The 56,730-nt window shown below is 29.6% G+C and overlaps 2 protein-coding genes across 4 annotated transcripts; one reads left to right on the forward strand and one right to left on the reverse strand.

Annotated features, from left to right (window-relative positions):
• Positions 1–8,558: 8,558 nt before the first annotated feature.
• Positions 8,559–28,668, reverse strand: LOC107456684 (uncharacterized). Of its 2 annotated transcripts, XM_016074618.5 has the most exons (7): positions 28,337–28,668; positions 24,024–24,139; positions 22,411–22,536; positions 18,887–19,100; positions 16,920–16,937; positions 12,799–12,953; positions 8,559–9,847 (listed from the first exon to the last, which is right to left on the reverse strand). In XM_016074618.5, exons 1-7 carry the CDS (start codon positions 28,482–28,484, stop codon positions 9,515–9,517), a joined length of 1,110 nt encoding a protein of 369 aa, XP_015930104.3. In that variant the 5' UTR covers positions 28,485–28,668; the 3' UTR covers positions 8,559–9,514. The 2 variants fall into 2 exon arrangements, with proteins under 2 accessions (XP_015930104.3, XP_015930106.3); XM_016074620.5 differs by lacking the exon at positions 16,920–16,937.
• Positions 28,651–46,621, forward strand: Alg3 (Alg3, alpha-1,3- mannosyltransferase). Of its 2 annotated transcripts, XM_087150893.1 has the most exons (10): positions 28,792–28,987; positions 30,274–30,549; positions 32,912–33,011; positions 34,298–34,445; positions 35,303–35,463; positions 37,360–37,480; positions 39,325–39,527; positions 41,378–41,433; positions 43,480–43,615; positions 46,377–46,621. In XM_087150893.1, exons 3-10 carry the CDS (start codon positions 32,938–32,940, stop codon positions 46,534–46,536), a joined length of 1,059 nt encoding a protein of 352 aa, XP_087007019.1. In that variant the 5' UTR covers positions 28,792–28,987; positions 30,274–30,549; positions 32,912–32,937; the 3' UTR covers positions 46,537–46,621. The 2 variants fall into 2 exon arrangements, with proteins under 2 accessions (XP_015930102.2, XP_087007019.1); XM_016074616.5 differs by lacking the exon at positions 30,274–30,549 and having other exon boundaries at positions 28,651–28,987.
• Positions 46,622–56,730: the final 10,109 nt, after the last annotated feature.

Below are 56,730 nucleotides of genomic sequence, written 5' to 3' on the forward strand. Positions count from 1 at the left end.
GGGGCTGTCGTGCCATTGAGGAAGGAAGGATTAATTTTTGGTACAGGTGCGAGCTAGAGTCCCTGGCCAAATTATTAGAGACACTCTTAAGATTCTATGTAAAATCTTATTTATCAGGTTATTTATTAAATGAGAATTGTCACTTATTTTTCACCTTCGTTAAATAGGATTACCAATTTCATCATATCGGTATTTTTAATCCATTATGTTTCTATGGAGATTTATTCGGGGATTTGGAAAATATTCGTTACATTGAAATTTTCGCTATTTTAGATTTCATTTAAACGGGATTTGGATGTATAATTATGCAGCAAGACTTCGCGGCATTTAGGATGATAAATTTAATTTGTCATGCTGACAGAGTTGTCAAAATAGTGCACATTTTGAAACTGACATTTGATTACGTATTTCCCCTGAGTAGAAAGCAAAAAGCTTGTTTTTACTTATGCTATCCAGGATCTGGAACTGAAAATTTTTTTTCCTACTTATTTGATGATTAATTGAATTTGCTAGATACTAATTATTTGTGACAGAAAGTTTTTGTTTCATGAATTATAATAATAAAAATAAATTCAAAACAAGTTTGGTATTTAAGATATTTTATTTTTGTAAAAACATTTAAATAGTTTAAAATTTTTTTTGAATTAAATATTTAAAAACTTAGCTTTCCATAGTTTTGAACTTAATCTAGTCTCAAGTCCTCCTGAGGCGACCGCTAGTCGGGCTAAACAACTGCTTTGTGTCTCCCTTGGGAAAAAAATGTTAGTTAGCATGACTGTCTATTAGGCTAAACACACCATTAATTCCAATTATTTTAATTTTTTTCTTATTACAACATCAAGAACTTATGGACCAAATTTGAGACTTACAACTGTATAAAAATGTGTTTTGGTCAATTAGACTAATTAATCCAATAATGACAAAATATTAAAATGAAACTTAATTTTATTTTTATCATGGTATGCAGCGTTTCTAAAAAGTGCTTTTTTGCATTTTATAAAAGCTCTTAAAGGTGCTTTTTTCATTGGGTTTCCTTTTCGAAAATGAGATTTTTTTCTTTACCATGTCGATTTTTACCACGTATCAAAGCCACTTTTAATTGTTTATGCTAACTACTTTTCTTGTTTACTATTAAATAGAACTTAGCCCTGTAATATTTATGCGTTTACAAAAAGTAAGAGATTCCTCCTATAGTCGCTAAATTTGGGTTGAGCATTAAAAAGGCACGTCTTTTTGTTATGTTTATTTTCTTTAACAGGCATAAGACTATGACCTACTGCAGTGTTGCCACTTTATGGGGAGAACCTGGAAAATACAGGGAATTAAAAAATTACCAGAAATAACAGGGAGAATTTTATTATTCTCGTCTTTTAAAAGTAGTGACTTTATCTATGGGATATTTAAGGATCGTATTTCAGCTATACTAAACTATTATACTGAAACGTTTCTCTAGAAACGTTATAAAATTTAAATTAAGTAGTTTTTGATTTATGACAGTGAGGCACACTCAGCAAGAATTTCTGAGAGACTGTGATGGCGTTTGCAACTTTTTTTTTTTTTAAGTCTAAGAAGATTTATTAAAATAAACTCAGTAGTAGAAGTCAAGAAAATTCAGTCACTGGTCAGACGGATCTGTAACTGAAAGATACACATTTACACCGGTTCTTTCGTCTATCTCTGTTATTTTTTAAAAATAAAATAAAACATAGTTGCCACTCCACAAGAAAAACAGGGAAAACCTGGAAATGTTTTTTAAAAAATCACCTAAATTAGCAGGAAAAATGCAGAGAATTTTGAGTTTTTCTTCAGAAACTGGGAAAATAGAGGAATTTTGTTTCGTATTTTTGAAAAATGATAACCACTTTAAGTGCAATCTATCCGATATTTCAGCTATATTAAATTTTTTCATTTAATAGCATTATTTGTTTTAAGTATGCTAAGATGTTCCTTATTTTCTTCAAGTTTTTCCTGCAATTAAAACTAGTATAGTTAGCCTAATATAGCTCAGACAAGAGCACAGTGATTGTGTGTTTCCTCTTAATATATTGTGTATAATATATACAGGGAATTTTTTTTTCCAGTTTTGAGTTTATTTCTTAAATACCTGTTTTAGATTTGTCCATTCTCTTAAACTCCTATTTTGAGGTGCGCCTAGAATAAAAAGCTAACTGGCGATTTGTACCTTGGTTCAAGAAAAACTAAAACCAATATATTACTAATTATTCACAAAAAATAATCTCTACTATAACATTAGTTAAAAAGTGCTGATCTCTCGGTTAATTTGTTGATTTTAACTATTGCGCAATTCAGTATTGCTACTTAAAGTTGATTTAAATTGTTGATCAGTCTTCCGAAAGACAAGGCGTTTAACAATATGTAGAAAATAAAATGTCATTTGAAAATTCAGTCTATTTAAAATAAACTTAAGAAAAAAAAATCATAGTAGACTTATACAATACCATTATCAGACCAATAAAAAAAAAAATCTTAGTAAGAAATAGTGCCATAAGGACACCACACACTTATGTACAATACTTGTACACTATATACTTGATGTATTTCACTCCATGTGTACTATATAATTTAGCTCAAATTATTAAATCACCTGATCAGGGAATTAAGTCTGATAATGTGCTTTTATCAGGGGTGATTGTATTCCGGGTTTTTCGTATCATCCTTCTAGGTCTAAAAATTACGAGCAGGGCATGCGATTTTTCTCTGAATACAGCGAAATTCCGGGTCTCAAGAACATTCGTGATCGTACTTTAACTATTTAAAAACTTATAATCTGACGAAATTTTCATGGAATTCCTCAATCTAAAACTTTTGCTAATTCCTGCTAACGGGACGCTTACAAACACGTGATTCTTTTGGTTTGGTCGATTTTCGCAATTTTGAATTTTTGGAACTACAACAGAATTCGCTATTCCTATTTACGCTCTTTGAATATCAAATACCGATTTTCGTTGTAGTTAATTTCACGTCGCACTAGAGCTGCACGATGGGCTATTGGCGACGGTCTGGGAAACACCCCTGAGGATGATCCGAAGACATGCCATCACAATTTTGATCCTCTGCAGAGGGGATGGCACCCCCGCTTCGGTAGCCCGACGACCTGCACGCGAAGTCGAGCACTTTACTGTAGAACAGTTTAACGAGGATCAATACCGCACACCCTCGGTCCCTACGCAGACTGATCCAAGTGGTCACCCACCCGCACACTGACCATAGCCAGTGATGCTGCTGGGAACTGATTTTCGTATTTGCCTAAGGTACAAGCTGTGATTCGTATTCACGTGATTTAAAAATAGTACATCGTGATTCGAATTCAAGCGATTTAAAAATTCACATCAGGATTCACATTAACGAGATTTTAAATATCAAATATCACAGATTCTTGTAAGAAGTAAGTTTTTTTCTTGAATTAGTTACTATAAGAGTGTGATATTCCTCATTGGTAGGTAATTTAATTACAAATATTATTTAAAAAAAAAAACGTTAAATACGAAACATGTATGGTATATAAATTGATATCTTGATATCGAATTTTTGCACATACAATTTTCAATTTGAGTCACAATTACCCCTGTTTTATTATTATTGATCAAGATAATAAATGAGTCAACTTCAAAGAATTTTCAAACAAATATTTATTTGTCAAAACATCAAAATTCAAATTTGAAAAAAAAAAAAAAAAGTCAAAATCTTTGGCAAAAATGAAAGAGATTTAAAATTGCTGATTGTAAAAGATCAGCTTAAACATATGAGCTAAAGGACTAGCATAACAAGCAACACAAGAAAATAAGCTCTCAACTTAACACTAAAAAAAAAGCATTTAAAGTGCCAAAAATTCACATATGCAGTGCAGACAAAACACAAAATATTTTTACTTCAAGTTTACTAAGTGACGTCAGAAAGCAAAAAAAAGACTTATTGAAATACATAGCTGCCAACATGGAGAGGGAAATATCCATGCAGATTTTACGAAATAAAACATAAAATTTCATGATAATTGTTGCAAAATGTAATTAACATTTTACACATACGGAATTTTAGGGATTTTTATAATATCAAAATAAAAAAACTGCAATATTTTCCAGTCATGATTGACATTAAATGAACTTGAAATGTTATGTATTATGTTTACTCATAACTTTGAATAATAGTAGGCATTTAATTCATCAGAGATGATTGTGCTCCGGAAAAAATCCGGATTTCCTGATTTTTCGCTAATTGCCATCTGGAAGTTTCCGGAAATCCAAGGTCCAGAAGTTTCAAGAAATCATGGATCACATTTATGTATAAAAATTCTTGTATATTTTACTTGAAAATATTAGAACTTGGCATCTCTCTCATTTGTAAATATTTTTTCTGGTAGAATAATAAATGTGATTAGAGATACAAGTAAACTTATACATAACTATTAATTTAAATTATGCTGCATATAATTATTTGGAATTTCATGTTTTGAAAATAACAGATTTAAATTTATAAAGACATTAATTTTTTGAAATGCATCGTTAATGATTTTACTCAAGAAATGTTCGGGATTTTTGAGTTGCGCTCATAATTACCCCTGATTCATCAAAGATAGTTAAAATATATTTTTATGCATTTAAAAAAAGGAGTTCTGAATATAAAATAAACTCCACATTTTAGAACTAGAAATTTTTTTTTGGACTAATATTTATAAATGAGGCTTGCTTCATTATGTATCAGTAACACCTGTTTAAATATTTAAGCAAGCAATAATCTGCGGAAAAATTCTATTTCAATAAGGATTTTTCAAGGAAACTTACTCAATTTTAGGGAATTTCGCAAAATGTACAAAAACCAGGAGAGTTTTTATTAAACCAGTAGACCAGGAGAAACTGGCAAAATCCAGTAGAGTTGGCAGCTATGGAAGCATAAGGAAATGATGGGCAATTCTCAAAAAGGTGGGAGCATAACACAGATCTTAGCCCTTCAAACGTTGAGCCCGTGGGCAAAACTGTACGGAAATTTCTTTGCTACACTACTCTTCTATTTTTTTTTATATCCGTCGTTGAACAGCAAACCCAATTTTGGGTTTACGACAACTAATGTTCAACTCCGTAGCCTTGTCATTTTGAACCCAATCCAGAAGACAAGGAAACTCCTGGATCAGTACCCCCAGAGGTATGATTTATCAAGGGATCATGGAGGATTTTGTGACTTGAAAGATTTAACATGCATTAACAATTCACTACACAGGGAGTCTTCGGCCGGCGGAGATCGAACCCACGACCTCTTGGACATGGGTCCAGTGCACTATCAGTCAGGCTATCCCGGCCCTACAACTCTTCCATTGAATAACATGGGAGGTATTTTTTTTTTAAATGGTAGGAAAGCTTGCAGCTTTAAACTGGGAGTAATGCCCAGAGGGTTAACATTAAGCTCCTTTAACATTAAATTTAGTTCCCCTTAATATTTTCAGAGTAATTTTATGACAAGAATTAACATAAACTATTGCGAATGTTTCCAATAAATCTTTTATCACTACAATTATTTTGACTGGAAGAAGCATTCAAGCTGAACACTGAGCCAATGTAACATAAATTTTTTTAAAAATTGTTCTTGGTCGTTTAAAATGTTTTTTTTTTTTCCAATTGGACGATTACTTGATAATATTAACAAATGGCAGCACAGATTATATTTTACTGTGTAAAATATTTTTAGAAAAAAGTAATCCAACCTTTCGGTGTATGTTCAGTATAAAGATCTAAACAGCTATTATTTTAACAAAAAATAGATCACTATCTTATAGATAAAAATAAAACTAAATATGGGTAAATATAAGCAATTAAACTAATTTATCTACCTTTCAAATATTTTTTAAAAAATATTTTAAAGTATTTTTTAATATTTTTAAGAAATATTTTTGCTATAAATGCCATTTTCTTAAACATGATTTTCAAGTTGACAAATTTCAAACTAGTTATTTTGACTTTGGAGAAGTTTATAATTTTAACCCAATTGTTCTGATTTTAACCAAAGTTACCATAATTTTAAACTAGTCTTGCGAGCAGTATAGCCAAACCATGGATCTTGGGTCAAAAATTTCCATCAATAATAAAAAAAATATTTAGCAGACAGTTCAAATCGCATAACGATAGCAACACCGATAGTTATTGCCTTAAATTTATTGTTTAATATAAAATTTATTAGTGTTAATTTTATCTAAGGTATTTTGCACAAGTAATGAAGATTTAGTGCAACTTATCAAAGGAAATCCAAATTAGCTGTAGTTAACATTGTTGTTCCCACTTTAAGAGAAGTGCCCCTATATTATAAAGATAATACATATTTTTGATGAAACTAATAAGTACACTACAAACAATAGTTGTCTTCTAATTTGTCTTATCTAATTAAGTACATATGCAAATAATTTGAAATATTGGGATAACTGAAAACAAAATTTTATAAAAATATGAATACAAAACAATGTTATAAATTTGGCAAAGCGTGCTTGATTGTATTAATTTTTCAAAAAAGTATATTATTTTTGTTGGAGAAAAAATTTTTATGTTTCTCACAAAATCATGTTTTTAAGCAAATGATTAAATCTTAAATAACCATCTTTTGCACCACAAATAATCAAAGTAGTTAGCATGTAAACATTTAATTAACATTTATGTGGATGTTTTGCATAAATAAGAATTAGATCTAACAAGAAAGTTAAAGGCATAGAATTTCATGAAATTTTTACAAGCATTGATAGATTATTTAAAATATTTATACAAGGAAAAAATCTGTTAGAAGTATAGGATTTAGATATTTGTCCGTAAATCAACATTGCTCCTTTTTATTTCATCACCCAATTACAAAAATACGCAGGGAATGTAAAACTAATTCCCCACTTAATTTTATAATTCTTTGATGGTTTGAGAAATAGATCTAACAAAAAAAGCAAAACGCATAGAATTTCATGAAATTTTTACAAGCATCGATGGATTACTTAAAATATTTGTACAAGGAAAACTTTTGTTAGAAGTTCATTTGCAATTCTTTTAATATCATCACTAAATTTAAAAATAAATAAATACAGGAAATGCTAAAGTTATCTATAGAAATCAGATTCTGATTTTTGTTATTCAATCTGTTATTTTATCAGAATCCATATTTAACAAAATATTTCACTGAATTTAATTATTTTTATTTGGAAACATTTAAATGGAATTATTTAATTTGGAAACATATTATTAATAACTGAAAATGAATATAAATTATTCATTCATAAATGTTTTATTAATATTAAATTTTAAGTATCTAGATAATTAAGATTAAAATGTTTTTTTTTTTTTAAATATATAATCAATCAAATTCAAAAACACATATTAAATTTTTTTAAAAAAAAACACTGTTCTTTACTATGACAAATTACTAGAGCGGGGATTGTAAAGGGATTTACTACCTCACTTAAACATGTTTCAACAAAGTTAAGACATTATTTAAACAATACTTAATTTAACTTAAATATATTTTTTGATCAAAACGATGCAGCATTTTTCAAAAACAAAAATTTCTCTATAACACAAAATGAGATATGAATCTAAATTTTTAAAGAAGAAAATTTATATACAAAATTATTAGTTATATTATACAAATGGTAAAATAATTAATCCTACAATTTACAAAACAATTATTTCTCTATAACACTAAATAAGATATGATTCTAAATTTAAAGAAGAAAATTTATATACATAATTAATCCTACAATTCACATCTGAAAGAAGCATATGAGTCAATCAAGAACGTTTTGAAATGGGGATGAAACATAAAATTAATTGTTTCACAACAAAGTTAACAAAGAACATATTTGAAAGAAAGAGTTTAGAAGATTAAAATCTTTTCTACAGCACTACTGAATGCAATGACGATGCTTAGTTCTTCAAGATACTGTTATTTGCAAGTATAATATCCAAAGCTAAACATTATATGTCATATTTACAATTTAAACATAACGTGCAAGAACTTTTGTTTTTTAATCCATAAAATGGTAATAGTAAGTATTTTGAATATCAGAGACTTTTCTTTAAATGTTTCTAACAATAGCGCTTAGGTTCATTATTTCAAATAGGGATCTGAAAAATTAGTAAAAACTCAACAAGATTTTTACTTTTTTTAAAAATCAAATCAGAGCAAAAAAAACTTTAAACATGTAATTGGGAAAAATAGTCTTCAACTGTTACTATCTGTTTTAAAATTTTCTAAGAATTTTTGCTTCAAATAAAAAATTTTGGGAAAAATTATTAGATCAAAAATATACTACGGGCCAGTCAATGGGGATATTTTTTTTTATTAAGACTAATTAGGTTAATTTCGAAATATTTAGTGAATTAAGTAGGCCCAAAAAAGTGGATAAAAGATAATAGTAAGTATTTTGAATATCGGAGACTTTTCTTTAAATGTTTCTAACAATAGCGCTAAGGTCCATGTTTTCTAATGTTTTAAAATTTTTTAGGAATTTTTGTTTCAAATAAAAAATTTTGTGAAAAATTATTAGATCAAAAATATACTAGTGGCCAGTCAATAGAGAATTTTCTTTTTATTAAGACTAATAAGGTAAATTTCGAAATATTTAGTAAATTAAGTAGGCCCAGAAAACTGGATAGGCCTCGTTCTCATATTTATCATGATAAGACCTTGCTTATCAGGCAACCTAAAGAACATCGTTCAGAGACTGCAAGCCTTTTTGACTCAGTTTGTGTCATTTCAATTACAGTTAATTACTTTCAGGAGTCCAGTGCGTCACTTGTCAGATTTTTTTTTAAAAAATAAATTATTTGAAAGCTACTGTTTTGACTTTAAACCATATAATCACAATGCATAACTATATTGGCTTTTTGGTTATTAACTTGCTTTAAATCTAAAGCAAGGCGTTTTCTCATAATCCATTGTACAGAATTCACAATATTATTGAAACTCGTAATTTAGTTTGATTTCTAAATTTATAACTCAATATAATTTAAGTAACTAAAGAAATTTCAGTAATTAATAAGCAATTTAATAGAGCTTTCCTTTGTGGCAATTAAGTATATGTCACATGCTACCAAGAGATATACATGCCCTCTAGTAACACACATGCCACAGGTTCGCCATCTCTGACCTAGTTGGATATGAAACAAATGTATTCTGCAAGGGAATGATTAATTTGTAAATATTACAATTGAACATTTATTTGTAGGTACCATACCAGTAAATAACTCACGATTGTATAGTTTGTCAACAGTAAGAACTCCCCTGCCACAAAGTTTGAGGCTGCCTGCTACTATGGAAATGAGAATAGTGCATTTCAGGGAGGGTAGCTTCTCTTCAATCTAGGGCTAACACAATAGACAGAGAAAAAAAATTCCGTTTCTCTCGTCCACCCAAGCAAAAACCAGTCCTAAACAATGACCCCACACTCCTACTTGAAATAGTTATATCTCATTACAGATAAATGGTTAGGAAAGTTATTACTTTAGACAGACTATACTTTCAAACGAAGTATATCCTATGTCAACAAAGGCTTCTTTTTATTTTCGCTTTTGATCATATCTTCCAGAAGACTGTCCTTCTCCTCCTCGTCGCTCTTTCCTCCTTCACTGGATCCTTCATCTTCAGATCCTTCGATATCCTCCTCAATAGGATCGCTGGGAAGGTCTGATCCAAGACTCTTCATGGAGGCTCCTGTTTCCTGGCACATCTTATAAAGCTCAGTGAGATCTTCCTCCAGGGTGTCTTCGTTCTCCTCCTCCTCATCATCTGGAACGACGTCATGACACTTCTTGGAGGTCTCACTCATCTCCTCCACCATCTGCCTGGACACATTTTTATTTTTGCGGTTCTGAAACAGAAGGACACAATGTCAGCAAACATTTTTGAAAAGAGACACTTTATACAGTGTTTTCACTACAGAGCGAGAACCTCGCATATTTTTTTATATTCTCGCATTAAAAAAGGATTACCGTGAGAAATTCGCGCATTCTATAAACCAATTTAAAAATTCGCGAATTTCTCGCATTTTGAAAAAAATTTCTCATTTTTGCCATTTAGAATAAAATCCATTTCACTTTTCTTCTTGGATCTTTTATTATTTTCAACATCTGCCCCATTATCTAGCTTCCCTATTTACCAGTATTGTTCAGAACCTTTAAGAACAACAGAACACCATCCTTCGGAACCACGGAACCTCTTTCAGAACACATTTCTCTGCAACCACATGTTTACCATAGGTAAGGTTTCTGCATGTAAGACGTTCAAATTTTTTTGCTCGTTAACGTAAGATGAACAAATACCTTGTAAAGCCAATATCTTCTACTCCGAAACGGACAAATGAAAATGAAACAAATGTGGGTAGAAACGATCAAAACGAAACAAATACGCATTTGAGCAACCTAATGAGAATAGTTGATGAAAAAGTAGATGTAGAACATTTTCCATATGATAATGCAGCAAAAATATTCAATGCTTTAAAAATTAGAAGATGTTAAAAATGCATTATAATTAAAGAAATGATTTTTTTTTTCAAGCATCTTTGTGTGTGTTTTTTTTTTTTTTAATTTTTGAAATCTCACTTAACTTTTTGAAATCTCACCTTGTTTTTGAGAAAGGGTGAGAAATTCTCACCCATTTTTTTTCTGAGATGAAAACACTGTTATAGATTATGATTTGTGCTTTTTCTCCAAGGAAATTATGTAGAAATATAAGTTAATGACCCACAGAAGTCCCCCGAGTCTCAAGATATATACTTAGAGATTGTGAGGTCTATTCTGCTCTAAGATTCGAGCATATGAGGTTAACATTGCATTAAGGCCTGTGAATTACAGGATATTCCAGTCAGGAGTTTGCTGAACTTTGTTTCAGCTATCAAGCTTTTCCGTTAATCCTTGGGTACAATAGACCTCTGGTCGATGTGCCTTGCTCCTCGGAGCTGCTCGACCTCTAAGTCTATCTATCTAAGTATTACAATAAAAATAACGTGAAAATCAATAAAAAAAATATATTCTTCTCGGACAAATTGTAATCTCTTAGTAGCAGATAAAAAGTTGCTCTAATTTGGACGTTGGGTTATCTAGACAATGAGGTATTATCTCAAACATATATTTTTTAACTCTGAATCAAATAACACTAAGTTTGAGACAGGACTAATAATTCAGAAATTATTAGTCCTGTCTCAATGCAAACCTGCCAACATTGGAGAAATAAAATAACGGAGATTTTACTAGCAAAACTTTTTAGCCTACGAGTGAAGTTTTGATACATCATGCATAATCATGCAAGTCAAAAAGAGAAATTTAAAATTGGAAATAATATAAGCACTTACATTTACAATTGGAAATAATATAGCACGGAGTAAAAAATATGCATATAAATCTTAATCTAAAGAAGGCTTTTTTAAACTATCATTTATAATTACTTAAACTATAAACACTCGACACACTGCAGTACTGGCAATAGCATCATCTGCTGAAGAATAAGATAAATATTTTTGCCCTCAGCAAATATTTTATGGGCAAAATTTATTTTTTAAATTTCTTTTTTCAAATATGGAGAAATTTGAGAATATAAGGGTAAACAGGAAATAGTCGTAAAATACAGGAGTCTTCGCTAAAAAAAAAACAGGAGACTTGGCAGGTATGTCAATGGCTTTATGCACAAAAAGTTATATTTTTTGATTTGTAACAAATTTAATAGTGCAACTTGTACTTATTTGCACATGTGACATTGCAAATTTGATTTGTACTTATTTGTTGTTTGACACTGCTTTTTCTATTGGGTGAAATATTTTGCATGAATGCCAAATTGATATCCCATTTTTACAGTACAAAAGTGAATGTTTAAATGTTCCATTTTATTGATTGAATAATTGCTATTTACTAATTGAATGCTGTAAACAGGGTATTCGCTACATTTTGGATTTTCAAATCCATGACTTTTTATGACTAATTCCAAGAATTTTTCATGACTTACTGAAGTTACTATTTTCTCCGACAAAAACACAGCAATATATTTAATAACTTTTCTTTATCTGCTTAAGCACGCAGCAGCCTTTAAACACTGGATATCATTGCTGGCCACTCTCAAAGCCCTGTGGCAGAATCGCGGGCAAACACGGCGACATTGTCGCAGAATGCAACTGAGTTCTTGCAGAAAGGCAAAAGCAATTTTCTTTTGGAAAGTTAAAAATTTTGGTTTTCTTTTCAGAAGAATTTTTTAGGAAGTTTTTCTTTCTTTTTTTTTTCCTGCAGAATTATACTCTAAAGATACTTTTCTTGTTTATCAGTAAAGAAAGAAATGCTTCTGATTTTTCTGTTCTCATTTGGGAATTCACCAATGAATGGCTTGCTTCAGTTATAATTTTAAATTCATTAAATAAAATATAAAAATAAATAATAAATAAAAAAATTCTGAAATCAATGAAGTTAAAATATAATTTGCTCTAGAAATGATGCTCTTTCTTTCATTTTTTGAAAGAACACCATAATTTTGAAAGAACATTTTATATTTTAATAAAATGTGACTGTGAGTGGGGATTTTGTTACAAATTCAGATATTCGGAACACTATGAAATTGGGGGGAAACACTATGAAATTCCATTTTAAGAATGAGATTTTTTTGAGACCTAAATCCATGATTTGAAAAAAAAAATTAGTTAAAATCATTTCATGACAAATTTTGTTCAATACCGAATTCCATGACTTTCCAGGTGCGCAGATACCCTGTATAAAGAATGGAAGAGGCCATAAAATACCAACAAAAAGATGTGCTTTTTTTTAATAGGTTGAATGGACTTACCCTGATTTTTACATCACTTTTCTGAATAACTTGGTCGTCAACTACCGATCTTTTATTGAGAGTATCATTCACAGCGCCCATATGCTGGATTATTCGTTCCATGGCCTGCTCTGTTTCTTCCAACTTTTTCTTCAATTTATAGATTTCATAATCCTCTGCACAATATAAAAGCTACATTTAAACAAAATATTAACTAGCATAAAATTAAATAATCAATCAAAATTCAATTTTAAATAATAGAAGTTATTTCACTGTAATAAAACTTTAATTTATAGATTTCGCAATCCTTTGCACACATTATTAACTCAGATAAAGTAATAAATATCAATCAGAATTCAGTTTTAAACAACAGAAGGTACAATACCCTACAATAAGGGTTGTTGTTCATTTACGTCATACTAGAGCTGCACAATGGGCTAATGGCGACTGTCTGGGAAACATTCCTGAGGATGATCCTAAGACATGCCATCAAAATTTTGATCCTCTATAGTGGGGATGGCACCCCCACTTTAGTAGCCTGACGACCTGCACTTACATACTAGTTATTTACATCAAGGGACAAACAAATCTCTCTATTTGCAACGAAGCCACCGAAGTGAATTTTTTCTTCAAGATATTTCCCAAAAGCTTATTGATTTACATTGCCCAATGTACGAACGAAGGAATAGAAATGGAGAATAAAGCATTTAAGGAAAGGGAAGCAAGTTCAGCATCAGACAGTCAATACGCTACAGACAAAATGCATCACATGACCGACAAATTCGAAATCATGACAGTAGTTGGGATATTGCTGATCATAAGCTACAACCGGGTACTTCAAATGGCTCACTATTGGTCACTCAATTGTTCGCTGGGAAATGCAGCTATTCAAAAGGAGATGAGCAGGGACCGTTTTCTTTTTTTTTATTGTAAAATTATATTTCAATTTAGAAACCTGCAGATACTTCGAAATTATATTATATTGAAGAATTAGTTTCCTGCTTGAAGTGTACTTTTTTGAAGAGTTTTACTGGCAGCACAAGGCAGTCAATAGACGAGTCAATGGTCAAATTCAAGGGGAGGAACAGTCTGAAACAGTACCAACCCATGAAACCAGTAAAGAGAGGTATCAAAGCTTGGGAGTGCTGCGATTCTAAGACTGGATATGTATAGGACTTCAACATTTACACGGGGGAAAGAATCTTCAGTGACTGAAGGATTTCTGGGAGAACGCGTTGTAAAAATGCTTATTTCTACAGTGAAGATTCCCCAAATCGTTCTATGTTTCGACTGATTTTTCACTTATGTCAATCTTATGTGCGCCCTGCCCTGTGGATGTGTTGGCACCTACATGAAAGAACGAAAAAATACACCAACATTTCTGACTGCGAGAAGACAAGAAGTACAGCGAGGTGATTCGGTTTTCCAAACTACAAGAGAGGGAATAATTGCTGTCAAATGGATGGGCACGAAGGAAGTTTTTGTCACATTGAATTGCCATAGCAATGAATTAACTACTTCGCTTAGAACTCTAAAAGATGGATCTAAGAAGGAGTTCCCCTGCCCGTCAATGGTAAGATTTTACAACAGGTTCATGGGTGGAGTTGACTTCTCTGACCAACTGGGAACATGCTACAAGGTGAATCGTAAATCCAACAAGTGGTGGAAAAAGGTATTCTACAGATTACTGATGACCTCGATTGTTGATGCCCATGTCAAGATGTTACTGATGTGTCATCAAGATGTTACTGAACAAAGACGTCCCTTATTACCATTCCTCGAAGCTGTTGCTGAAAGTCTCCTTACATTTAGAAATAAAAACAAGGAAGTCAATAAGCAAAGGCCCTCTTCCTCCAAAACTATATCATCGTCATCATCAACAGCGAGACTTTTCAATGTTGGAAACCATTTCCCAATTGAGGGAAAAACGCACAGAAGATGTGCACAGTGTGCAAAAATGAAGAAAGAGGCATGCTCGAAAATAGTGTGCACCTCTTGCAATGTAGCACTGTGCAATAACTGTTTCCAACCCTACCACACCCTCAAGAAACCCAGACTTTAGGTACTGTTGTTCCTCCATTACTTTCAATGTTTTAAAATTTTTTCACCATTCTTATTTTATAACTGTTAATTCTGAAAAGTGTTTACAAATAAACATGGTAGTAAAAATGTTAACGAAAATGTTAATAATAATAAAAAAAAACGTTGCCTAAAATAATCATCAAAATGTTAAGTAAAATGTCAATAAAAATGAGTTATTGACTCTAGAATTCTGACCGGGACATACCCTGTCCCATCAATAAAGCTTATGAAATCATTGTTGCAGGTGGCGCGCTGTTATGGGGACGTTTATGCGTTTCCAAGACCTTCAACCTTTCAGGCATGAAATTTATCTAATCTAACAACTGCTTGGAGGAGAAATAACAGATCCCGGCAATGGGGTGGAATCGGACGGATTTTTTGCCATATTGAAAGGGTTAAAAATATATAAATAGAAGCAGTTAAAAATTTATCAATTCTAAGCAAATTAAATTTAATTTATATATAATTGGTGGACAAAATAATGGAAATACTTCTACACTAATTTTTTCATATTTTTCAAAAAATACTAAAAGAAGCATTTTATAATGAAAGTCATGCTATTTCTCATACTTATCAATCATTTTTAAAGCTTTCAGAACTTTAAGGGACTGGTATTACATTAAAAACAACAACACACATTATTAATCACCTGCGCTAGAATATACAGCAATAAGTTTGTAACTTGCATTATTGTAAGCTATTATCATTTGTAATTAAATTTTGTTTTATAATGCAAAATGAAATTTGAGGAAACCCTCTTATCATTTAGAGCTTTTTTTGAAAAATTAGAAAACTGTTAGAAACTTTTTAAATTTTCAAGATATTCAAATTGGATTTTTTCATGAGTTATCTAATACAATTCACTACAAAATTACGAAAAAACCTTCTCGCACCTTTTACACACATGCACAGTATCAAAGAACGATTTCAAATGCTTATAACTTATTCAATTTTACATAATATTTTTTTATCAATTAAAAATTGCCCCAAAAATTTGTTTAATTTCATTGAATATTTTTTAAACATTATTGCAAAAAATAGGCCAAAAAATATTTTTTTAAATAAAAATGTCCATAAAGATTTCAGCTAAATTTCATGCAATAATTGCAAATAACAACCAAAGTAATCTATGGAAGTTACCAGCTTATTGCTATATTTTCGGGCATCAACTGTCAAAAAATACTTGTTTTCGTTTATAATTCTTTGGTGTTCCCTTAAAGCTCTAAAAGATTCCTTACAATATTTCTTGAGAAATTTAAAAATATGTCTGAAACTGAAAGATTGTCTTCCATTAATTGTACGGTTATGTATTTTCAATGTAAAAAACTTCTTCAATTTATAGACATTATAATCCTGTGGACAATAAAAGCTACAGTTAAACAAAATATTAACTCACATAAATTAATAAATGTCAATCGGAATTCGATTTAAAACAGAAGGCATTTTCAATGTAAAAGAAACTTTGTCAATTTATAAATTCTATAATCCTATAAAACAAGGTTCACACTAAAATAAATAATGAAAATAAAAAAAATAATAAAAAAAAATATTTTTTTCCCCTGACTTTTCCAGGTAAATTTACGAAAAATTTTAGTCAAATAAAAATTTAACAAAATTTGTATTAAAAAAATGTTAATAAAATTATAAATAAAATTGCAATGCGAAGAAAGCATTAATAAATCAATTTTATCTCCTTGATAGAGGGCTAATGTCATATGTTGCAATGTGTACTTATATAAATAATAAATCAGTATAACACCGGATGTCCAGCATCATCTTTGATTAAATGTTTCATTTTATCATAAATTTATGAAATATCCACCCTTATAATATTATATGGAAATTGTCAACAAAGTGTATAAAGTTTTATGTTTTCAATGCCTTCACTTTTGTTTAAAACTTGAATTTTTTATGTAGCATTTTTAATATTACAGAGAATGCATGAAATCTATTCTATAAAATTCATGAGTTTTATAACTTTCTAATAAAATACAGAATGTGTTATTAAAGAAAAAAGAAGGGGGGGGGTATAAGTATAGAAGAAAAATAATTATTCTTACTTGCATCCAATTCAGCAGCTATGAATAAAATAAAAATGAGAAAATTGTAAATAAATTTCTGATACTTTCAATAAAAATTATTAAGTAAAGTAAGGAAACACATGAAATGAAAGGCAACACATGAAATGAAAGGAAACACACAAAGAAAGAAATTTTTTCTTCCTAAATAAAAAAGATGTTACTTTTAAACATTGTATTCGATTTATATACACTATTTTTATTTAGTCTCTTTCCTCTCAGCTGAAACATTATTAAAAATAATAATTTTGATTAATAAAAAAATAGAATCAGTAACAATAATTTGCTAGGGATGCAAGAAATAATGATTTGGCAGACAAAAATCTGCCGAATAGCAACATTTTGCTTAAAAAGAAATCATTCATAAATATTTTTAATACATAAATAAGTTTAGTCATTAAAGAAAAATAAGCAAATCTAGGCTATATTACTGGTATGGGGTAAACTAAAAATTTAAAGCTAAAAATCACAATTAAACTTTTTCACATAGTTGAATTTTTTAAAAAGTGACCATAAATAATAACTTTCATAAGAAATGCTCTTTAAAAAACACTGATAAGAAGAAAAGTTAATATAAAAATTTAAAAGGGAAATTTTTTTCTTTTCTTCATAGTTCTAAAATATAACTTTAACGTTGAGAATCATAGTTTTCTATGTCAGTGGTTAACCATTTTATTGTACTAATTAAAAAAATATTCAAAAGTGACAATAAAAAAATTGAAAATGCTCCATGAAAATGCTGCACTATAATTCAAAAAGAACAACAGCAAAAACGAAAAAAAAGTTTTCGATTCTAAAAACAAAAAAATGTAGAAAAACAACAAAATTGACCGAATACATAACTCATGTTTCATTATAAAGTAATATAGTGTTAATGCTTTAAATTTTGCTTTTCCATTTGCCGTTCAGAACATAAATTACAAATTTTGGAACTTAACAAATAAATGTGAAACTTATTTCTAATAATGTATCGCGATTTCAGATTATTCCTTACTAAATCTATTCTAATTCCAAAGGATAGGTAAAAAATTTTGTTGGAAAATACTTTGCCGAATATTTGGTAAAAAAGTCCAAATACCGAATAGAGGCTGAATATTCGTAACAACCCTAATATTTACTACAAAAAATAAGTAAGATAATAAAATTCAGTACTACTGAGATATCTCTATAGTTATGTTTAGTAAAATAAACTAAACAGACAGTTCAATAAAAAAAAGTCTTATTAAATATCAGTATGTAATTAAAAAAATATTTAATAATTTTCTAAATTATAAAACCTTTAAGGCTATAAAAACGTATTGTAACTGTGAATTTTTTTATTTACGTATAATGTTAAAATAAAATCAATGTGCGAGTCAATATAAAAACTAATGCAAAGCAACAATACTAATACAAGTGCCCACTTCATTTCAGAAAGAAAAAAAATTCCCTGACATCTCCCTGCTCTTCAGGAAAATTTAAATGTAAATCCAGATCACATTTTAGCTATACCATACAATTTTTCATTGGAAAACTTTGAATTTTTTAAATTTATTTAGCAAAAAAAAATGTCAAATATTAGAATTTGTCAGGAAATATCATAGAAACAAGGAAAAGTTTCACTGGAACTTTTGCAACAAATAATTACAAAAATTTTTAGAATTATTTAACTTGAATCTCAATAACTGATTACTGTTACCAACAATTTTGAGACTGATTATTTCCCAGGTAGGTATTTTACAGGTTTTTGTAAAAAAAATAATCCTGTTTATCCCCTGATTTGTAGAGTAAAACTAAAATTCCCTGACAATTCCAAAATTTTCCCTGACCCATGGGAGCTCTGTAACAATAAAATAATCTAAAATTAAAAAAAAAAGGAGAGGGCTTGGGACTTCTGATTATCAGTTATGATTAAAAAAAATTGAAGCTTATTATAATTTAATAATATATAACTATGAGTTTAGTAGTACCTTGTCCTTCCTCTTCGCTTTCAGGAATTGCGGTTTTGCATGCTGCAACACTCTTTTTCTTGCCTCCTCGTTTGGTAGTAGTTTTGGGAGGTGGTGGAGGTGTCTTTATAATTTCATCCGTCTCCTGGCAGATAAATTTACGATATTCAGGATCCATGTGAAAATCTTTGATCAGAGGCTTCTTCTGTTCCTCAGGGTTCTTTTTAAAAACAAGCTAAATAAAGAATGAACATTTAACTTTATATCCACATCTGTCACCAGGGATAGCAAGTTTCTTCCAACCCAATTGGAAAAATTGGAAGAGACTTGATTAAAAAAGGCATATCTAATATTAAAATAATGTTTTAAACAGTTTATTATTGCAATCTAGTTTAAATAATAGTATTAATATTTAAGCTATTTAATATATCATTCTTAAATAAGTATAACTAAACTAAACAACTGGAAAGAGAAATAAATTTAACGAATTGCTCATGAAGTTAAAATAACTGGAGTTCTCCGATGTTTTATGTTAATGGGAAACTTAATTAACAAATAGTATGATAAATCTTAATTAACAAATCATATTTTCAACATATACACTACTACAAATCACATATTGAATTCACAATTACTAATTAATGCTAGTAGTAGACTAAAGATAATGTAATAAACAGATTTTAAAATTCTATATAAAACTAAAATAAATAATATGAAAATAGTTACTTTCCTTTAAAAGAAAAAGTATTAGTTAAAAACTTTCAATTCACTGGTACTGCATAAATTTTTTGTTCAAATTTACCATTTTTTAAAAACTTATTGCTGAAGAACCGTTTTTACCATTTTTAGGTTCTTCCCGTGTATTGGAAGAAAAAGGTTTCTTCCTGTATCCTAGAAGAAATAGGTTTCTCCTGGATAAATATGTCAAAAACCAAAATAATTTTTTTAAAACTAACACATCTTTCAATTTACACAATATTTGTTCTATATTACACTCCAACTTCTACAAATTGAATGTCTATAACAAGAATTATTTTGCAGGGGCAAATGGCACACTTGCCCAAACATTATCAAGTTTAAGGTCCACAAATGTCACTGCACAAAATTTTACATTTTAAAGTATTTTTACCTTTAATATTTTTATTCTTTTTCAGTAAGAGATTATCAGTATTTTATCAACTGCTTTATGAAAATTTATACTGTACTAGTTAAATGAAATTAAATCAACTCTATATTGACATTAAATCAAAAGTAATGCTTTTCTTTTTACAACAATATTTTCCTTTATTAAGAAACTAAAAGCTTCTTAAAGATTGATATAATGTTTTTTTTAAAAATTTTTTTTAAAATTTTGTTTATTTATCAAAATAGCAATAATAAAAATCTTACTAATTGAATTGTTGCTTATTTATATTCATTCATGGGACTATCTTGCAATAAATAGCTTAAAACTTTTACTATTATTTTTTACTTTATATGTAATTATTTTTCTTTAAAAACGATTTAAAACTCTGAAATTTTGAGGGTCCTCAAATCAGTATTCTGCACAGGATCTAACTTTCTCATAATCATACCATCTGAAACTTTTTATTACAAAAAACAATTTTTTAACTTTTATAATACCAGAAAAAAAGCTTTAATTTTTAATATTTTTCAATAACTCAATTTTTCTTCTTCTTTTCGAAGATGAAAACATATTTTTTTTTATCTCCCATACAATAAAACTGATAGAATTTTTGTTGAAAAAAATTGCAATTTGAAATTTTTTGTTTTGTTATAATGTATATAAAGAATTGGCAGGATTATAACTGATTTTGAATGAAGGTAAACTAAAAAATACGTCTGATTAGGAAAAAGGGAAATTGTAAGTTATCTACAAAAAAGTGTCTCTCAAATTTACTTATTAATTTTACTAATTGACTTATATACAGATCTTGAATTTACGGTAGATTTTAAAGAAGTATTGTATTTTCTACATGGATGGACTCATGTTTGGACACACCAATTGAATGTTCTATTAATCAAGTTTTCAACAAACTCATCTTTTTCAACTTATGATAACTGCCTTTCAAGTTTTCAAAATTTTACTATAGGGTGATCACACCGTTTATGAATGTCTCATTTGCTGATTTTAAAAGTTTATTACTCAGTTAAAATCTGAGTATATTTAATAATTTCTCTGAAAATAAGTCTTGATGTCATTTACAAGTTTTAGAAAGTTTTTTTTTTCTTAAAAAAAAGAAAAATTATATTGCGTGTCCTGAGGTAAACTTTTTTCAAGCTATCAACGACAAACCTTTCTGCGAGATACTTTTAATAATAAAAAACATACATATTACTAATTTAATATAATAAAAGTGCTGTGGTTACAAAAAAAACTATATAATTATTTTTTTAATTGGACACGGAATAATTTTTTACTCTAATATTATGGGTGATATTCTCGCATTTTGTTGGAAAGGGGAATGCCCAAATTATTTTCTTTTCCGCATTTCGTAAATAATCGTCATAATAAAAAAAAAAAAATTTAAATTCATGAAATCTGTAGAAGTAATTGCCGAAAAAGGATCGCCGAAATCATGCAAATCGGACTGCTCAAATGGTTGTTTCGTTTTGAGATTAGGTTGTTGTAACAAATAATATTGGGTTTAAAAACTATGAATAGCAATAACTGCCAAACATTCAATAGAATTATTGCCTTGAAAAGTAAATGCTCAAAAGCACGATTCGAAATTTCCATATTGTTTGAAATATATCGGGATATTTAAAATTCATGTGAAAATTAATTTGAATAATTACTAATGATACAATCAATACATTACATTAATCGACAATTGGGTATAATATGAAAAAAAAACACAACTACTTCGATTTAGTAGGAACAACATATGACGCAATGCTAAACGAATGGAATTTAATTGTTTATTTAGTTATTGTTATTAGTAGTTGTTGTTATTTGTTTTAGTTGTTGTTGTTTATTTAGTTGTATTTAGTTTCAATAACTTTTCTTTATAATGCAATAAAATCTGGCAAGCAGCTATTTAAACGATCGAACACTTCGTTTGTTTATTTGTGGCTTGAAGTTAGGCTCGCAGAAAATGCCGTTCATGGGTTAAATTTAGTAGGAACAACACAACCTGTGACGTAGGCTATATTATACCCAATTATCAACAATAATTATCGGCGTAAATTGAGCGAGTCAAAAAGTGATTATCTAATTGCATGATTAAAATATTAAGTAAAAATTTCTGTAGAAAAAAAAGTAATTTTTTAAAATTTTTCATAAGAAAAATCTTATTGCAAGAACTCTGTAACATTCTGCGACAATGTGACATGAGAAACACCAGTTTTTAAATTTAAAGAAAATTTAAACAAATAAAAGCTACCAAAAAATTAGAGTAGGTATAAATGACAAAAATTTATTTTTAAAAAAAAACTATTAGAACTGCTCGGTTCTGTTTGCCATCTGCCCTGCAGTATAAAATGCGGGTGAAAATTTGATTAAATTAATTATATAGGTTGCAAACTTGAAGAAGGCATATTACCTTGAGGACAGTGTATATAAAGAAGACTATGATCCCAACAGTATAAATTGGCATGATTATACTCATGGCACCACCAGACTTCGGTTGAGACTTGACAGGCTGCCTGGATTGTGGATGAGGAAATGGCTGAAAGAGAGATCAACATGTTAAAGTGTGTATAGGAACATTGTTACAATGAGTACAAGATTTAAATAACTATGGATGGTTGATTGAATGTTGATTGATTGACACAATAAGAAGCTCCCTAAAACCGGAAGGAAATTAGAAAACTTCTGGTGTATCCCTCTGCTTATGTTATACTTACGAGATAATGTGTGAACAGGCTTAATACTCTAGGACAGGGGTGGCGAACCTTTATGCACCAATGTGCTATTTTTTCAAATCATTGTTTAATGAGGTAATAGATGTGCTGTCAAATAATTTTGACTTCGTGATTATTGAGAAAATAATAATACTAAATACTATCAACTCAAAACTCTTTATTTACTTTGGAAAAAAAAATTTTGCAATGTTTTTATACGGGCAACAGTTATACGTGTAATTCAACTTAAAGTAACATTAGTGTGACTTCTGTTATTGCAGATTAGATGACAAATAACTTATATTAAGGTTATAAGATGTTAGTTTAAGCAGGACTGTTAATTTCTTTTTTGCTTGTTATTTATTGTTAGCTCATTTTTTATAGTTTTATTGGAATTAATTGTAAATTTTTTTGTTAATTTTAATGTAATTGTTAACATGCTTCATAGTAAACTTGTGATCGGTGGCGTGCTCAGAATATTGTGTTGCCTGCCATAAATGGCACTTGTGCTATTGGTTCGCGATCCCTGCCCTACGAAGTTTTATTATTGTGATTTGTGTTTAAATTTCGGCATAGTTTTTACGTTCCAAAGAGTTATTTCACCATTCATTTTGTAATTTACAAATTCTAACAGGTCATTAGCCTACAAAAATGTGACGAAATTAATATTACAGCAAAAATAAAGCGTAAGCTTAGCCATGTTTTGAGTGTTATTCCTTACTTGTGTAAAATAACATCGTTGCTATTTTTTGGATAGCAACATAGCAAGCTTGCAGAATCTTCGAATTTATTTGCTGTTTGCTACGTTGGAAGTTAGATTAGGAAAATGCGTTATATTGTAAACACTACAAGCATAATAATATTGGATGGATAATTTTTCCAAGCTTAGGTGTAAAAATCAGTCGGAAGTAGTAACTGGGAAGTCTTACCGCAACTTTTAACCCCTACCGCCATCTATGTTTAGTTTTACACAGTCAACCATCCATAAAAGAAGAAATATAACAGCATTACAACCAATTAATAGATTTTAATCAAATTACAAGTAACAAAGTCTTTTTAAGTTTGACAATTACTTTTATTTAAAACATTAACTCTAGTTATCTTATCTTCTAATAAGATGTATTTTAAAAACTGGAATTTTACAGTCATAATTTAAAAGTAATTAGTAGATAAGGATAGGAATAGCATGGAAAAAATATAGAAATAATTAAGTTAATAATATTAGAGGAGTTATGAATTAAAGAAGCTTAAAATTATCCATGATTGGCCGTGCAGTATAAAAAAATTATAAAATAAAAATTTAAATATATACTCTTCCATCTCTCATCATAAATTTTTCATGGACATTCTCAGGAGTCACACTTCCTCTCATGCGAGGATTGATTGATCCAGGATGCAAATGGGGAGGACGATCAGTCTCCTTATATCCTACAGACAAAAATAAGCATATTAGAACAGTAATAAGAAGATTTCAAAATATCTTTAAAGACATCTAATTTTATTATATACATTTTATACCTTAAAAATTTTTTTTTAGTATATAAGTACTATAAGTAATTTAAATAGAAATAATTAAATAGAGATGTGGTACAAAATATTCTCATAACCAGTATCATAATAACTATTTTTAACAATGCACATCTAACAAAAATATCTACGAAGGTGCGTAGCCAAATCTTTTAACAAAAAAAGCACTTTTTAAGTATTTAATAAGCACTCAAAAAATATTTTTAGTGCTACATATATAACTACATATATTAGTAAAATGCTAAGTAATTTTCAAAGACTTTACATGATCAAGATAAAATAAATAGTTTTTGACAAAGAATTATTTTCTTGATTATACTAACCACCATAAAAAGATAGAGAGATTTTTTGGTTAAATTTTTTGTGGGTGGAAAATGAAGCCCGAAATTGAGAATATCACGCTAAATGCAGCAGAGTTGTACATGAGAGTGCAAAGATCTCTCCGAACACAGATCAATAGACGCACATGCGGATTCCCAAGTATTTCATCAAACATGTAAAATAAATGGCACTTTTAAATGCTTCGGACTGAATGTAAGCTAAAATGGATTGCAGTTGAAAGAATAGTGAAAACATTGGATAGAACAATGTGAAAAGCATGCTTTTGCAGAATAAGTGACGAAAATCGACATGGAAAAAAAAAAGATTCTACATTTCAAAAAGGGGAAATAAGCCAGTTGCTTTTAAAAAACGAAAATCGAAAATAAGCACATTTAAGTACTCTTTAAAAATGCGACATACCCTAATTAATAACATAATATTTTTTTTTAACAAACTACATTCGGCAACAGAATCTACAAAACGTAATTTTTTCTCAACCAAAAAAAAAAAGAAAAAGATAAATGCTTTTCAAGCAGAAGAGAGAAAAAGCATAATGTCTTCAGTCATTATAAATGCTCAGTCAGTTAATCAAAATTTTTATGACAATACTCACATAATACTAAATTTCAAAAGTTTAAAAACTAAAAAATTTCAAGTCTTATGAACGAAGTTATTCCTTGTATTTCCAACTAAACCACAAAAATAGTGCCAAAGTTGAAGTGTTTCAAATACCTATAGATTCTTATTGAGATCCATAGGCCATAGGGTGACCTGGGGTAATTATTGATCAAAAAATGCAAACATCTATTTTGTGAAAAAACTATTCAAGATAGAATTTTAATATTTACTGGAAGTTTGAAGCTATATGAGATGAGTCCTATTCTACCTTCTTTTGTTTGAAAATCTAATTAGAATTTAAAAGATCTTAAATTTTTAGTGATCAGGAATTACCCCATCTCTTGATCATTTCCGGGATAATTCTTGATCACTTCTGGGGTAATTACTGATCACCAGTTTTTATAGTAAATGGGCTGTTTAAAAATAATTATACAATGGTAATTAACAAATAAGACATTAAGATCAAACAAATAAACCAAAAAGATATGTTTAAGCTGCTAATAAAACGTTTTATTTAAAAGCAAGAATAAAGATTAACTCTTCAGCTCTGGCAGCAGCTCTCACACTGAAATTTTCATTTTCAATCATTAAAAGAAATTTACTATTTTTGCTTTCTAGAAGCTTAGTATCCTTTTTAAGCTTATAATTTCTCACCATATTTATATTAGGTTAATTTATCAACTTAAAAATTATTCTAACAATGTACACACATAAAATTCAGATAGAAGCAAGGTTAAGACAAACTAGAAATGGTGCATATCATAGCGCATTTGTCTTGTATACAGTTAAAAACAAATTTTGTGATTATAGTTAAAATATATTTTATAGTTGTTCCACTTAATAAATCTGAACTGTTATTTAAGAAAAGAAAATTAACTATTCATTAGCTATTTTTTAAACTATTTATAAGAAGAAATGACAATGATCAGGAATTACCCCAGTGATCAATAAATACCCCATCTGTAGGGGGCAACATTTGATATAGTTTCCTATAATCAATTATAATGTTTACAGTAGATGTGAAACAATTAAACAAAAGCTTACATTATTTTTATATCAAAGAAAAAGAAAGTAACTCAAAATATTTATTATTAAGAGAAGGAGGGGGATCTTTGCAGAAATGTGCACATCTTGAAACCCATCTTTGAAATGGAAAATACAGAGAGCAGTTTAAAAGATACTTATTTTGTTAGATTAAACAAAAAACTATTATTAACTAAATGTAGTTATACTTTAGTAAAGTGTACAAGCATTCTTGTCCATGTCTCAAATTTAAAAAAAAATAAATTTTCTAAAATAAAACTTAGGTGATCATTATTTACCCCAGAAACAGAGTGATCGTGAATTACCCCGGGTCACCCTACTGGGGCAAAAAATATAATCATAATAAATCAAAATTTGTAAGATAATACAAAATGATCTCACAATATTAACTGGATATAAGTTCAAAAATATAATTTAAAATTTTACAAATAAAGTTATTTTATTGTTTCGAATAAAAAAAATTCCTTTCCTTTTTTACGAATTCCTACAACAAGCAGTATTACAAACACTACAAAGAAAATTGGCTAAATACTAATTAGTGTTTGTTGTAGCAATCTATAGTATAAAATCTATACTCTTTATTCTTTTTTTAACAATAATGGTCAGTTTTTTAGAAGTAATATTTACATTTTTGAAATTTTTTTTTAAACATATCCCAATTTGCATGGGAGAGAAGAGTTTTTAATAACATTATGCTTGAATCAAAAGCCTAATCATTATCATCATTAGAGTCAGCCTTCTTTATTTTTCCTTCTATAAAAACAGCTAAAGCCCTTCCAAATAAATTTTTACAATGATTTTAGTATCTAAGTAAATTTTGCAATGAAATGACAATTTTACTATTAATTGTTTGATTTCTATAATCATAATTAATTCATATTTTCTGATAGTTTTCCATAACTTTGACCAAAACACATTTGTTTTATGATAGAGGATCTTATAATATACATTCTGTTGATACCAAGCATAGGAGATTTTATTGATTGCAGTAACCAAGGCACTACCTTACACTTGAAATAAAGTTTTTATAAATATATAGTGATTTTTCTATAGAGAACTTCCAATTTCTAACAAAGACTTAGCAGCCATTATTCATGCATATTATATGAAACAAATAAATTTATAACAGAAATCACCAGTAAGGAGAGATTTCCATATCGTGATCTGTGGCAGAATAATTGCCAAATCTTGGCAACTTCCGGGCAAGGGCCCACGAGAAAGTAAAAAAGAAAACATCACAGAAAGGGACCAACTCAAAAAGCAAAACTCGTAGACATCCCAGGACAAACATCTACATACTTTTCTGAAAAAAAATTGCAAGTTTAAAATCTATTTGGTATTCCTGGTGATTATAGTTGGCACGCCAGATCACTATACAGAAATAACCCCACGGTTTATGTGTTTTTAAATTTTAAGGAAATATTTATGTATCAGCAGTTGTTTGCACCAATTACTAGCATTTTTGTCATAAAGGTCTTGTTTTCCAGTGAAGCTTTGACTTCTACTTGAAAGATTATTGCAAACAAAATATGAGTTTTTATATAAAAGTTAAAGACAATGAGAATATTATTAAAAATTATATAAAGTTGATGGCAATTTTTACAGTTTTCTATTGGCTAAGAAAAAACTAATTTTGTTGTTACTTTATACACATCCTTCCTAGCCTATACATAGGAAGGATATTTAATAATTATCTTTTTAATTTTATTTAACAAAAATTTATAAAACGAACTTTCTTTTTAATTAAAAATTTATAAACTAATAATAAATTTTGTAATGCTTCAATATTGTTACATAAGAAAATATTAATGTTGGTTTGGTGTAGAATCGGAATTGGGCAACCACTCATGAAACTTTTACTGTAAATAAATCCTTTTATTTTCCAAATGCTTTTATCTCAAATTAGTATATGAACATTATTCAGAAAACACAATTAATATTTTAAATCTTCCATTGCCTTAGAATTTCTACCTCAATTTTTTATTATGAGATCATTATTGTTAGAACATAAATAGAGTCAAATTAAGAGAGGCACCCAATCAATAATTTTTACCAAATATTGTATAAATAAATATTTTAAATGCAATACTAAGTTAACAGTAAATTTAAACTCACTTCCATCACTATCCACTTTGGAGCTTGATAAAGCAAATGCGGCCTGCCACATTGGATAAAATATTTTCGGCCATAATATCGCAAAACATCCGAGAACAATCGCTAACACAGCAAGAGTTTTTCCAGTTCCGAAATCCGCTTGAGCCATTTCACAAATTAAATTCCTTAGGATAAAAGTCAATCATTCCATTAAAATTTTCCGTCGAACATTTATTTAATAAAATTTCAATAAAGTATATATAATTAATGAAAGAAAATAAAATTTAATACAATAACAATTTTCAGATCTGTAGCAAATACCACAAATCTATAGCAGAACTGTTTTCATTTTTGAAGACATCTGGAATGCAAAAGCGTATAGCTTTCATAGGAAATTTTATTGCTTTAGCTATTTATTCACCGAGGGAAACATCTCAACTCTGCTTCACCATAAAATAAAAATAAACAATAAACCGATACCAATCAAAACCATGGCCCCTGCCACTGAGAGACGACCGCGTGGTAGGCGGGGAATTAAAAATATAACAAATTATTTTACTTTGTCGGATATTAAAATCATACTTCAGAATCCTACATACAATTGGTTAATTGCTTTAGGACTTTTAGTGTTTGAATTATTTTTAACTCTATACATAATTTATAAAGTGCCTTGTAAGTGTGAATATCACGTTTAAAAATATTGATATTAGAAAAATGCGTACCGTAATGTTATGCAAGCAATTTTATTATAAAGAAATGCGTTGTTTATATTTTAACTATATTTTATTTGGGATGATTTATGTATTGTGATTCCGTTCGGGGATATACTTTTACACTTTCATAAAAATTGAATTATTGCAATGAAGGAGCATTTAACTGGTATAAGGAAACATTTGCTGTAAATTTCAAGATTGAACTATTTACAGATTTTTTTCATTTAATTCGAAAATAAAAGAGGGGGACACATTAAATAAATTTGTGTGAAAGACTAAAAATAACTCATTTTCTTAAACATTCAGATTTTGCATGACGTAATAAAATTTGCTATTTCTATATTAATAAAATTTAATAAGAATTTGATAAAACAGTAAAGCAGAGAAATTAATAAAAATAATAATTTTAAATTGCAACAAAAATGTAAAAAATTTTTAAGCATGTTTTGTCCTTAAAATGTTTTAAAATTAAATCATATTAAAGATTCAATTAACCCACTGCGCTCTTTTTCCTCTGCTACAAAAATATAGTTTTATTGCTGCTATGACAAGAATAAAATTCGTCAACTGTTATTGAAAAAGTATCATTGGTATATGATCCACCTGCGAATCTGATAGTCGTTCATATAATTTCACTCTCTTTGTTAGACGAGAGCTGTTATCGCACACAAACAAAGTATGAGAAATATAAATCAGTTACTTTTGAATTGTTAAGGAAACTCGAACTCATAAATTTTGATTTCAGTGTGTACCGTTATTTTAAGGAACAAAAATTGAACTGTTATAATTTTTAAATGGAAAATTTTTATAAGAATTATTCAAATAAAATGCCTTTATTGCATCAGACTTGCAGAAATGTGAGTAAAGAAAAGAGGAAACATATGATGGTCTTGTTGAAATTCATTCCTCCTGTTTAACAAGAGTTTTATAAAACTTTAAGGATAAGTCGGCATGAAGGGAGCTCATAAAAGCTAATGAGAAAAACATTTATATGGATGAGGAATAAAGTTAAAGTATTTCTTATTATATTATGTATCAATAATGGAACATTTACTCTTTATTTTTGATAAAATCTATAATAAAGTACTTTAACTTTTTTGAGATAAAAAAAATTGCTCTGTGACTGAATTTGAATTAATAATTTTCTTTCACTTGCCAAAGCGATTAACTCCCTTGAGAACAAAAAGATGTTACTAATGATAACAATTGTCTAAAGATATTCTTTTTTTTCCTTCTTAATGGCAGGTACTGAACTTTCGCTCTTAACCTTGGAAGTGTTACTCATTTAACATTACCCAGTGGGCACCTATGAACCTCACTCATGAGGGTGAGCAGCATTACCCACACCACACTGCCACAGAGGCCTGTTTAGAGGGTCGGCCACATTAAGGCATCAAACACAACAAAGGGCAACACACAGTGAGAAACTACTCTCTCCATGCCCTGAGCATGATTCAAACCCGGAGCTATTGGCTTCCCAGTTGGGCAAGCTAAAAGCTTGGCCACCTGGCCGGCTCTAAAGTTAGTCTATCTTATACTTTCAATCGGATGTTAGATAAAAGATGAATATGCAGTTATACAATCTGCATTATATTTTTGAATTTTTAATCTAAGAATTTTAAAAATATATATTTATACTGCTTAATAATTTTTCTCAATTTCTTGTTTAATGGAGTTGATCGTTAAGGCAAGTGATGCATTCATATATGCATAAAAAACAAACCTGCAACTAGCATTAATAATCAGTTAAAATAAGTTATTAGTAGGTAGATTGAACATTGTGCTGATTTTTTAGTTTGGTTTATATTGAAATAGGTCGAGAGGCTTGTGAAATAGTGCTCTTAATACTTGTGAATTCAATTCAAGTAAACTTAGAAGAATAAATAAAATAATAATTTAATTTGATAAATATCCGTTGAAAAATATTCTTTTTTTGTTCCTTGGCTAATCTAAGAATTGATCCAGGCAATTAGGCTGTGATTCAATGTTATTCAAAAAATTAGAATATTAACTTTGCAAAGGCTGATTTATAGAATAATTATTATATTTAACAAATGAAACATTTCCAAAAAATATTTTGCTTTTAATAACCAGAATAGATACTTTGAAACAAACAAATCTCTGTCTGTAAGGTTTAGATTTTAAAAGACTCCATTATTTATTTGTTAGTCATCCAAATTCTTTTACTCATTTGTTGCATTCTTCTAAATTTTATAAACTGCTTGTCTGCTTTGAAGGAAAATAATGTTGGAAGAAATAATTTCGTTTTTAAATGGACAGTGTAGTTTTTCTGATGCAAAAGAAAATTGACATTTCTAATTAAAAAAAAAAAGCTGTTATGCAAACTTGTTCTATACTGAACGTAGCAAGTATTGCAGAATGAAATAGTTGTACTTAACAGATGACAGAGACAAAAGATCCAATCAGCACGCTCAAAATCCTTCAGTTCGTGTAATTAGAAGGATTGCTTAGATGCTACCTGGCAGCATCCCCAACAGCACTAAAAATGAAAAGAAAACCTGCAAAGGATCAACATGAAGGGCCGCTCTGCGTAGTTCCACTGTCCAATATTTCTTACTCTGATGTTTTTATAAGACTAAGTACCACTGCCTGGTATGCCTGTCTACACTACCCGGTGTACTGCATAAGAAAGTCATAGTTTTAATTATACATGGCAGCAGCGCCAACAATGACTAGAACTAATCAAATGTAGGATGTGTTACATGTGCTTGACCATGGGTTATGTGAATAGCTTGTAAAGCCTATAACACTGGTGATGTGAATAGCAATCAGTAGATTTTTCGTTCTGTATAACTTTTATCATAAGAACTTTCTAACTGGTCAAGAGATAGTAATTACCAACTTGCTCTCATTTTTAGAAATTTTAATAACTTATTTAGGTTTATAGCACCAAAAATTAAACCTTTTGTCATGTAATCAAAAGTATTCACAAAAATTCGTTTGGTACATGATAAGTAAAAGATAATTTGAATTCATATTGAGTTTGTATTTATGATGAATTTTTTTTTAAATTATAAAGTATTTTTTTTTATACTAATTAGATGATTTTGAATCCTTGTTTTAAAAAAATCTATTAGCTTCTGATAATGCCTCCTTCAGAATGAAAAATTTCTTGCTATGTTTTTTTTTTATGCAATTTTAATAGGTATGGAAAATTTCTTCCACAGTGAAAAAAAAGAAATTTTCTTTTGTGAAAGAAACTTGCCATCTAAAGAAATATCAATCAGTAAAGCTTGTTTTAATTTTTTTTTTACAGTTTTTAATTGAAAACTAGGCTCAATAATTGTATAAATTTCATAGTTACTTAATACATAATTCTTAAATAATCCAAAACTGAAAAGCAACAATTAGAAATCGAATGAATTTTTTTAGAAATTAAAATAAGTAATTTTGCAATATTTTATGTATATGAGTATAATGAAACCTTGTTTTATAATTATATGAAGAACTGTTAAATTACCATAGTCAAATTTTATTAATAATACTAAATTAACAAATTACATTCTAAACATTCATTTTGAAGATTTTTATTTTCTTCCATTTCATCAATTTTCTTCTATTTGTTGTCAGTTTCTTCCATTTTGAGCAGTTTCTTAAATATTTTTCAATTTTCTCTAGTGTTTAAAAGATATGGGCTTCTTCTAAATGAAATACTAACTTTTGCTTTCAAATATGTATTTAAACAAACTGAAAACTTTTTTTTCTCTTTTGGATAACAGGGTTTCATCATTTTTAAATCAACATGAATATTTCTAATAAAGATAATATTTTAAAACTTTTAATTAAATGTTAATTTCTTTCTGATAGAAACTATTTTTCTCCTAATGATGCTGTTTTTTTATTTAGCTCTCATCTTTTTCAGATACAGAGATAGATTGGAAAGCGTACATGCAGGAAGTAGAAGGAGTGCTCAATGGCACGCTAGATTATTTAGAGTTGAAAGGTGACACAGGACCATTAGTGTAAGTATTGTGTGCCACATAACTTTTTTTTATGATTATATGGTTTCTGGTGACTCTTTATTTTTCAAAACTTGATTCAAAGCTACCCAGATCACAAAATACAGTAACATTATATTAAATATCATTTTAAATAGTTTTATCTATACATTATTTTTTAAGGAAAGGTGCATAAAAAAAGATATAAAAATAATCGTAATGTTGAAATTATTGGCTGCTTGTTAAAAATTTCAAGTAGTTTTTAATTGCAGACATTTATAAAAATATAAAAGTAATCACTCATTTCAAAAAGTATTAATTTATCTGGGCAATTTATTAGTATCTGTAAATATATTGAATAAAAAGTATTTTATTTATTTATTTTGGTGGAAAGGCATACACTTATTTAATTTTTTCAAAATAAACTTTTTTAAAAAATTTTCCTATCTAGCACACAAGTAGTATCGCGTACACTCTGAGTACCTCTATCCAAAAAGAAATTTTTTTTTATTTTTTTCTGTTTTAATCTGAACTCAAACTATTTCACAATTTCATCTTATTATTCATTTGTATAGTCTTAGATTTAATGTTTTAAATACTAAATTTAACCTTTGTATATTATATATATATATATATATATATATATATATATATATATATATATATATATATATATATATATATATATATATATATATATATATAATTTTTAAACTGTTTTATGTCCATTTTCTCTTCTTAAAGAATTTTTGTTAACTGTTAGTTTAGTATATCTATTTTGAAGACATTTTAACTTTTACTCCACGTCGGTATATTTGTTTTTTGCTTTCTTTTATCACAATCTCATTTTCAATTTAGTTTTTAACAATATGGATGCATTATAAAGAGTAATTTTTTTCTTATGATAATTATTAGAATATGGCTTAAGCATTTTAACAACAATTTTTTCAAAACAAAACTTACTCGCCAGCGATAAATATTCACTCACAAATGGCAAGCGGAAATTTTGCTCCCAGCATTAAGGTAAACTAAAGTTATTATAAATTTATATGAAATTCACTCGTTGTGGGCGCTTTCAAACAAAAATTAAATAAATTGCATCTCTTTGCTGAGAAAAATGGTGCCCTTTATTTCATGTGAGATGACTAAAAACTTATCTTTTTTCTTAAGGATAAGGATTGAGATTGCTATATCAATGATATGCAGATTCATAATTTTGAAAAAATATTTGCTACCTAGATTATTTGATTACCTAGTTAATCTGTAGCAAATCGAATATGTTATTAAATTTTTTTTTCTTCTGCTTATAGATATCCTGCTGGCTTTGTTTATGTATATTCTATTTTATATGCAATTACTCAAAAAGGAGAAAACATTTTCCTTGCTCAACACATATTTGCATTTTTATATCTCGCAACTTTGTATTATGTTTTCAAGCTCTACACAAGATCTCAATATGTAAGTTATTATTTTAGTTTTGTTTCTCATGTTATAGATCTATTGTTTATATATAAAAAAAAAAAAACGATTGCATTTTGCGCTCTTTGTGTTATATTTCTTTTTATCAGTTCTCTATATCCATTACTACAATGAATTTTGTTTTATCGCATTGTTTCCCTTTAGTGGCTTCAGTTAACATTTGCAACCTTGTGTTTGTAAAATTTTTATTATTTTTTACAGGGTTGCCACTTCTTAGGGAGAATAAATAAAATCTGAAAAATGCGGGGAATTTAAAAAAAAAAAATCATTTAAAAGAACAGGGAGTTTTGAATTTTCCCTTTCAAACTGGGAAAAAAAAACAGGGAATTTTATTTCTTATATTTGTCTTTAAAAAAATGCAGACGCAGTTTTTAAAAGACAAAAGCTCAATCTATGGGATGTTTAAAGATGATAGTTCAGTGATGTTATATTACTCAATTTATTATAGCATTATTTGTTTTAAGCTGTTCCTTATTTCTCTAAGTTTTTCCAGCAACTGAAACTAGCATCATTATCCTGGTATAGCACACAAGAGCTCGGTAAATGTACATTCCCTCTTAATATATTGTGTGTAATATGTGCAGGAAAACACAGGGAATTTTTTTTACACATATGACTGGCAGCCCTGTTTTACATGCTTGCTTTTCCTTTTTAGTTTTATCATTCTCTATACTGTTACTTTCTTTGTTAATTACCATGTAAATTAGTGAATCTTCATGTAAATTAATTAATTACTATGCAAATTAGTTAATCACCATGTAAATTAGTTAATTATTATGTTAATTAGTTAATTACTATGTAAATTAGTTAATTACGTTGTAAATAATGCTTTACAGGTCCCACCTTATGCTCTGATTTTCATGTGCTGTACCTCCTACAGAGTGCACGCCATATTTGTTCTCAGATTATTTAACGATCCAGTTGCAATCTTCCTGCTTTTTGTCTCCCTGAATTACTTGTTTGACCAACAATGGTTGAAGGGATGCATACTTTACAGGTATTCATGACATTCAATTTTTATTCAAATTAGTACTCAATATTGTTCTGAGTGTATACAGTGTTGCATACTTGCCAAGTCTCCTGTTTTTTAACAAAGACTCCTGTATTTTACTACTATCTCCTGTTTACCTACTCAAATTTCTCCGTATTTGTGGAAGAAATTTTAAAAAAAAATATGTTGATAAAATATCCTCTGATGGCAAAAATAATTATCTTATTCCTCAACAGATGGTGCTATTGCCAGTACTGCAGTATGTTGAGTGTTAATTATTTAGGTCGAGCCCAGGTAGCTTAGGGTATACAGCGTTTGCCTTTCAATAAGGTGAACCCAGGTTCAAGTCCCAGCGATGACTGGTCGATACGAATTCCGCATCTGGCTTGCACCGACCACAGTGCTGGCGGAAAATATACTCAGTGGTAGACTGAGTATATTTCACGGTTTAGAGTCTCTTTGTTGTCAGGCTAACCATGGGAGATTTTCATCATTTTCCTCTCCGTGTAACTCAAATGCCAATTATTTCCATCAAAAAGTCCTCCATGAAGACAAATTTCTTCCAATACTTGATCCAGGAGTTCCCTTGTGTTCTGGATTGGGTTCAAAATTACAAGGCTACGGAGTTGAGCATCAGTAGTCATAAACCCAAAATTAAGTATATTTCACGGTTTAGAGTCTCTTTGTTGTCAGGCTAACCATGGGAGATTTTCATCATTTTCCTCTCCATGTAACTCAAATGCCAATTATTTCCATCAAAAAGTCCTCCATGAAGACAAATTTCTTCCAATACTTGATCCAGGAGTTCCCTTGTGTTCTGGATTGGGTTCAAAATTACAAGGCTACGGAGTTGAGCATCAGTAGTCATAAACCCAAAATTAAGTCGATTAGTAAAATCTCCGTTATTTTAGTTTTTCATATTAGCAGGTATGGTGTTGGGCCTTGAACCCACAAGCGTAAAAACTTCAAATTTAAGGTGCTTAGTCTACAAAACTATTTCAGTTGTATCAGCATTATTATTTTCCATGCTATTAAAATTTTAATGGATTTGTTGCAATAAAACCAATTTTATGTTGGAAATCAAAAATTTTAAAGCTATACTCATTTCTAATTAGTATAGCATTAAAATTTTCAATTTCCTATATTTTTTAATTTCAGGATTTCAAGTAAATGAAATTATTTTGTATTGAAGTATAAAATTTCGGTGTGGTATCATTTTTATTCTGTTACTTTGATCTAAGTGTTACTTTTTTATATTTAATAGTAAATTCATTTACATTTTTTTAATATTACAGGGGGCATAGACTTTTTAAAAAGTGCATAAGGGTGCTTATTTTTGATTTATGTGTTTTAAAAGCCATTTTTTTATTGGGGTTATTTGTAAAAAAGTGCTTAATTTTCTCTCTTTTAAAAAAGATATATTTTTTTCTTTGTCGTGTCGATTGCATTGTAAATTATAAAAAATATGTGATTTTTCACAATTTTCTCTTCAATATATTATTTGCAACTAGCTATTTTATCATGATTATGTAAAGTTTTCGAATTTGATTGATTTTATGTTTATAAATCAAGAGCTTTAAATGATAGAAGAAATTTTTTTTTTTATTACAGCACAGATCCTAATTATGTTATTATTTTTTTTTGGTGATTACAAATATTTTTTGAGTGCCTAAAGAGTACTTAAAAGGTGCTTATTTTTTGTTGAAAAATCTGGCTATGCACTCTGTATTATATTCATACATTGATCTAAGTGTCTCAAAATATAATTCTATATTATTGTACTTCTGAATACTGATAACTAGTTTAGAATGTAGTCACCTCTGCTATTGCAAAGAATTTTTTTTTCTTGACTAACATTCAAGTTGACAGCAATGAATAATGCTCATTTTATTTTGCTTTTAGTTTAGCAGTTTCTGTTAAGATGAACATCTTGCTTTTTGCACCTGGATTGCTCTTTGTTTTACTGTATTCTGTTGGATTGAAGGACACGTGCAAATATATTATGATTTGTGGCTTTACTCAGGTATTGAACAATTGTTTATGTGTATTTGTATTAACATTTACTCTCAATTATTTTATGCCCTTTTCACCTGTGTCAGGGTTGCCACAGGCGACTATTTGCAACTATTTTCGGCCTGAGGCGACTTTGGCAACTTTTCTTGCCTGAAAGGGCTAGAAAAGTAACTATTTTCAAGAAAAGGAGACTATTAGGATACTTTTTTGTACTCATAGCGATGTTTTTTAGTATTAATGGGGTTGACAACCTGCAGCCCTCAAGAGCTTCTGAGCACAATGATTTTTTTCTTAAAAAGTAAAAAATGTTAAATCATTAAATTGTTGAATTTCAAGTTTGAGTCATCACTTTTAAATGCGCTAAATTTGCACAGATTCCATTAAAAGTCTATTTTGTTTCTTGACCTCCTTTTCAACGGTTATTACTATGAAATTCTGCTTCATTTAAAAATAAAAAAATATAAATAAATTTTTATACGATATTACGGTACACGAATTTTGAATTTGAGTAATCACTTTTCACTATATATATATAGGCCGACCAAGACTCCCTGTGTAGTAAATGGTGACTGATGCATGTTAAATCTGTTAAACTATTAAATGAACCGATTTGGTTTTCGGTTAGGCTGGTCATAGGGGATTCATCATCCATGCCCTATCCTTATAGTAAAATTTATCAAATCAAAACCAATAGCCGCATCTTCTATTATACAAATTCACAATGTTTTAATTTCAAAAATATTGAAAGCCTACTTTTAAATTTTTTAATTAAGGAAGCTTTGAACTCAATTACAAATTTTAATTAACTATTGATATGAGGGAATATTAACTAATTGATTCTGGCTATTTTTTTTTTTTAATGCGACAGTACTATTGAAATTTTTTAATGATTGATCTCAAACTGTTATGAGCTGTTCAGTGATCCATTCATAAAATTATGCTGGAAAATGTTAAAAAACTTTTTGTTCCAAATGAAATAATTCTGAAGCCAAAAATAGTATATTTTATTCTTCTATAAGATTTGCTTTTATTACGTATAAGAAGAGCAAATTTTACTTCTGTTTTTAGTTTGCTTTTTTTTATAAAATAATTTGGTGTATGTATACTATTCCTAAAAATGATGGCCTGATTTTTTTTCTTTTGACCTGTTTCTTTATCAGTAGTAACTTAATGGCATTTTTAATAATCACCTTTCAAGTCCTCTTTGTTTTCTCGTGCAATCAAATAAGCTCTGATGTTTTGTGATTTATAGATTTCGATAGTGTTTTATTCTTTACTTAAAAATTTATTTTTGACCCCCTGTGTGTATACTTATTGTCCTAATTTTTTCTAAGGATATTGGAAATATATATTCAGGATGATTTTTAAAGTACATCTTATATATTAAATATACTCTTGAATCTTGCTCTAAGTTGTATGTTTTTTACCTTTGTGTTTTTTATATTTTAGAGTTGATTTTGTAGGGGAGGGGGAGTTGACTGAAAAAAGACTATATTTAAGTTCAAAATTCTCTTTTAGCATTCTTTTTATTTAGCATTAGTTATTTCTTATTTAGCATCACCCTAGTAGCTTATTATACTGATATTAATAAGTTACTTGGGAATAAACTATCCTATGGAAATATTTACATTATGTGTTCAGCATAAAGATATCATGTATATGGGTTACGTTATCTTACTTTTTTTTAACATTGTGGAAGTTTTAATGTATCAAACATTAAAGGACCACAACTGAATGATCCTTCAAAAGTTTTAGGATGACAAGAAAGTTTCTAATTTTAATTTATTTTCTTTATATTCCATTTTTTGGGTAAAAAATTGTGTTAATAAGTTTTTATTATTTTTTTTTCTTCAGGTTTTGCTGGGACTTCCATTTCTAGCCACTCACCCTTTTAGTTACATTTCCCGCTCTTTTGACTTCGGAAGAGTTTTCCTGCATGTCTGGACGGTGAATTGGCGTTTCATTCCGGAACATATTTTTGTCAGTCCATACTTTCATCTCCCTCTCCTCCTCTGTCACCTCATTGTCCTTGTTGTCTTTGCCATAAAGTGGACAAAGTAAGTGTAATCCAAATAAAGATAGGGTATACTTTGTATTTCATATGAATAAAGTAAAACAAGATGAATAAAATAATTGCACAAAAACAGATCCACTATCATAGCTGCCAACTCTACTGTATTTTGCCAGTTTCTCCTGGATTTTGTATACTTTATTAAATTTCTTAAAACTGCGTAAGTTACCTAAAAAATTCCTTATTGAACTAGAATTTTTGCAAAATTTATTCCTTTGCTTGAATACTTAAATAAGTATTACTAATGCATAATGAAGCAAGCCTCTTTTATAGAAATCAATTTAAGACTTTTTTTGGTGTTCTAAAATGTTCATTTTATTTTTATTCAGAATTACATTTTTAAATTAATTAAAAAAAATTTTTAAATTTCTTCAGGAATTAAATGCCTATTAATATTCAAAATTATGAGTAATCATAATAAATAGCATTTCAACTTCATTTAATGACAATTTTAACTGGAAAATATTGCAGACCTTTTGCAGTTATAAGTTTAAGTTTTTGTATTTTGATGTCTAAAAAATCTCTAAAATTCCCTGTATTTAAAATATTTAGTATATTATGCAATTATTATTATTTCGTAAAATCTACTGATTTTTTCCTATCTATGTTATCAGCTATGCACTATAGTTTCGGTTTAAGAGCTTTTCTCAGTGTCAAAACAAAGAATGAATAAAGAGAACAAGAGACAAACAGGTTGCTACATGGAAAAAAATTGTTTACTAGGAGGAGGGAAGCTAGCTTGAACAAGATAATCAAATAAATTTCTTCTTGCACATTTGAGGTTCTCATCATGCTCCTTCCCACACACCTGTTTCTTATCAGCCTTCTTTTAATTTATTATCTTGTTCAAGATACCTTCCTTTTTCTGTTGGTTGAACCTCTTTTTTCCTTGTTGCAACTTGTTTGTGCCTTTTTTCTTCTTCTGTCATTCTGTTCACACTGAGAAGGCTCTTGTTTACACAACCCTAACTATGGAATGTTTGCTCTTGTGTTTGGTTTTAATCTTTGTGTCTGTTGTTTGCTTTTATTCATGACCAATAAAGCATTTAAATTTTTATTCTCCAGAAACTGTATATTATTTTTATTTTTTATTATTTTTTCCCTATGATACTGGATTTTCTAGGCTTTGAAATTCAGGCAAAACATCCTAATTTGGTTCATAAAACAGGTTTCTTTTTCTCCCACCCATTTGTTGCTCAACAGGCTCAACAAAAGGGAAAACCTTCTCATTCCACCAAATTATTGTTTTCAGTGCTGTGTTTTATGATTTAAATGGTAAATAAAGAAATAAACTACATATGTAGTAATCTAAGATGTTCCTACTCTTTGAAGAAAAACCGCAAAATGTTTTACACAAAAGTTTTATTCAAAATCATAAATGTCTTATTTTTAGCTTATGATAGAAAATACATTCTTGATAAAAATATACTTTTATTTGAAAATGTGTTTCATTTAGTTTCAAATCTGGCAAAATGTTTGTTATGAGATATATTTTTATGTATAAATATTAATATTTTTTATTTTATCTTGTATTCAGGGAATTTTTAAAATTAAAAGCTCTTAAAATGTATACTTCCAATACACATTCTATGAGTAAGGAAATAAAATATTTCAGTTTTGTCAAAATAATTTCATTTTTCATACTGAATACATGTAGTCCTTTTTCTTAAAAAATTGCCATGAAGCAGTTAAATATTAACTTTTTTCTTTAAAAAAAATATAATTAATTTTCTTTGCATGCTTAATAATTTTTTGCTAAATATTAATACCATTTTTTAAAATTTAGTAATTATATTTTATAGCTAATTGCTAATCTTATTTTATTTATATTTTTAGAAATTTCGGCACAGGAGCTTTGCATTCTGATCAAGAAGATAGTTTACAAATTGATAGTATCCTTTCTCAAATAATAAAAGATAACTATAACAAAGTAGTTGATATCACTGCCAAAAAAACACTTTTTAAGGCAACTGGACCAGTGGTTATGTGTTCGAATCCCACCGTTGGCAGGGATGTATCTTTCTCTCTCTCTCTCTGTTCTATGCTCTTTCTTCTATGTGATAACGTGAAAAGGCCAGAGATGATTGTGCTCGGAAAAATCCGGATTTTTTGCTAATTGCGATACGGAAGTCCAAGGTCCAGAAGTTTCAAGAAATCATCGATTGCATTTATGCATAAAAATTCTTGTACATTTTATTTAGAAATATTAGAACTAGAATTTGTACTTGGCATATTTGGCTGTAAATATTTTTCTGGTAGAATAATAAATGGGATTAGAGGTAAAAGTAAACTTATAAATAAATTATTCATTTAAATTATTCTGCATATAATTTATTTAGAATTTTATGTTTTGAAAATATCAATGACTTGAATTTATAAATACATAATTTTTTTTTTGAATGCATCATTAATGGTTTTATTCAAGAAATTTTCAGGATTTTTTAGTTAGGCTTCCTGTGCCGCCCTAAAAACGGGTTGGTGGTTGTATGACGTGGGCTACGCTACTCCACCGCCGTGGCTTAGCAACAGGGTAACAATAAGGGAGTAGCAATTCTGGCATTTCTGAAATCAATGGGAAGTAGGCCCAAAGTACCCGTCATAAAAAAAGGCAATTGTTATTGTTTAAGACTTGGGGAAATATTTTTGAAATGATGGAAAATTTCAATTTCCGTATTATTTTTAAATGGTACAATATTTTCTATTTTTATATAACCTCTTGTATTTACTATCTCTTTTTTTTATTTCGTTTATTTAAACCAATGTTTATTTTTATTTATTTATTTGCATGTGAAAAAAATTTATTACATTAAATCTTTATAACACTAACTGGGAAACATAAGACTTTGCATTATATATAATTTTCTGTAATTTAGCTTATTTCACATATCATTAATTTGACCTGTTTAACATGATTGTATATATCAGAAACAATCAGTATCAATATTTTTAAATAAGTAATAAGAAACAACAATTTGGACTTTAGTATTTATTACTCACAGAAAAACAATTTGAATTATTAAGAGCATTTGAGCTAAAATTCAACAAATTTATTAAGTTCATTAATCACACTATTAATAAATATGAGGGAACTTGTTTTTTTTAGGAATTAAATTATTTATTTTGGATCAATAAAATTATGGAAAATTTGACAATTTAATAAGCATTCAATAAACACGCTTTATTTAATTATTTTTTATGAAAAGTAAACTTTTCTGAGTAAATGCTAATTTTATTTTGAAATCCCTTCATTTCTGAAAATATGCGAATTTTTTTTGTTTTAAATCAATTCTGAACAGGGAAGACAAATTTCCTCAGTGGAAAAAAAACACCTTTTAAGAAAAAGTTTTAATTGTACCCAAGTAAAAGACATGGAGAAAACTTTTTTTTTAAAGGAATATCAAATGAAAGAAAGTTTTTTAAACAGTTTATAATAGCAATCTAGTTTAAATAATAATATTAATTTTCGAGTTATTTAATCTATTATTATTAAGTGAATGTAATGCAACAGTTGGAAAAATATGTTTAAGAAATTAACATAATCACATTTTTTTGCAATTAAATTAACAAAATCACACACCATTAAAAAACACACATTGAATTCACAATTGTAAATAGCATACTAATATTTCTAATCAAATACCGTGAAGTGTGTATTTTTAAACTGACTCTGATTTATAATTTTTGTTTTAATATGATGTGAAAAAAAATTTTTTTTTATTTTTTCTTGTAGATGTGGAGAAGTTTTTACTTTCTGGTGCTGTTTTAAATTTAATTTGTTTAAACTGAAGCTGTTCTTATAATACTTTGAATTGTACTTTTTTGCAGTTTATTTCATTTCCTCCAATTTCTTCCGGTTTCCACATTAATTTACACTTTAATGCTGCTTGTTATGAGATGTGAAAAAATATTTTTTGAGTTATCCTTAACTATGTTGATAGATTTCATGTTTGTGATGTTTACTTCCAATTTTGTTGGAATTGTTTTTGCCAGATCTCTTCATTACCAGTTTTATGTGTGGTACTTTTTTACCCTCCCTTTTCTCCTTTGGTCCACAAACTATCCAGTCGTCTTCAAGTGAGTTCATAAATTTTATTTTTAAAAACACTATACAAGGTAATTCAAAATGAATTCAGCGATTACAAACAGCTATAACTATTTAATGAAAAATAATTTATTGATAAGATTAACATAGAATGTAGGTGGAATTTCAAAATTTCTTTCTGTGGGAGAGCACAGTGAGGTGGAATTCTTCACTTAATCAATGAATTCGCATGCGCAAGTTCATTATTGAAAATGGCAAGTCATGTGCAGAAAACAGGGTGCACAGTGTTTTTAAAAAGTGCTGAAGGGTGCTTATTTTTAATTTATGTTTTTTAAAAACCTTTAAAGGTGCTTTTTTTATTCGGTGTTTTTAAAAAGTTCTTAATTATCTATCTTTAAAAAACATATTTTTCCTTTGCTGTGTTGATAGTTGTTCTAAATTACAGAAAATGCATGATTTTCATAATTTTCTCTGCATTATTTATCGGAAACTATTTATTTTAACACGATGATGTAATGTTTTTGAAAATGATTTTAAATTTTATTGATTTTATGTTTGTATATTAAGGACTATAACAATAGGAAGAAATTTTTTTCATTACTGCACAAATGCAAATTATGATTTTTTTGTTTTGAAAGTGATTAAAAATACTTTTTGAGTGCTTAAAATGTGCTTGTTGTTTGTTGAAAAATCTGGCTAAGCACCCTGAGAAAAGTATGCTGCATGTTAGAATTTAATTATTGTCATTCTGTTATCACAGTGTAGAGAAGATTTTGTCAGTGTTACAATCGAGAACCTCCAAATAGAAACAACATGTGCTTCCCATCCCCAGACCAATTTTATATTTTATAATTGTCGTTTAAAAGCCGACCCAATTTTTCGGTTTATGACTACTAATATTCAACTTCATAACCTTCTAGTTTTGAACCCAATCCAGAAGACAAGGGAACTCCTGGATCAAGTATTAGGTGAAATTTGCCTACTTTGTGATAGAGCTAACCCGAATTTGCGTTATGTGGAGAGGAAGACCAGGAGAACCTCCCACGGTAAGCCTGACGGCAAGGGGACTCTAGCCCATGATCCGTCTACCACTGAGGATATTTCGCGCCAGCACTGTGGTCGGTGCAAGCCAGATGGGGATTTGTATCAACGAGCCATGGCTGGGATTTGAACCCGGTTCATCCCATTCAAAGGCGAACGCTCTACCCCTGAGTCATCGAGGCTCAAGCCCAAAACAATTTTTATTTTATTTTATATCCGTCGTTGAACAGCCGACCCAATTTTTGGTTTACGACTACTAATGTTTAACGCTGTGGTCTTGCAATTTTGAACCAATCAAGAAAACAAGGAAATTCCTGAATCAGTATCCCCACGGATATTGATTTGTTATGGGAATATGAGGGACTTTTCGACTCCCAACCAGGCTATCCCTGCCTAAACCCAAAACAATTAAAGAGCTCAAAGAACACATTTGTAATGTGCTTGCGTCAATGACTGCACAAATGCTTCAGAATGTATTTCGGGAGATGGACTACCGCCTAGATATTGTCTGTGTGTCCAGAGGAAGTCACATAGAAAATCTGTGACGCATGTATACAAAATGTTGTTGTTTCTTCTACATTCTGTGTAAATTTTATCGAGAAATTTTTTTCCATTAAATTGTTATAGCCGTTTGCAATCACTATATTCATTTTGAATTACGCTGTTTAATCTAAATTAAAATACTTTTTGCTATGTATGAATAAAGCAAAATAATGTGGTTTAAGTACAAAGTAGTTTAACCAGTTAACCACTCTGCATGCGTCTGCCCTATTACTTTTCTACTGTAATTTTGTGTTCAGACACTGAAGAAGATTGTTGTTTGAACCGAAATTATTGTGTGTCCATTTCTGTACCGTTACATCTGCTTTATACATGTTGTTTAGCTTTATTCAATACTTAATGTGTTTACTGCTTTATTTATTATTTTAATTTAGGGTTTTAATCTGATTCTGCTGAAAAGATTAACCAATTTTGGAAAGTGATCCACCAAAACTTTAAAATATTAAATTCGGAGACCAACATTAATATAAAGCTTTAACCTTAAAAATGCCGGGCTGTGTAAGGTCAGGAAACTGGCCTTGCATCAGAAAGGTTCTGGGTTCGAATCCCAGACAAGGCATGGATATTCTTCAATCTCTGTACTATCTGTCCTTCCTGTGGGAGCAACAGTAGCCCACCTAATATGGTGACCCTGAAAGAGTGGCTAATGTTATAACAGGCGAGCATTGGAAATAAAATTTAAAAAAAAAAAATCCTTAAAAATGGATGGTGAATTTAGATTCAGTTTCAAAGCGATGTGAATAATTTGCACATGCATAACTAAATTTTCTAGAGGGAGCAGATACTAAAAATTTAAACAAATAATAAATATTAAAAAAAAATGCAGAATTTTTTAAAAAAATGTTTATTTTTTCACCTAAGTGCTACTAAAACTATTACCAATTGTATATCTGCTGATCCATGTTGGTATTACAAAATTCTGCCATACGAGAATCAGCATTTTTAAATTGTCCTTAATTTAGAGGCAATTTTGTCCTTCATTTTTATATTTTGGACTTCCAGCCCCGAGGAGAAAAAAAATATACATAAATATTTTTTAGCTTCTTTATAGCAATTATTTATTCTGGTTTAATCATAACTTAATGTTTATATACTTTGAAAACTGACCTCTGATGACCCGATCTTCTTGTGTCGAGGATGCCATGTAATTGAGGTTTGGTAATCATTTGATTAGTATAATTCTCTTGATAGGTTGTGTATACTGGGTATATTGGAGTTGTGTTGGAATACTTACCCTTCAACGGCATTGAGCAGCGGCTTCCTGCACCTCTGCCACTTCCTCATTCTTTTCCACCTGCTGTACTTCGGAAAACCCCACCCAAGACTCAAGCCTGTAAAGAGTACAGATTAAAATACTTATTTTAAAAATTTATATTTATTTACATAGTCACCTCTGTGATCAAAGTACCTGCCAAATAAATATCTGTTTCATGTTCTCTTGTATTTATTTATTACTGTATATTATCAAGATCTAATACGTTGTCTACTTAACCAATCAGTGTCGATGGCTCAGTGCTTTACATAGTGCGGAGCTTTTTTAAAAAATACTTAAAAGTGGTTATTTTCGTTTTTTAAACGTCCTTAAAGGTGTTTTTTTCATTGTATGTTTTTAAAAAGTGATTAATTTTCCCTTTTTGAAAGTGAGATTTTTTTTTCTTTAGCCATGTCGATTTTCACCTCGTAGTATGCAAAAGCGTGATTTTCACATTGTTGTTCTAATTCATCATTAAGGTAGTTCATTCAACCACCATCTATTTCGGCTGATCGTCGCTCCATAGCGTATGAAAGCGCCAATCGTTTTACATGTTTGATGAAATACTTGCGAGTCCGCATGTGTGTACTGAGCAGGGTTCGGTGAGTATAATGCACACTCATGTGCAATTCTGCTGCATTTTCAATTCTCAATTTCATCATTTTCCACCGTCTGGAATCGAACCGAGAAATCTCTCGATCTTTTTAGGGTGGCTAATATAATCAAGGGAAGAGTTCTTTGTCAGAAACTAGTTATTTTATCGTGATCATCTAAAGTCTTTGAAAATTATTTTGCATTTTGTTAATGTTTATAGTGCTTACAAATATTTTTTGAGTGCTTAAAAAGTACTGAAAAGGTGCTTATTTTTGTTGAAAGTTTTGACTACGCAACCTGTTGAAATATTCGCAACTGTTAATTACATTGTGAAGCTGTTAATCACGATAGCGTGGAGTCTTAAACCCATTATACCCTGGCCCTCGACGGGCTGTAGCTTAATTGCTTTTTTTCACTCTCAAATGCCATTAAATGTGGAATTAAAATGAAAGGAATACGCACAGGAGAGGGGACAACAACCCCGGACATCCAGTCAGTGGGCATCTAATCGACTGTAATTTCGACTTATTTTCTTCAAACAATAACCGTGTAAGTAAAATCTTGGAAAAAAAAGGATTTCATAATTAATCGCCAATTATAAAATAACAGTCAGTTGGCTTTTAAGCTATTTTTCTTCCATTTTTAATATCCTGTTATAACTGGAATCGATAAAGCAGAATACTTACAACTTTCTAAAGCTTTAAATCTGCTATACGAAATTAAACAGGAGAATATTTGGCTTAAAGAAAATACTTAATGATGAATTTAATATGATTTTCAAATAAACTCAAGTTTGAGGGCATTAAAATACTGATTCTGTGGTATACTATAATGAAAATTTAGTGAAAGGTCATATAAAAATATGTATTGTTAACATTAAAGCAACGGAAACTTGCAGAATATATTTTTATTTATGTACCATGCTTAAAATAAAACGCGAAATGCTCTGAATATATTTTTGATCTGTTCTAAATGATGGGTAAACGTGCTAACCCTTTGTTATCCTACAATTTTACCCAGAAACTATGTGACGAAATCGGACAAAAAAATAAACACTTTCTCTCAATAAATATAACCCTTTTCTCCGACGAGTTTGAATTTTTGGACCTTAAAATAGGGTTCGTATAATTTATTCAAGTGAGTGGTTAAAGCTCTTTAATATTAATTATCTATTTTACATATTTCAACTTATCGACCAAATTATTTAAACGAGTATTTTTTTTAAATGCTGTTAATTATTTTTTAAAAAAAAAACATAGCATTTTAATTAATTCCATGCAAAAAAAAATTTTATAATTGTTCTTTGTTTAATTTACGAAAAATAGCGAAAGTCTTGCTTTATAAAGTGAACAAATTTTTACACCATTTTTAAAATTCTGACCAAAAAAATGAGACAAAAAAAAAAATTCATTATTTAAGTATACATTGGTCAAATAATTATCAAGATATAAAAATTTTAAAATAAAATGTTTTAAAGTTAAGTATGCAATAAACTCTGATCAAGGGTAAGCTTAAAAACTCGTATACCACCATTCAAACACGTTACGATTACTTTAAAAATAAATAAAATATTAAAAAAATATTTTTTTCGAGTTTTATTCGATTAAAGGTAGTTTTTTACATCACTTAAAGCCCCACAGACATAGCAAAAAACGCATATGTAAAACATTGCTTGTAATTTTAATTTTTATACATAAGGTAGCCGTGATAGCTCAGGGGATAGAGCAGTGGTTACCAACTCGCTGCCCTCGCGAACTAAAATATATTGTCATTTTTTGCTGCAATTTTCGCAAAAAATCTATATGTGTTTAAAATACTTTTCTTTCGCTAAAAAAAAAAACTAATTTCTTCGTTTCTGTGAAATTTAACACACTAATGGTGCAAAAAAATATTTTTCTCAGGTTTTGCACCCAAGAACATATTTATTATCATTTATAGTTCAATTCTTTTGTTTTGTACAACTAGATAAAAATCTGACAGTAATATTTAATGTTCCTTCAAACATTAAAGAGTCCTATATAAATTGTTCATAAAGTTGCGGCCCGCCATTTGACTAGTGTTTTTATGGCTGGTCAATGCGAATTCCGCACCCGGCTTGCACCTACCACAGTGTTGGCGTAAAGTATCTTTAGTGGTAGACGGATCATGGATTAGAGTCCCCCTGCGTTAGGCTAACTGTGGAAGGTTTTCGTGAATTCCCTTTCCTTGTAACGCATATGTGAGTTAGTGCCATCAAAAAGCTACTTTCTCCCAAAGGTTGATTCGGAAATTCCTTTGTCTTCTGGGTCGGCTTTAAAATTACAATGCTTCGTTGAGCATTCGTAGTCATAATATAGTTGGGTTGGCTGTTCAATGCCGGTTGTAAAGTGAAATTAAAAAAACTTGTGAGATCATGGGTTAGAATCCTGTTGCTATCGGCTAATCGTGGGAGAATTTCCTCTCTGTGCAACGCAAATATGGTTTAGTTAAAATAAAAAAGCTCATTTGTCCCAATGGTTGATCCAGGAGTTCGTTTGTCTTTTGGGTTGGGTTCAAAATTACAAGACTATGAAGTGGTAAACTCAGAATAGGTCGGATGTTAAAAATAAAATAAAATTAAAAAAAAACTAAAAATAAAATTTTAGGTCTCTGTCCATTTTAAACCATTTGGACTCTATTTTATAAAAAGTGCCACCAAGGGCCGGGATAGCCTGGTTGGTAGGGAACTGGGCTCATGTTCAAGAAATCGTGGGTTCGATCACCGCTGACCGAAATGGTGACTGATGTACGTTAAAAACTGTCAGGTCTCAAAATCCCCCATGTTTTCATAACAAATCATACCTCTGGAGGTACTGATCCAGGAGTTTCCTTGTCTTCTGGACTGGGTTCAAAATTACAAAGCTACGGAGTTGAACATTAGTGGTCGTTAACCCAAAAAATTGGGTTGGCTGTTCAACGACGGTTATAAAAAAATGTGCCAGCAATCAATTTCGATTAAAAACCCAAATCAATCCGAAAAAACATATATCTATAAGTCAAAATTACGCTTTTGTGTTTCCAATAAATTAGTTATTATAAGTCTATCCATTGAAACGATAAGATGGCATATTAGTGTGTTAAAATCCAATCAATAGATATCCAATTCAAATATTCCGTTTTTTCGTTCTTCGCCTTGTACAGTTATTAAATTCCATTTAGAAGATTACAAAATACATTAATATATATACAAAATATATATTACAAATAATTAATTAATATATATTGCAATTAATTAATATATGTTCTATACATATTATTTAATATATATTTTCAAAATACATAAACATATTAATATGCATTAAGAGAATTTTCTATTCAGTAAATGAGCTTGTTTTTACCATGAATTCTATGAAAACAATGACTTTTCATTAACAGGAATTTTTATGCTAGAGAAATAAAAAATCATCTATTTTCATTTTTGGAGGGACAAATTCGAAACAATATTTCATCGTCAACAATGGCAACACCCTCAGCTAGTACGTCAAGCTCATCAGCGTGAGTTAAAGATTTATTATTTATGACGAAGAGACGAAATGGCATGTTGGCAAATCTCATTTTTCACTCCTTTGGATTTGGAACTGACATTTTACAATCCCTCGCGATTCAGGACGGTATGGTTCCATTTGTAACTTGATGCAGAAGCTTATCTCTTCACTATTTCCTTTTATTTCAGTGTAATGCTTTATGTGTTAAACTAACAACAATCACTTGTGACAAATGCTCTAAATGTCGGCATTGCCTATTAGTTCCATTCTGAATTTTAACTACAAATCAGGCTGACAAAAATACTTTCCTATTTAAAATACGCTAAAAAAAATGCACCAGAATTAATTGTTGAGCAGATTTTACAGCATGTTTTTTAAGAAATTTAATAAAATCAAATATTCTTGTCACATAAAGTAAGAATTCCTTTATTCAAAGTGATTTTGATTCGCAATGATTGTAAAAGAAAAGGCATGTTTTTCTCTCCTAGTTATAAAAATTTGAGAAACATTAATTACTTATTTTTAAAAGGATGTTACGTGCTTTGAAGCAAACTTTTAGCTAATTAATGATATTAATTATGGGAAATAAAATACCTATAAGCATTTTGAATTAATTAGGTTCATCTTAATATACTGGTGTAAGAAAATATGCAGACTTGGTCGATTATCTCTAGAACTACTGGATCGATTTTAATGAAATTTGATATGTACATACATTGTTACAATACAAAACAAATAACCATTCAACATTTGTAATACACACTCATGAGCGTGCGTTACACTCGTTGGAGGCGGAAGGTATGAAATATTGGGGGTATGGTCCCCTCTTGCAGATATGCAGGCCTTGCAGTGTGACTTCATACTTGAAGTAAAGCAGTTTATAGTTTCCTGTGGCAATTTCATACCTTCCGACTCCAACGTGTGTTACGCACAATCATGCGTGTGCATTACAATTGCTGAATGGTTATTTGTTCTGTATTGTAACACTACAGATACACATCAAATTTAATTAAAATCGGTCCAGTAGTTCTAGAGATAATCAACCAAGTCTGAAAATTCTCTTAATTTTTTACACCAGTGTAGAATTGTGAACTATACATTGTTAATATACAATAAAAAAAATTGGGAATCTTTTAAGTTTGTAACAATCAATTTATAACCACAACTATTAAATTATATATCGTATTATTACTTTGTATTACATGTCGTCGTAAGTTTTGTTTCAAATACACATATGGAAATCGACGTTAGATTCGAGTTAGAAAGGTTTGAATTCAATTATTCCAACAAAAAATTGCAATCAAATTTTAATCGCTAACAAGCAACGCTTGTGAAGGAGATAAAAATATATCAAATTGGTTTTGTTACCTGTTTTGTTTATTTTATACTAGCCGCAAAGGCGGCCAGCTGTCCGCCACGCTAAAGGTTTCCACAAATAAAGTTTTTTAAAACATAGCAGGAAATCTGAAGATTAGTGGACAATTAAAGTGTTTCTGTCCTGCAATTTTGTCTTCATGTCCAGTTCTGCTGCAGATGTGTTATAGCTCTTGAGGATGTTTGAAGATGTAACTTTGCTATGGTAACCTAACCTATAATATAACTATCAGGTGGAGACTTGTTTTTTTTTCTTAAAAAAAGGCCTCAGAAATTGTAAAAGCATACAAAAGTTGCTTTAAATACATGAAAAGAACACGAAAACGAATTAATTTTTTATGGTATCTATTTCTCTATAATTTTTTTATGGTATCAATTTCTATTTCTATATCGCTACAAAAATTAACGTCAGGTAGACTATATTTGAGGGTGCCCCTTGATTCTCGCCAAGTTGTGATCGCCAAGCTGGGCGATGTTGAAACCCAATCGTGATTCTCAACGGTTTAGATTTTAGCGTTATAATGTTCAACGGTATACGTAATTTCAGAGGTCCATTAGTTCTTCGTTAGATACCGGCTGGTAAGGTTACTTTTACTTCTGGTCAATAAGATCGAAGGTATGTGGGCAGTCATAAAAAGGGACTTTATAAAAAAATGTCATCACCAGTTCGGTACCACAAACGCCATTTTCGATTCATATTTCGCCGAATTTATGTGACGATGGAGGTACACAGATTCTATTCACGATAAATTTAGACAGTATCTAACTGTTATTAGATAATTCTGTGCACCTAAATCTGAGAATATTCAAGCTTAATGAAGAAGTGAGTTGTTGTTTTTTTCCTTTTCTTTCTGCACCTACTCCATTAATTTTTGCTTCGATTCAAAATCCTTTTTATTGGATTTATTAATTTTGCTTATATTGGGTTCATTGCAAGCTTTATCCGATGTTTTGTTGAAATTTTCCAATGTTTTTTGAAATATCATTATGTTTCGGCCGTTATTTCTGTTACCACGGTGTTCCGCGCAAACAGGAATAGCGCCAAACATAAGTCACCAATTTCGCCAAGGGGCATCCTCAAGTATAATTTTCCCTTATCGTCTTCGCTTAAGAAAAAAAAAGAGAGTGGAAAGAAGAAGAAAAACTTATTATAACAATTATGAACAGCGATAAATATATCAAAGAGTAGCGTTCTATTTACGTATCTAATATGTTGCCACATTTTTAGTACAAAAGTTAAAGTTTTATCCACTTTGATAAATGTAAACTAATGCGAACCTTACAATTAAATTATTAATTCCTTCGTATATTATTGGTTTAAGTTGTCGAAAATTAATGTTTCATTTGTAAGGTTCGCATTAGCATACATTTATAAGAGATATGCATTTTTTAATAGTTTTTTGAATATGGCTCTTTGAAGACGAAAAAGCATAGATTTTCTTACAAAATGACTGATAACTAAAAAACTAATCCAAATTTTTGAAAAAGAAAAAAAATACTTCTTCATTATGTCAAAACACAATTATGTGTCGAATTTCGAGCCTGGGCGAGGCTTCTGGGGCGATATATTGTGATTACAGACACACACACACACAGCCGCTTTTATTATTATGTATAGATATAATAGTAGGGCGTTTTGAGGCAAAGCATGAGAATCATTATACATTTTACTAAGCATTGTATACAATGCCAAGACGTTGTATACAAATACAAATGCACTTTAAGCAGTGTATGATAGTGCAAATTGGCGAATGTAAATCATGAGGAAAGAAAAAAAAAATATTTTTTCTCAGATTTCTTTTTTAAAAGGAAAATATTACGGAATTGACAACCAAAGAAAAAAAGCATTTTCATTTCTTCATAAAGAAATTTTTTATGAAACATAAATTTTACTTAGCCAACTTGCTTGGTCAATTAGTAACACACGATTAGGAGAAACATCAGGGCTGGAAAAACAGGGCAATGGCCTTTTAAAATTAAAAACATCAGTTATCTCAACAAATCCTCAGTAGACCTTAAGAAAACATCAGTGTAGGGAATATCGGGCTATCACCTCTTTTCCTATGAAGACATCATCAGTGTCGGGAATACAGAAATATATCTTTTTACCTTAAAAAGGAACCTCAGTATTATCCACATTTTAATTCGGATATTATTAATAAAAGAGGGCGATTTCTCCTTTATGAAAAGATATAACAATTTCTTGTTTCACTAAGAAATTTTTTTAAATTAAAGCTTATAAATCCTAATCAAGCCGCGGTGGCCCAAGGGACAGAGCGTTCGCCTTCCAATGACGTGAGCCAGGTTTGAATCCCAGTGATGGCTGGTCGATACGAATTCCGCTCTCGGCTTGCATCGCACACAGTGCTGACGTAAAATATCCTCAGTGGTAGACCGATCATGGGTTTGAATTCCCTTGCAGCCAGGCTGACCGTTGAAGGTTTTCGTGGTTTTTCTCTCCATGAAACGCAAATGCGGGTTAGTTCCATCGAAAAAGTCATGCATGATGGCAAATTTCTCCTAACACTTGATCCAGGAGTTCCCTTGTCTTCTGGATTGGGTTCAAAATTACATGGAGTTGAACATTGGTAGTCGTAGATCCGAAATTGGGTCGGTTGTTCAATGGCGGTTATAAAATAAAATAAAATATAAATCCTAAGCATACAGATTAAGAGGTATGAAATACCAGTTTTTCAGACAATCAATGCGTCAATAATTTTTTACTTAACCGGTAGCATAAAAAATTTCTATCTCAAACAACTTTGCATTTAATATGAGTTTTTAACAATAGATATGGAATATATATATGTTTTTTCATGTGAGTTGCAGTAAAAATGTTTCAAACTGCTTTTTAATAATTTTGATTTGCATTCAAAAATATTCTTCTAGTTTATTCTTTCGCCCTTGAAAACCAATTACTATTAGTTTAGTTTAAATAATGCTGCACATGACTTTTCAAATGGAAATAGGAACATAAAAATCTGGATTATTTTTTTTTATAAGATAAAAGCTACTATTTTGCTTTTTGCGTTCTCTCTCATCCAGTTCAAATAGTGAAACCTATTTTTAAACCATTAGGAAAACTTCTCCGGATAAGAAGCCTTTGTCCCTGGATAAGAAATAGCATTTCTTTACTTATTTCTGATGGTAGCTCTAACCGGAATCGACTCTAGACTTTTCAAAAAGTCCAATTCATCATCCATCAAATCTATTTCAACCGAAATTTTCGGAAGTATCTTTAAAATAAGGAAAAAAGGCTTCTAAAGCAAGAAATTTTTATACAGGTAAATGAAATGAAGAACTTCGTTGAGAAAATGACTTTGATTTTAGTTTCTATGACAACAAGAGATTTTCCGAGCATCGTAAAGAAAGAATTATTATTTAATTTTATATTCCTAAAACGTTTTTCTCCTAAAGCAGTCACGTTTGCTTCTTTTCTTTTTTTCAGAGAATAGAGCTACCAAGCAAAAGTCAATTTTTTTCCTGTTCAACAGATTGAATTCGTTTCTATCATAAAATCAGAATTTGTTTTCATTTTTTGGAATCAAATTGGCAAATGTCAATGCCATTTTAAATGAATAATTTTGAATCAATCGATCTCAACTGGTGGTCTTTGAAATATTTTTAGAAATAAAAAATACTGCACCATTACTTAAATTTCTTTAACACTTCAGTAGGCCGTGGGAAGTATACTTTCCATAATCTTTATAAATTTTTAAATGGCAATCGAAAACAATCTTTAGGATTTTATTTGAATTTTTTTCCCACTTAAGTCTTATTGAGCTGTGGTGGCTCAGAGATTAGAGAGTTCGCTTTCCAATGAGGTGTCCCGGGTTCACATCCTAGAGATGGCTGGTCGATACGAATTCTACACCCGGCTCGCACCGACCACAGTGCTGACGTAAAATATTCTCAGTAGTGGACGGATCATGGGTTAGAGTTCCCTTGCCGTCAGGCTAACCGTACGAGGTTTTTGTGGATTTTTTTGTGAAAGGCTATGCCATATTATTAATAACTAATCATTTATCTATGAAAGTAAACATTAAATGAAATATTACTAAATTAAATATACTTAAATTAAATATATCATTTTTAGCTAATGCAATTTTATGCCAGAAAACGCAAGAAAATATTAGTGGAAGTAAATTTTGTTCGCGAACGATATAAAACTGGAAAAAACTTTTTCAACTGTTGAGTTGTAACTTTTTTTAGATTGTTTACTACATCGCCATATTGTTCGTGGTCGCAGCTTAAAGAATGAATCGTTTCAACTACTTGACGTATTTATAATTTGGTAATTTTTAGTAGACTTTATAAATTTTAATGATAGTTACATAAAACATTACAGTAATATTTTTCCTTTAGTGTTTTTCCTTTAGTTAAAAATCAGATAGAAAAGTAATATAAAGCACGAAATGTTAGAGAAAATGATGTTGTAGAAACATTCAGTATACTTATGATCTTGACCGCTTAATCAAAACATTTAACAATTAATTTAATGACCATATATCTAATAAAGTCAGTAAATATTATGAATTGTGATCATTATTGACAATGAGTAGTTCGCGTGTAGTAGTTGACTTCTCTGTTAAAACGTATTGTCTAACTATAAATAACAAGTACTTTAATTAGCTCAGAATATGCTTGTAAAACAACTTTTGCTTAGTTATTCGTCTGTGACAGAATTTTTCTGCAACAATGAAAAAGACAAAAGGAAAATTGTCTGTTCACAAATTTGCCATGTTAAAACAATTAAAAAAATTAATAATCTGTTACTTTTAGCTCAGTTAAAACCATTACATTGTAGATAAAACCATTACAT

The sequence above is a fragment of the Parasteatoda tepidariorum genome, chromosome 9 (assembly GCF_982258835.1).
Source record: "Parasteatoda tepidariorum strain Cologne lab strain chromosome 9, Ptep-v5.0, whole genome shotgun sequence".
In the NCBI taxonomy this organism is placed as follows: domain Eukaryota; kingdom Metazoa; phylum Arthropoda; class Arachnida; order Araneae; family Theridiidae; genus Parasteatoda; species Parasteatoda tepidariorum.

What these genes read in the sequence shown, in the direction of transcription:
- LOC107456684 (XM_016074618.5), bottom strand. Translation starts at nt 28,484, where the DNA reads ATGGCTCAAGCGGATTTCGGAACTGGAAAAACTCTTGCTGTGTTAGCG. An exon ending in CAAAGTGGATAGTGATGGAA is followed by an intron (nt 24,140 to 28,336) that starts GTGAGTTTAAAT and finishes TTTTGTCTGTAG; the next exon opens with GATATAAGGAGACTGATCGT. An exon ending in TTATGATGAGAGATGGAAGA is followed by an intron (nt 22,537 to 24,023) that starts GTATATATTTAA and finishes TCTCTCTTTCAG; the next exon opens with CCATTTCCTCATCCACAATC.
- Alg3 (XM_016074616.5), top strand. Translation starts at nt 28,807, where the DNA reads ATGGCCCCTGCCACTGAGAGACGACCGCGTGGTAGGCGGGGAATTAAA. An exon ending in GGTGACACAGGACCATTAGT is followed by an intron (nt 33,012 to 34,297) that starts GTAAGTATTGTG and finishes TTCTGCTTATAG; the next exon opens with ATATCCTGCTGGCTTTGTTT. An exon ending in TCTACACAAGATCTCAATAT is followed by an intron (nt 34,446 to 35,302) that starts GTAAGTTATTAT and finishes AATGCTTTACAG; the next exon opens with GTCCCACCTTATGCTCTGAT.